The sequence below is a fragment of the Chiloscyllium punctatum genome, chromosome 8, assembly GCF_047496795.1.
Source record: "Chiloscyllium punctatum isolate Juve2018m chromosome 8, sChiPun1.3, whole genome shotgun sequence".
Classification (NCBI taxonomy): Eukaryota; Metazoa; Chordata; class Chondrichthyes; order Orectolobiformes; family Hemiscylliidae; genus Chiloscyllium; species Chiloscyllium punctatum.
The window spans coordinates 7,431,384-7,492,331 of record NC_092746.1 but is presented as its reverse complement, the minus strand read 5'-3'; the positions used below and the strand labels follow the sequence as shown (position 1 = coordinate 7,492,331).

General features: G+C 40.8%; 1 protein-coding gene across 1 annotated transcript; it reads left to right on the top strand.

The window, feature by feature from the left end:
- The first annotated feature begins 2,434 nt into the window (after positions 1–2,434).
- Positions 2,435–42,750, top strand: kdsr (3-ketodihydrosphingosine reductase). Its single transcript, XM_072575128.1, has 10 exons — positions 2,435–2,765; positions 13,826–13,915; positions 17,839–17,895; positions 19,434–19,499; positions 20,462–20,557; positions 22,579–22,770; positions 24,411–24,494; positions 29,412–29,495; positions 35,178–35,279; positions 41,866–42,750. Exons 1-10 carry the CDS (start codon positions 2,589–2,591, stop codon positions 41,983–41,985), a joined length of 1,068 nt encoding a protein of 355 aa, XP_072431229.1. The 5' UTR covers positions 2,435–2,588; the 3' UTR covers positions 41,986–42,750.
- Positions 42,751–60,948: the final 18,198 nt, after the last annotated feature.

Here is a 60,948-nt window from a genome sequence, read left to right as displayed (position 1 = left end):
GTCTTCAGTACCAGGCTATCTTTCCTTAGATAAGGGGCCCAAAACTGTTCACAATATTCTAGCTGTGGTCTGACTCTTTCAAATATAGTTTTTAAAGTAAAATATTCTGCTGACTCAGACTTGGTGTAGGATAAACGGCTTGAAAAATCAGCAAGAATAAAAAATATTCAACTTAGGTTTCATACATATGTACATATTCACACTGACACTGCTGTTTGGATGATGTTGCTGAAAGACAATATGCAGGTGATAAATGTGGGGAAAGGGTGTGTGACAATATGGATTTTTTTTAGGAAACCAGAGATAGTGATTCAAAAGCAAAAACATAAGCCAATACAAGTGATTTTCTTGCAATGATGGACAAATAAAAACGGAATCAACCATAGTGAAGAGCTGTTGAAGGAGGATAGCATCGTCAACCACATAAAAGGACGAAGGCAGGCCCTGAAGGATAAGGAGAGAACATTTAACTTTGACCTGCAGAAAACCTCATGATTGCTAGACACTTTGCAATAGGAAAAAAATGTCAAATCTGACATTACTTTCAGTTTGTGCATTTGACTGTTTTCTGATTAGTTTCTGCAGAATGCACTTACAGGGTAACACACAAATCTATTACCAGGAATATCATGGTCGCTATTGGAAATCCGCTGTTTGGTTACAAAATAGTGAAACTTACTACAACTGAATTTCCGATAGTTTGGTCTTACTGAGCCAGGGGGTAACGTTCTTACCTTTGAACTTAAAAATGTCCCATGCACAAAAACAAATTACCCCAGCCTTGTCTATTTAATTTATCTGAGCAGGTTGATTTAAATAAAATAATTAGTACCGTTGCGACTTTAATTTTGCGCTTACTTAAACGTAATTCGATCACTTGTTTGACTAAAAATGAGCCCGTACAGCTGCTTTTAAGTTTGTGACACAAGGATAACTCATCTCCTGATTTTAACGTAAAATGGGAGTCGTTTCCAGACAGGGGACAACTGCGCATGTGCGTTTCCCCTCCCCCCTTCCCTCCTGAAAACTGGGCTCAGCCTCGCTCCATTCCATTTCATACCCCCCATCTCCCGTCTCTATCACAGGGCCATCGCTAGCCCCGCCCATCCCCACGACAGGACAACTGCTAGCCCCGCCCATCCACCAGCTCAATCACAGGGCCATCGCTAGCCCCGCCCATCCCCATCACCGGCCAACTGCTAGCCCCGCCCATCCACCAGCTCAATCACAGGGCGATGGCTAGCTCCGCCCATCCACCAGCTCCATCACAGGGCAACTGCTAGCCCCGCCCATCCCCATCAAGAGGGTCACGGCTAGCCCCGCCCATCCCCATCAAGAGGGTCACGGCTAGCCCCGCCCATCCCCTATTTCCATCACAGGGACACGGCTAGCCCCGCCTTTCCCCCCATCTCCATCACAGAGTTAAAAATCACACACCAGGTGAGAGTCCAACAGGTTTGATTGGAAGCACTAGCTTTCGGAGCGACGCTCCTTCATCAGGTGATTCATCAGACAATCACCTGATGAAGGAGCGTTGCACCGAAAGCTAGTGCTTCCAATTAAACCTGTTGGACTATAACCTGGTGTTGTGTGATTTTTAACTTTGTACACCCCAGTCCAACACCGGCATCTCCAAATCATGTCCATCACAGGGCCACGGCTAGCCCCGCCCATCCCCCATCTCCATCACAGGGCCACGGCTAGCCCCGCCCTTTCCCATCTCCATCACAGGGACACGGCTAGCCCCACCCTTCCCCATCTCCATCACAGGGCCACGGCTAGCCCCGCCCTTTCCCATCTCCATCACAGGGCCACGGCTAGCCCCGCCCTTTCCCATCTCCATCACAGGGCCACGGCTAGCCCCGCCCTTTCCCATCTCCATCACAGGGCCACGGCTAGCCCCGCCCTTTCCCATCTCCATCACAGGGCCACGGCTAGCCCCGCCCTTTCCCATCTCCATCACAGGGCCACGGCTAGCCCCGCCCTTTCCCATCTCCATCACAGGGACACGGCTAGCCCCACCCTTCCCCATCTCCATCACAGGGCCACGGCTAGCTCCGCCCATCCACTATTTCCATCACAGGGACACGGCTAGCCCCACCCTTCCCCCCCCCCATATTCATCACAGGGACACGGCTAGCTCCGCCCTTCCCCATCTCCATCACAGGGACACGGCTAGCTCCGCCCTTCCCCATCTCCATCACAGGGACACGGCTAGCTCCGCCCTTCCCCATCTCCATCACAGGGACACGGCTAGCTCCGCCCTTCCCCATCTCCATCACAGGGACACGGCTAGCCCCGCCCTTCTCCCCATCTCCATCGCAGGCCCACTGCTAGCTCCGCCCATCCTCCAATACGGGGCCGCTGTTAACCCCGCCCATCTCCACCCTCCCTCCCACCCACCCGCGGTCAGGCCCGGCCGTGCCCCGCCCCCTCGCGCGCCGACAGCGCCCGCGCCTTGCCTTGAACTTTGATGTTGTTTTGTTATTCCGGCTGGCGGGGTTCACCATTAACCGCAGCAGCTCCTCCTCCTCACCCACACCCCCCCCGGTGCCTGCATCAGCGGGAGCGCTCGCCGAGCGGTTTAAATGTTTTTTCTGGAGGAGGGTGTCACCCTGTGGAGCGAGTTCTCAGGCTGGAGGCCGCTGCTGCTCGTCATGCTGCTGGTGGTCGGGGCCTTCATCGTGGCCTTCGTGCTGCTCCTGTACATGGTGTCGCCGCTCATCAGCCCCAAGCCCCTCAAACTCAACGGATCGCACGTTGTGGTGAGTGAGGAGGGATTTTAAAAATCCCTATTCCCCCCCCCCCCCCTGGGAGTAACGGGCCGCTCGGCCGGGTGGACAGTAGGAAGGGAGCCGGCGTGGAGCAGGTCGCTGCCCCCCCCCCCCCGGTGTGTGTGTATATATATGGGCGGGCAGGTTGGAGAGGCCTGCGGGCTGTGTATGTATGTGGTGAGGTGGGGGTGTGTGAGGGGAGTTGACTGGACCTGTGTCTATGGGAGGGTGGGGTGGGTGGACGGACAGCAGCGGTGGCAGCGAGTTCTTGAAGCGGATGATTTGGGGGGGTGAGGAGGAGGAAAGGTTACAGAGCCTAATGGGTTGGAGGGGAGTGAAGGAATGGGCAGCAAACTCCACCCCAAGCCTTGCTGCATGTGCATCCCTTACACACTCTGGACCAGAGCTGTAGAGGCTCAATAATAATAACACGTGCTTCAGGTGCAGCTTATAAATATGTTCCATGTCTTAACAAAGCTGCCTCGAGTTATTACTCCTCTGCTCACCCTTTCCACCATTATTGTCACCTCACTGATTAATTTTATGTATCGTTAATAAGCAGATTGGTGTCTCCCTTTATTTATCTTTAGAAATATGAAGAGCTGTATTTTCCCCTTCTACTTCATAAATCTCTTGCTGACTTCTCCCATCAATTAACTTCCTGTCATTATAGGTCTAGGTAAAGGTAAAATTGTCATAATCCCAGAGGACCATAGGGTTCCTCTCTCATCAAGACAGATGATAACCGGTGTGTTTAACCTGAAGGTCACTATGCCTCAGGCAAGTGATGAGGTTGAGATGGAAGGACTTTCATGGTGTGGAAATTGGACTCTTGCTATTGGTGTCACTACCACTTCATAAACCAGTCATCTAGCCCACAAGACTACCTTATTACTCGCATAATTGGTGTGAGGGTGATAGGACCTCCTGATATCTTTCTGCTTTGTTTTGCCCTCTGCGTATTAAAAATAACAAAGTCTATGCTTTGTATTTGTTTACATGGAAGCCATGATGTGGAGGAGCCAGGTTTGGACTGGGGTGGATAGTTTGCTCCTGTAAGGTTTATCGCACCTTGTTGGACCCTGAAGTGTCTTGTTGTTTTGATACATTTCTTCTTCTGAGAGGAGGAAGTGCTGGATGTCTTGAAACACATAAGTGGATAAATCCCCAGGACCTGATTAGGTGTACCCTAGAGCTCTGTGGGAAGCTAGGGAAGTGATTGCTGGGCCCTTGCTGAGATTTGCATCATTGGTAGTCACAGGTGAGGTGCCGGAAGACTGGAGGTTGGCTAATGTGGTGCTACTGTTTAAGAATGTGGTTCTAAGGACAAGCCAGGGAACTATAGATCAGTGAGCCTGACATCAGTGGTTGGCATGTTTTTTGGAGGGAATCCTGAGGGACAGGATGTGCAAATATATCTGGAAAAGCAAAGGCTGATTAGGGATAGTCAACATGGCTTTGTGCGTGGGAAAGCACGTCTCTCAAACATGATTTAGTTTTTTGAAGAAGTAACAGAGGATTGATGAGGGCAGAGCTGTGAATGTGATTTATATAGACTGCAGTAAGGCGTTCGACCAGGTTCCCCTGGGAGACTGGTTAGCAAGGTTAGAATTCGTGGAATACAGGGATAACTAACCATTTGGATACAGAACTGGCTCAGAAGTAGAAGTGGTGGTAGTGGGTTGTTTTTCAGACTGGAGGCCTGTAACCAGTGGAGTGCCACAAGAATTGGTGCTAGGCCCACTACTTTTTGTCATTTATATAAATGATTTGGATGTGAGCGTAAGAGGTACAGTTAGTAAGTTTGCAGATGACCCCAAAATTGGAGGTGTAGTGGGCTGCGAAGAAGGTTACCTCGAGATTAGAACATTATCTTGACCAAATGGGCCAATGGGCTGAGAAGTGGCAGATGGAGTTTTAGACAAATATGAGGTGCTGCATTTTGGGAAAGCAAATCTTAGCAGGATTTATACACCTTAATGGTAAGGTCCTAGGGAGTGTTGCTGAACAGAGACCTTGGAGTGCAGGTTCATAGCTCCTTGAAAGTGGAGTCGCAGGTAGATAGGATAGTGAAAAAGGCATTTGGCATGCTTTTTGTTGGTCAGAGTATTGAGCAAAGGAGTTGGGAGGTCATGTTGTGGCTGTACAGGACATTAGTTAGGCTACTGTTGGAATATTGTGTGCAGTTCTCGTCTCCTTCATATCGCAAGGATGTTCTGAAACTTGAAAGGGTTCAGAAAAGATTTACAAGGATGTTGCCATGGTTGGAGGATTTGAGCTATAGGGAGAAGTTGCTTTCCTTAGAGTGTCAGAGGCTGAGGGGTGACCTTAGAGGTTTATAAAATCATGAGGGGCATGGATAGGATAAATAGACAAGGTCTTTTCTCTGGGATGGGTGAGTCCAGAACAAGAGGACATAGGTTTAGGGTGAGGGGAAAGATATAAAAGAGATGCAACGGGCAACTTTTTACGTGTATGGAATGAGCTGCCAGAGGAAGTGGTGGAGGCTAGTACAATTGCAACATTTAAAAGGCATTTGGATGGATATATGAATAGAAAGGGTTTGGAGGGATATGGGCCAGGTGCTGGCAGGTGGGACTAGATTGGGTTGGTATATCTGGTCGGTATGGACGAGTTGGACCGAAAGGTCTGTTTCTGTGCTGTACATCTCTATGACTCTGACATTTCTGCTCTGAGTTCTTTGCATTTTAATTTATCAATTTCTCGTGTCAGTACAAAAGTTTTTCACAAAGTTCAGAGTCTTTGATTTAAAGTCAAGTGTCTGTCAAGCTATATTGATTGTTTTAGTAACAAAGCATGTTAGATTAATTTTTATTTCCTACCCCTAAAGAGTATCCTATCTCCTGAGTTGCGTTCAAATTCAAAATGAAAGGATAATACTTTGAGAGAGTTTTCATCTTGCAAAAATTACTGTTTATACACCACAAATATTATAGATTTTGTGGTGTCACACTCGTGACAGGTACATCTAATAGCTATTTCAGGTTTCAAGGTCTTGAAACTTTAATACATTGTTTAAAGAAATGCAATGGAATAACGTGGTCAAATGTAAATTCTGTAATCAATGCCCTAATGATGTTGAAATAATGTATTTCCTGGTGTAGAGCACTAATAACACTTCACAGTAAAATATAACTAATTCCCTGGTCATTTTGAAATTAAAGCAATCTGATGGTTTTAAAATTGTCTTCTTGTGAATGATGTTTTGATCCAAACATTGGTTCAGACTTGTCCGTCACTCTTGTGTTGCCGTCATTCAGCAATTTGACTGTTCATTATTACTTACTGGATTAGTGGTGCTGGAAGAGCACAGCAGTCTTGTTTGTTTTTACCTTGTTCATTATTACTTACAGCCCAAACCTGAAATCCATTTGCCATTGTTGCCTTCACTGTTCATGGTTTGTCTGATTTCACTCATGAGCTTACCATGTTCTCTGACATTTTCACTCTTTTAGGAAGTCTGTGGCTATTAATTCTGTGTGTCTCTCTACATTCAGCGGGTCAGGCAGTGGGTTCATGGAAATGGAAACAGAAACAGAAACATTTCAGTTCTGTGACTAGGTGATCAGTTGGGGAATCAAGAGTTAGGTGAAAAGGACAAAGTGGGCATGAGGAATGTCTGAACAGCCATGTTCCTCCTGAATGGTCGAGCGGGCTCAAAGGGTCGAATGGCCAACTCCCTGTTTCTATTTCTTATGGACATTCTTGTTCTGTTCCTTGGGGTGGGAAAGCATTGCCTCCCAAATCTCATTGGACAATTGATAGAGATGCCTCTGCTCCTATTCATTATCTGGTTCCTGACCTGGTTAGTAATTGTCCACATCTCTAACAGCAAGTACTGAATTTTCATTCCCTGATGGAACAGCCACCTTTATTAACTTATTGTGGGTGCCCTACACTAAACTGTGTTACAGAGGAACCTCGATTATCCGAAGGACACGGTGGGGAGTATTTCATTCAGTTAATCGAATGCCAGAGAATTGAGTGCTAGATAACATAGACAAACATCTGGATCCTGCAATCATGTTCGGATAATCCAAACTTAATTGAATGCTGGGTAATTGAGGTTCCTCTATATATAGCTGTTAACTGCCAGATGTATCGGATTTGATGCTTTTTGAGTTCAGCAGTGAGATTTTCCTGTTTGTTCTTGTCCTCCATTAAAAATCTGCACTATCTCAAATTTGTCTTTGCAACAGTTTCATCAATATTTGTCCTCTTGATCCTGCCCTTCACTTTTTTAGAAACTTCAATTATTTCCTTTTTACACCCCAAAACCATCTCTGGCTGCCCTTTACTGTGTGAACTTAATTCATTTGCTCAGTGAAATTAACCCACTGTCTGAAGAGTACCCAGTTAACTCTAATTCAGTGCTATGCAAATAGACTTGAGCAGGCATGAGCACATGTCCCTTTTGGCAGTTGCTTCCTGACTGAGGTGGCGCCTTAAATCTTGGGTGTGATACTCTTGCAGTAGGATAGCCATGCTTTAAGTAAAAGATAATTGGGTGTATATCATCAAATCTTTCAATTATTTCAGATTCTGTCTGTAAATTGTTGTTGATCTATATTGCTGGGTTGCATCTGTTCTTTGTTCACGTGCTGTACCTGGGTGGCATCTGTGTGCAAGTCGTACAGATTAATTGAACCACTGCCCTTCATAACTCAAAACTTGAAATTCTACAAACATATCAGCTTAATATTTGTATTAAGCTTGGGAAATCCCTTTTATAATCTACTGAATTTCAGAATTGGTTGCCCCCTATTGCAATCAGACCAATCAAAGCAACTCTTCAGTTCACTAAATTTGACCCTGTAAAATGCAGGTGGAAAGATACTGCTGTAGTCCTACTCCTTATGATTCAGGTCCTCAGTGAAGTACTTTCTGTACCTTGAAATGTAGAAGTGGTGCTTTTTAATTTTATTATTTTCATTCAGTTTTACCCTTTATATATTCCACTTTTTAAAAACATTTCTCTCAACCTGCTGAATTTGTTTATCTATTTTTATAATATTGTTGTTACTGTTCACATGTTTTTACCATAATTACTCAGCCTTTGTAGAAATGTTTTGATGCATTGAAATTCAGCCTTTAGGGTAATTTTGAATAAGATATTATTATAACAAGATACAGTTACAGATACACAATCCTTTACCAAAATCCTTGGGGCCAATTGTTTTTCGGATTTCGGAAATAAATTACATTTTCACAGTGAAATTAAAAAAAACTTAACTGAACAGATCCATGTGTAACTAGTACGAGTGCTAAGACACAATTGATGCCTGCCAGTGCTGGGTCATTGCTGCCACATCACATCTGAGTGACATGGGGTCGAGTTGGTGTGAAGTTAGATTAGATTACTCAGTGTAGCAACAGGCCCTTCGGCCCAACAAGTCCACACTGACCCTCTGAAGAGCAACCCACCCAGGCCCACTCCCCTACGTTCATCCCTTCACCTAACACTGCAGGAAATTTGGCATGGCCAGTTCACCTAACCTGCACGTTTTTTTTGGATTGTGGGAGGAAACCGAGCACCCGGAGGAAACCCACACAGACACAGGGACAATGTGCAAACTCCACACACACAGTTGCCTGAGGCAGGAATTGAACCTGGGTCATTGGCGCTGAGGCAGCAATGCCACCATGCTGCCCATAAAGGCATGGAATGACACACCTCTCACTGCAGGAGGGTGAGATGCAATCCAAACCACCCTTGCACCAGCAAGACTGGGTGCAGAGCTTCAGATTCACTCGCCTTCATCACAGCTAAACAAAGGATGCAAGCAGCGCTGTGTCTGCCGCAACCTGGGATCTTCAGTCTAATGCTCTCCCAACTGAGCTATTTCAGCTGTAATTGTTCGCACGCCAAACAGCCTTGTTATACAGGAAAAAAGTTCACGAACAAAGCTTCAGATTTCAGAGAAAGGATTGTGTACCGATGTTATAATTTCCTTACTGTTGCCCTTTCTAGAGCCTAATCTTGCCAATAGTATGGACATTTTCTTGCCTGTTTCAAAACTGCTGTCGCAATATTAAAACTTTGAAGCTTCAACAGTGTGTTTTTTTTTCAGCAGTCCTCAAACTCATAATTTCTTCTTTTCATAAGCATGCCATTGCCAGCTAACTCCACATGTACCTTTCATGTTACTTACAATGTATGTGTTAAATTTCCTCAAATTGAGTTTGTAGTGGAATGAATCCACCTGAGTCAACAGCAATAATGGTTTACTGTCCTTCCTAACCATTGATGTCTCCAACTTTGACATTTTAGCTCCTCCATCCACCTCAATGACACCATGATCTTTACCTCCTCTCTGAAATGCCATGCACACATTGTCCACATCTGCCCTTTGTTTATTCAATCTGCTCTAATTACCTTCCATGTTATGTAACCTTGAAGTGATTTTTGAGTAAAACATTCAACTGAGACTTAAAATTTAAATTATTTCACGACTGTTGCGTTTTGGTACAACAAACAAGGGTAGGGCTAATACAATTAACAGTCGGACCTTGGGTAGTGTTGAAGCACAGAGGGACCTAGGAATTCAGGTACATAATTCGTTTAAGTTTGTGCCACATATGCAGAGGCTGGTTAAAAAGGCATTGGCACACTTCCTTTTGTAGTTCTGATCTTTTGAGTACAGCAGTTGGGAAGTCATCTTGAGGTTGCACAGGACACTGAGGCCTCTTCTGGAATACTGTGTCCAGTTCTAGTTCCCCAATTATGGGAAGGATATTATTAAGGTAGAGAGGATTCAGAAGAGATTTACCAGGATTTTGAAGGTTTGAGTTATAGACTGAGCATAGGAGTTTGAACAGATACCTTGTAGAAGTTTATAAGGTAATGAGGGGTATCAATAGCGTTAATGGTAGTTGCCTTTTCCATAGGATGGGGATTTCAAGACTAGAGGGCATATTTTTAAAGTGAGGGGTGAGAGATTTAAACAGAAAAGGCATCCAGTGTAAATATTTTTTACATGGTTCGTGTGGGATTAACTTTGAGAAAATGGTCGATCTGGGTACACTTGCAATGTTTAAAAAACATTTGGATAAATATATGAATAGCAAAGGTTTGGACGGATTGGGGCCTGGAGCAGTAGGTGGGATTAGTTTAGTTTGGGATTATGTTTGGCATGGACTGGTTGGACTAAAGAGCCATACAGCACGGGAACTTCCCTGCGCAACATTTCCTCATAACCAAAATTGCAGAAAAGCAGATAGCAAGATGTCAGGTCATTCAATGTATCTGTTTATATGCACACAGTAACTATTTTAGGACATTGCTTTTAAAATAAAATTTTTGAAACACTTTCTTCTCGAATTTCCAGTCTTTGTGTATTTTACCTAATCCACGTCTCTCTGGCCTGGGTCTACTTTGGACACACACTGTTCTTGTCCTCAGTCACTTGTACAGCCTCACCATATTTTGTTAGGTATAATATCTTTCAGTCACTTCTCCCATCTTGCACCTTGCATGGGTTTTGATTGCTATACTCTTTCTTTCTCCTCCTTTCCAAAATAGAAAGCTGTACTTTCAATCATAGTTCCTCCGAGAGAGAACTAAATGTAAAATATCTCGTTTGCAGACAACACAAAACAGGGTGGATGGAAGCAGCAGAATGTTTGTGATTTGAACAAATTGGATGAGTGGACAAATGCATGGCAGATACATTATAACATGGATACATGTAAGATTATCCACCTTTTGGTAGCAAAAGCAGATAGGCAGATGTCAATATTGCGCTACTACCGTCCCTATCCCCGTCCCTGAGTGCCCTCTGCCAGTTGCTGCAAGTAAGCATGCAGGTGCAACTGGCAGTGAAGAAGGCAAATGATGCATTGGCTTTCATGCTGAGAGTATAAGAGCAAGGGTGTATTGTTGGACTTGTTCAGGGCCTTGGTAAGACCATTCCTGAAATATTGTTTACAGTTTTGTTCCTCAGATAAAGGAAATCAATGTTCTGGTTATGGAGGAGTTCAACAAAGGTTCCTAGGTTTTGGTTCCTAGGTTGGCAAGACTAATATATGCAAAGAAACTAGATTAGTTATGGTTATATTCACTGGACTGAAAATAAAAAATGCTGGAAATCGCAGCAGGTCAGGCAGCATCAATTATGATCTCATCAAATGGTGAAACAGGCTTGAGGGGCAGAATAGTTTACACCTGTTCCTGTTTTGGGAGGAAGTGAGAACAGCAACAATACTAATTGTATGAGCAGTAATAAACCTATTGAATGATGGTGCAGGCTTGAAGGGCCGAGTAGCCTCTCCTTTCTTATTTTCTGTTTCTTTGAAACACCTGTCCAAATAATTTTGCTTTATAAAAGAAATTTGTCTTCAATTATTCCCCCTACTTCTTTCACGTGGCACTATTATATAATATTGTGTAGTAAGGCACTCATTTTTAATAGTGAATATACGATGAACACATTGGAAGCACCAAGAAGCCAACTGGAGGAGGAAAGCATCTGCATGCTCTAAGCCTCCTGGAGAAAGCAGTGCTGTTCATTGAGTGGGTCACTGCCAAGCCTGTGGCCATTGGCAAGACAGTCTTCTGAAGATGAAAATGATCTGCAAAATTCTCTCATCACAATGATAGGAAAAATGTCTTCAATTGGTTAGCAAGGTTACATCATGTGCAATACAGGGAGAACTGAACATTTGGATACAGAACTGTTCGAAGGTAGTAGACAGAGGGTGGTGGTTCAGGGTTGCTTTTCAGACCGGAGGACTGTGACCAGCAGTGTGCTGCAAGGATCAGTGCTGGGTCCACTGCTGTTTGTCATTTTTATAAACAATTTGAATATGATCATAGGAGGTATAGTTAGTAAGTTTGCAGATGACACCAAAATATTTGCTGTAGTGGACAACGAAGAAAGTTACTTCACAGTACAATGGGATCTTGATCAGATGGGCAGGTGCTCTGAGGAGTGGCAGATGGAGTTGAATTCAGATAAATATGAGATGCTGCATTTTGGAAAGGTAAATCAGGGCAGGATATATACACTCAATGGTAAGGTCCTGGGGAGTGTTGCTGAACAGAGACCTTGGAATGCAGGTTCATAGCTCCTTGAAAGTGGAGTTGCAGGTAGATACAATAGTGCAGGAGGCATTTAGTATACCTCCCTTTATTGTTCAGAGTATTGAGTACAGGAGTTGGGAGGCCATGCTGTTGCTCTACAGGACACTGCTTAGGCCATTGTTGGAACACTGCAGTTGAGGACTCCTTGCTACGGGAAGGATGTTAGAAAACTTGAAAGGGTTCAGAAAAGATTTACAAGGATGTTGCCAGTGTTGGAGCGTCAGAGGCTGAAGGGTGGCCTAATAGAGGGGCATGGATAGGGTGAATAGCCAAGGCCTTTTCAACATGGTCGGTGAGTCCAAAACTAGAGAGCATAGGTTTAGGGTGAGAGGGGAAAGATTTAAAAGGGACCTAAGGGGCAGCGTTTTCACAAAGGGTGGTACGTATTTGGAATGAACTGCCAAAGGAAGTGGTGGAGGCTGGTACATTGCAACATTTAAAATGCATATGGATAGGAATATGAATAGGAAGGGTTTAGAGGGATATGGGCCAAATGCTGGCAAATGGGACGAGATTAACTTAGGACACCTGGTGGGCGTGGAAGAGTTGGACTGAAAGGGTCTATTTCCCTACGACTCTATAGCTAGTGATCTATGTGTACCTATATGTCAGTCTTTCAAAGTATTAGGGCAGGTGGATAATGTGGTTAAGAAGGTATGTGGGATACTTGCTTTTAGCTGAGGTCTAGAGTTTAAAAGCAGGAATGTTACGCTGGAATTATTAAAAAGTGGTTAAGCCACAGTTGGAGTATTATGTGCCGTTCTAGAATACACATTGTGGGAGAGATATGATAGCACTGGAGAAGGTGCAGTGGAGATTTACCAGAAGGCTGCCTGAGCTAGAGAATTTAAATTATATAATTGGACAGACTGGTGTTTTCCTTAGATCAGATATGATTGAGCTGCATGAAGTTAAGAGGGGCATAGATAGATAGAGTAGACAGGAAGAAACATTTCCTGTAATGGAGAGATCAATGACCAGGAAACAAATTTGAGGTAAGAGGCAGAAATTTAGAGATGAGGAAAACACCTTTTCACCCAGAGGGTTGTAGGGATCTGGAATTCACTGCCTGTAAATGTAATAGAGACAGAAACCCTCATTGCTTTAAAAAGTATTTAGACGTGCATTTGCCAAGGCAAGTGAGTCTGAGTCACGTGCTGGAAAAGTGTGCTTACAAGAGTTAGTTGATTGTTTTGACTAGTGTGGACATGATTGACAGAAGAGCCTTTTTCTATGCTGAGAGTAAGGTGAATTGCCACGGTCTTTTCCTCCAGTAGGAAAATCCATATCTAGAGGGCATAGCTATAAGGTGAGAGGGGAAAGATTTAAGAGGTCTGAGAGGCAAACTTTTCACACAGGGTTGTGCATATATGGAATGACCTGCCAGAGGAAGTGGTAGAGGCGTGTACAATTAAACATTTAAGGCGTTTGGACAGGTGCACGGTTAGAAAAGGTTGAGTGATTATGGGCCAAATGCAGGAAACCTGGTCAGCATGAACAAGTTGGGCCAAAAGGTCTGTTTCTATGATTATGACTCATGTTAATTAGTTCCGTTACAATGGTAAACAGATGCATTGCTTAATGGTTGTTGGACAAATCATCTTCAGTAATTTATACTTTTACCATTCTGCAAGTGTTGTAAACACAAGCAAAGATGTCCATGTAAACCTAAAGAAGAAGGATAGACAGGAAAGAAGAAAACTGAACAATTTGTGCACAAAAAATTAAATAGGTTACAACATTTTAGACCCCCATCCTATTTTAATATTCTGCAATGTGAAATTTCAGTTTCTAGGTGGCAAATTTGGTCTAACTTGCTGCATGTCTGCAGAGTAATAAATATGTTGGCAACAAAAAAGTGAAATGATTTGTATATAGAATGTATCTTGAATCAGAATCTTGAGAAATGCTGTTTCTAATTACTGTGATTTTTATTTTAACCATGCAGGTGACAGGGGGATCAAGTGGTATTGGGAAATGTATTGCAATTGAGTGCTTCAAGCAAGGTGCATTTATAACTTTGGTGGCTCGGGATGAGGTATGTGATTGAATCAGTTAATTGAAATATGACTAACGTACTTTCACTTTGTGAATCTCTTGTATTAAGATTGAATTAATTTGTGCCTTAAATCAAGCTGTCTGAAAGGTTGACAACGAAGAATGTTGTTTGACTTGACTTTTTGTGTTCTGTTTGGTACATAGTTAGAAAATAAGAATCTCTACACATTTTTACTCGACCTGTTCAGATGTTTTAACATACCATTGGAAAGGTGGGACTTGAACCCAGGCCTTCTCAACCAGACCTATGGGACTACCATTGCACAACAAGAATCCCCACCTTGACATTTTCAATATTGAAAAATATTTCAATGTTACAGCTGCATACACAATCCAGATATGCAGGGTCTATTTTCAAGTTACTGAACAGATTGTTATAGAGATCGAACCCCTCTGCTAATTAAAGCTAAAATACCCAGAAAAGCTTGCCCCTCAATCTCTAAAAGTGGGTAAGTGAAAGCATTTCCTGATTTCCACTATTTAAAGAAAAAAAACAATTTATTTTCCTAACTCTTAGTGAACAGTAAACAAACACGTAACAAACCTGAGCCCCCTTTTTTCTTACCTAATCAAAACTGACCCTGACTCTATTAAAATGTTCCTCTAATCACACAATTATTAAACATTAAATGAACTTAATCTCTTAAAAATCCATACAGTCTCTTGTGCTGTCTTCCTTCCATCCTTCTGATTCTGCTGTCTTCTCCCTAGACCATCATCTTAACTTTTTTTCAGAGAGTGTCTGTATGCAATTTCTTGATACCTTTAATAGATGATGCCTTCTGAGATTTTTTTTTGGATGGCAGTTGGCTCTGACTAATTTTCAAAATGCCCTTCCTTTTATATCCCCAATATCATATCCTCTCATTGGTCCAATTTTGTCAATACAATAAAATTCAAATTCATTTTTTTGGTACCCTGGGCATAAATTAATTGGTTAAATTCAAATCCAGTTGCCTTAACATCAGAACACTATCACTATCTGATTGTTACACATGATCAGTTCTCCGCCCTCTCTGCACCTGTCAGCCTATCACATACACGTATACTGTCACAGTCTCTTGACTCACAAAAGGCATATTTGTCTTGGTGACTATACCCTCTTTTGACTTCTCAACAATATCTTGAACTGAAGCTGATTTGTTTCTGAGGAGAAAAGCATGTATAGCATGATTCATCAAAAGCAACGCAATGCTGAATTTAAGTAACTTTTTAAAATCCTAGACTTTTAGGATCGACCACAAAATAATGGTCCCCTTCTCCTTTTCAGAAATTCTTTACCAAAAATCCTCCATCAATATCAACTTGCACAAAATCCTATTTGTTTTTGCTCCTCTGTACCCACTGACTAAAATTGTTTCCAAGCCCAGATGCTCTTCAGGTTTTTTCTTCCTTGTATTTCAGTCACTCCATGGCATTGTCCTCACCAGATCTCAGCACTCTGTTTTAGCCCTGCAAGTGTTCCTCCAATTGTCTTCTCTTATCCTTCACTCCATCATTGCCTATTATCCTAACTCTACGTTTAAAATTGAGTTCTGGAATTTCCCCACTGACTGCTTAACCAAAGAGAAGACGAGTCAAAGCATTGAAGAGTAATTGTTGAGCTGAGGCATTAGTAATGTTGGATAAAGAGACGACAGATGAAGCGAACAGATGTTTTGCATCACTAGTCACTAGAGAGGAGACCGTTAACATCCCAGTTATAAGCTATAAATCAGGAATTGAAAAGGAGGGAGGTACTCAAGAAAATTGCAGTTCTTAGGGAAGTAGTGCTAAGCAAATTGTTGAATCGCGAGTTGACACATGCCTCTGCCCTGATGGATTTCATCCTAGGATTTAAAATAAGTAGCCAGTGAGATAGTTGATGTGTGGTTTAAATTTTCCAAAACTCATTAAATTTGGGAAAGGTTACTTTTAGATTGGAATGTAGATAATCAAACTCTTTTAATTGAAAACATGAGGGAGGCAGAAAGCAAAGGCACTTGGATAAGTTCAAAGTAACAAGATAGAGCCAGCATAGTTTTTGTCAAAGAGCAATCATATCTAACTAATTTATTGGAGAAACAACTTGTGCTATAGATAAGAGGAACCATTGGATGTATTGTGCTTACATTTCCAGAAGACATTTGATAAGGTGCAACAAAGGTTATTGTGGAAAATAAAAGGTGATGGTGTTAGGTGTAACATATTGGCACGGGTAGAAGATTGCTTCCTGCTAGCCAGCTGAAGATTAGGAATAGATAGTTTTCAGGCTGGTAGTTTGTCATGAGTGGTGTGCTACTGGATGATGCTGGGACTTCAACTCTTATTAAACTTTATATAAGTGATGGTGAAGGGACTGAAGGTATGGTCGCTATATTTGCTGGTGACGCAAAGGGAGATAGGAGATTGAATTGTCAAGCTGATTTAAGTAGCCTATAAATGTAAATAAATAGATTAGGTGAGTGGCTAAAGAAAAGATCCAGAAAATGGAGTATAATTCAGGAAAGTGTGCAATTGTTCATTTTGGCCAAAAGAATAAGAAGAAAGCAGGATATCTAAATGGTGACAGGTTGCAGGGCTCCGAAATGCTGAAATCATCTGGGAGTCCTAATGCATGAATCACAATTTAGAGTGCAGGTATGGAAAGTAATCAGGAGAGCTAACAATGTTTTGTGAGAGGAATTGAATGCAAGAATAGGGAAGATGTTTCATCACAACTATTTGGTAACTATTCCAGTTTTTAAAAATTGTAAAAATTAATGGCTGAGTAAGAATCCCTTCAATTTTTCCTTTGCATGTACAGCGGAACCTCAGTTATCCAAACGAGATGGGTGGGTGCTATTTCATTCGGATAATTGATTATTTGGTTAATTGATTTCTTCTGGGGCTTGGAGTTTTATGAAGTCTGCTCCCCATTCAGGAGACTAGGCAGCAGCACAGTGTGCAAGACCCCGCCCCCACCTTGTCCGCTCGCTCCCTCCTGCTCCAACCCTGTCCACTCCCACCCTGTCACTCCACCCCAACCCCATCCAACACCACCTGCCCCCAATCCCGCACACCCCCCCCACCCCATCTGACCTCCTCCTCCTTCTCCCCTCCTCCACCAAGCAGCGCACACATCGTTTTTGACAAGTTCGACCTCTGCCTTGTGCAGGGCAATGTTGGTGGGATTGTCTGAGGAAGGGGGGTTTAGGATTCATTCCTGTGTAGAACTCAAGGGAAAGTGAGAGCGCGGGAGATCATTTAGAGACGTTGCCTGGATTGTCCAGGACTGTTCTCAGCAGCATTTCAGTGAGCCGAGTTTGTTTTTAAATCATTGTGTCTGTAAACAAAAGATGTGATCAGGGTTGAAACAGCTCTTTGATGTAATGTTTCTATCAGGACCTTGAGATCCCTTTCGGAACCTTGAGATCCCTTTCGGATAATCCGATATTCAGATAATTGATATTTGGATAATCGAGGTTCCTCTGTACTTGTTAGGAACTTGTACTCCTTGCTCTGATTCTGAGTTGGGTGTCAGTGTAAGAACTTCAATGGGATAGAGGCTTAGGTTTTTTAAAAGAGTTGTAAATAATAAAAATGATTCTTTACAGTTAAGTATTTTGATTTATCATTCAACGTAGAGATATTGTAGGAAACATTCTTTATCTCATGAATATTTACGTTTTAATTGTTGCACCTTTGAAAATGCTTTGAAAAATGCAAAGCAATCTCAAAATGCTTCTTGAATTGTAAGTTATCCAAACATTTGAATTTGCAAAGTTTACTGATCAAACAGTGACACAATGAATCACCTGAAGTTTGGTGAACAGTTCATTTTTTTAAAACTTAGTCATAGACTTTAGAATGTGCCATGATGAATTTCCAAAATTGGCAGTCTGAAAATATTTCTGCATTTTCAACTTTTTTTTTGTTTTCCAGGGCAAACTGCTGCGGGCAAAGAAGGAAATTGAGAAGCACTCCATTAATGATAAACAGGTGGGCGTAGAAAACCAATAAGCATTGTAACTGCTGCATACTAGAGCATTTTCAATGTTTTGAGTGTGAAACTCTTGTGATTTAAATGCAATCATTGTATTTCTAAGTCACTTCTTTGTTCACTGACATTTTATTAAAAGAACAGTTTGTTTGTGGTAGGGGAATGAGAAAGCTTTCGTTTTGGCAGGGTAAATTGTACAACTCTGCATATATGATAAACAGTTCTGTTTTTGCACCAACAATGTCGGCCACAGTTTTGAAAGACTGATCTTGAGGCTAGTGAAGTATTAAGCTTCCATAGCATCAGTATTTCTACCAGAATGGTTCCTAGTTTTTAGTTCTATAGGGTGTTATCACGTGTAAAGGCCTGAATAATTATAAGTGGTGCATATTCACCTGTAGATTACTGGGCATATTGATGAGATCCTTTTAAATATACAATCAGTATTGCACTTTAGTTTTGTTTTTCTTGTTGAGAAATGGTGTACCGTTTACGCTTTTGTCTTCTTTCCATATTCCACATTCCCCTGAGGTAGACCATCATCTGTAATTGAGCAGGAGTGGCTTTTCCCCACCCCCAACAAATGTTACCTCTGTGTGCGTACTGTTTCACTCTCTTGTATTTCTACTGCTCACTTGCATTTCTGCCTTTCCTCCCACCATGTTTATCTGACCTTAGGCTTTCTTACCCTTTTGTCTTCATTTCTGGTGCTCTTAGTCTCCCTCCTGTCTCTACCACTTGCCTTGGTGCAGTTAATTTCATTAATGTAGTCACCTGTTTTTAAAAAAATATTTTGGTTGATTTTGTTCTTGTATAGAGTTTAGTTTGTATCATAGATTTTTGTGCTGCAGGTAGTTAGAATCATAGAGATGTACAGCACAGAAACAGACTCTTCAGTCCAACTCGTCCATGCCAAACAAATATCCTAAACTAATCTGGTCCCATTTGCCAGCACTTAAACCATATCCTTCTAAACCCTCCCTATTCCTGTACCCATCCAGATGCTTTTTAAATGTTGTATTTGTACCTGCCTCCACCACTTCCTCTTGAGAACTAATTCCTTACACGCACAATCCTCTGCGTGAAAAAGTTGCCCTTTTGGGTCCATTTTAAATCTTTCCCCTCTCGCCCTAAACCTATGCCCTCCTGTTTTGGACTCTTCCCCCCCCACTTCAGGGAAAAGACCTTGTCTATTTACCCCATCCATGCCCCTCATGATTTTACAAGTGTCTGTAAGGTCACCCTGCAGCTTCCAACACTGGAGGGAAAACAGCCCTAGCTTATTCAGCCTCTCCCTCTTTTATAACACAATGATTGTGTTCTTATGGAACTCACGTTTTTGAAAGTCACGCTTTAGAAACAGCACTTAAAAGTCTCTGCGATGTAATCGCCTTGCTGCCAACATGTGTTTCAAAAGATCGCACTTTAGAAAGTGTTACAGCAAGTCCATGTTAACGAAACATGCATTACAGCAGAATAAACTGCATTCGTTTACAACATATATGTTTGAGAGAATATTTTCTGATTGGTTTCACAGGTAGTATTGTGTATATCTGTTGATGTTTCAAAAGACTATGGACAAGTGCAAAGTGTGATTAAACAAGTAAGTTTGCTTTTTTTTAAAATGAACATGCTAAGCATGCCGTTCAATATATTGGATCTCATGTATATCTTGTTTATGCTGAATAAGATTGGTTAAAGAAGTGCTGCTTTTGTTGCAGCAGTGATGCTGAAGTAGACCTGTACTCTAAATATGCTGACTGACACACACCTCTTATTTATTGATTCTTTACTTTGTTGATGAGCAGATAGAAAGAAAAAGAAATTAAATGTTATATTGTTGGAAGACACCAACTGAGTGCTAATCTTCATGATTTACAGAAAGAGTGGAATTCTGCAACACATACTGGACACTTTCCAGAAAATCTAATCCAATGTATAATAGTGGGGTCTGACTTAACCATTTTCACAAGTTAAAGTGGAATTGTCGAAGATTGCCACAAACAATTGAATCCCACATAAAACCATTGTTTTTGATTAAAATTTGGAGTTTATTAACAGGAGCTTAAGATGGAAATTGATATCTTCACCATTCCAGGAAAAAAAATTCAAAATTTCTACACTAATTTTTTTTGTTATTCATTTGAAATAAGCTTAATTTGCTGGGACAAATGAAAATTGAATGTAAATCTATTTTTGTACACAAATTTTTATTTACTGCTTATTGTACATCAATAATTCTCTTTTCCCTGTTTTCTGCACATTTCAAATTATTTTGCTCAGACAACACTTGGATAGAACTGTACTGTACAGACGGATGAGCCCACTCATATAATGTTGTGCCCAATTTGTCCATCAATGCTGTTCAGAGTCCTGTCATTAACTGTACACTTTTCCTTAACATTTAATCTCCTGAAGTGCAGCAACTTACACTTCCCGGATTCAATTCCATCTGCCATTTGAAATGAGCTTTAAGTAAATCAAATAAACAGGAATCTGTCCCTTTTCTTAACCAAATATTTTGTACTGAATCATTAATTTGTTAACCTTTAACTGTTATTCTAGGCACAGGAGAAGCTGGGCCCAGTTGACATGCTTATAAACTGTGCTGGCATATCTGTTGCGGCAAAATTTGAAGATATTGACATTGACTTTTTTGGAGTGAGTAATTTGCATGATTAGACTTAAATTTTTTTCTGAGATTGAACAATTTCTTGGAGCATCTACGATAAATTATATTCTACTTGACTAATGAACTGTACAGGCAATGTCCTTTGAATTCTTCAGTGTGTGTTCTCTGGTAAAGTGGAAAATTGTTTATCACCCAGGATTTTTAAAAATACTTTCTTTAAAAGAAAATTTATGTTATTGCCAAAATTGTTTTGACGCTCAGCAGCACGTTCTCTCTACTTTTTTTAACTGTCATTTCATAAACATCTGACTCTGAACATGTGTCTTGAATTTTCAGTGACTGAAGTAAGAAAAGGGCTGGTTATCAAGTAATTTAACTAAGAAGAAACGTTTTGTGCACATGTTGATTCATATATTGGTCAATGCTTTTAATATGAAAATTGGGACAACAAATTTTAAGTTTTCAAAGAAGTATTGTGTTGACAAAGACGCTGTAATTAGTATCAAAAACAGAAATTGCTGGTGCAACTCAGGTCTGGCAGTATCTCTGGAGAGAAAGCAGAGTTAAAGTTTTGAGTCCAGGGACCCACCTTCAGAAGAAGGGTCACGGCATTTGAATTGTTAACTCTGCTTTCTCTCCACAGGTGCCACCAGACCTGCTGAGTTTCTCCAGCAATTTCTGCTTTTGTTCAGTTTTTGTTTTTTGCTTAATTAATATTTTTTTACTATGTTGTATGTTAGTACAGAATAACACAATTTTTCTAAAGCACAAAACAATGATTGAAATTGATTTTACAATAATGTTTGATGTTTACGCCTTATTCTGACTTCCTTCCGGCATTAGTGTGTATCACTTCACTGTTCTGAACTGAAAGATTTCACCTGGTTTATGACTTTGCTCTTTGACAGTCTTGAAACAAATAATAACATTTCATACTTTCATTGTTTGTGATGCAGTTTATTTTAGGTAGAAAATATTTAAATATTATTCATTGTTGCATTCAACTTTGAAGGATTCAATGTTCTATTAACTGCCCTTGATTATGACTTGATTGTCACGATTTCTTTTATAAAATGTAAACGTGCAACGTATTTTCTTGCACAATCCCTGAGTTAGCGCTAAGTAATTTTCAACCATCTTTCAATAGATGACTGTTCAAACCCGGACTGTAATTAAAATAAACTAATTTCACTTCAGAAGTTAACTTCACATTTTTGAAGATTTGCGATGCATTGCAAAGCTTTTGTTTTGTACCTGGCTTTCAATCCATCCAGACTGATGAAAGTCTGTCCTATTTGCCAGGTCTGTCAGAAGTGAAGCAAGCTGCTTTTGCTTCTCCTCTTAATGGATGGAAGTGAACTACCAGTACTACCTCTGGCATGGGGAGACTGCTATGGACTGTGCAGATTTCATTTTGAGCATTTTGGATAGCTCAGTCAAGAATTTATTTTTGATTTGTTTTGAGATCGCCTGCACACAGAACAATGGTATTATCCATGATGTCATAAGTGATATATGCAAAAACATGCCAACTTCATACCTGTGAAAACGTTTCTCGAAGTTAATGTTGCTCCAAAAAGATCATTAAAACTAAATGTTTACTATAAGTCGTATGAAAGTTCAAGTGTTCATGCTGGATGGCTCTACAATTTGTGGAGTGTGGTTGTGATGATGGCAATAGAAATGTCAGTAGTGGTAACATTTTATGCTGGTACGTGAATTCTTGAGAGCCATCTGTATCTTCGTTGAGAGTGTGACGCTGTGATTTTCCAGCATTTGAGGAGCAAGAGTATCAATGTTTCGCGCATAAGCCCTTCATCAGGACATCTGTCTGAAACATCCTGCATTTTATTAAACTGAAAGTGTCTTAACATTCAAAACTGCAGAATTTCAAGAATTGATGTATTTTTGGTTTCAAAATCCCATCTCAGTATAAACTGTTGACAAATCTATGTTTACGCAAATTTAAGTATTACGTCATTTTGTATTTTAAATGTATCTGGGCAATTTAAATGACTATTTTCATCAGTGCTACTTATCATTTTCCCAGAGGTTAATGGAGATCAATTATCTGGGTAGTGTTTATCCTACTCGGGCAGTCATTCATACCATGAAGGAAAGGAGAATGGGGAGGATCGTGTTTGTGTCATCCCAGGCAGGTCAACTGGGCTTATTCGGTTACACAGCCTATTCGCCGTCCAAATTTGCTTTGCGTGGATTAGCTGAATCTTTACAAATGGAGGTGTGTGTTTCAATTTTCTGTTTGTCTTACATCTTTTAGCACTTTGTGTTTTCTATCTAGAGGTACAACAAATTAGTGTTTACTTTAATTTTGGGGTTTTTGTTGGACCAGGATTAATGCTGCCAAAAATAACTGTTTTAATTAGCAGATATTTTTTGGCCTCAATTTCTGGAGTGAGATTGGACAATATGGGTAACCTTTTCCCAGGCCACAGTTTTGAATACAAAATTCTTTTCAATTTCTGGCCTGCCTTCAAAGGTTCAGATAAATCTTAGTTGCTACTTCTCTTGAGAGAATTGGAATGATCAGGGGTATGTGGGAATGGAAGGCTCTAGCTTTTGGCAAAGGTTTGCAGGCCGTTCTTTGCATCCACAGAAGATAGTAAGTGGTGACTTGGACATAGTGATAGGACAGGAAGGCTTTTAATGGAGCAACGGTAAAACCCAATTTGACAGATGGGTATTTCTTTTTAATCTTGAAATAAATAGGTAAGATTCTGTTTACAATTGTGCACATAGATGAGATTGCACCCCATTTTAAAAATACAGTAAAGATTTCCCATGGAACATCTGTATTTGTTGGCAGTGTTTCCCTATTATGTTAGCAGATGGCACTTCAACAGGAAGGTAACAAAAAATTGAGATTGAAATGTTTTCAAATGTATGTATAGTTATTGAGCATGTTTCTTTTAAAATATCATGCAAATGTCAAAGTATTTTGATATTTCATAGGTGAATTTAATTTTTATTCTTCACAATTTTAAAATTAAAAGCCTTCAAATATAGTTAATCTCCATTACTTTTTTGCTTTAATTTTAAATTTTATTTTGATTAAGTTAAATATAGTTAAATTGTGGCATATAATCTCATCAGTTGTACAAATTGAGCTATAAATCATTAAATGAGCTGGAAAACACTGCCAGCCCCCATGTCAAATATTAATCACACCATTTATCAATAATTAATGGAGCTGATCATACAAATTCTAATATTTTTTGTTGTGAGCATCTCTATTGGGAGATTTCTTTTTTAGTAAAGTAGTTCTGCGTAGAGTATTGAATAACACACTGGTACTTCACAATTGTGCTTAAGTTCTCATTTACGTTAAACCCTGATATTGCATTCATATTTGTAGGGATGATGATGGCAAATGCAGATGGTTCACTGTCAAAGTTTATGTCACTTCCAGCCCATTGTCTTTATTTTTGCCTTTGTCATGTGAGTAAGTAGGCATGAAATGACGATCAACACGATGAAAGAGTCTGTCATTCATTTGCACAAATTTACTCGCAATGCTTACCTAGGATGCAACTGTCATTGATTTGAGAGTAGCAACTCTTGATTTTTCTTTTCTCCTCTCCAGCTTTGAGGACTTGGGCCATTTGATGCAGTCAATCCAAAACAAGCTGAAGGGATAAGAGAATTTGTATTTGACTGCTGCTATGGGCCTTTGGTTGGGAATGTGAGTCCTTAACACTCAAGAAGCCCAGTTTTTTTTTCCATGGGGATTATAATATAATTTACTCTAGTCCTTTTTCCATCCTTCACATGCTTGTTAGAGTTTGATGTTAAACATTTTAGAATTGATTCTGCAGTGCTTTGTCAATTATTTTCCCCAAACTTTACTATTTTGTTTTCTAGGTGAAGCCATACAATATCTACATCACAGTTGCTTATCCTCCTGACACAGACACACCTGGGTTTCAAGAAGAGAATAAAGTCAAGGTAATGAGATTTATATTTTAAAGAAACTCATTTTATGTTTTATGATGCCAATTTAAGGTACAGTTCTGTTTGCATTTCCTTTGCCTCAATCTAGTAATTCCTGTACTATATTTTCCTTTTTCATTATTTGAGAGAAAAAGTAAGATGTAAGTTAGTGAAAATGTAAATAAAGGTTTTAAGTCATTTTTCCATAGTTCACTTTTCCATAGTCCACTGAGGAAAGTGAAAACCCTTCACCGAACTTGCAAGATTGTCTAATGCTAAAAAAAGCTATTGCTTATTTTACAGATTTACAGTTGCTGATGGGCCATACATAATATAAGCCCTTTTTGAGGGCATGCCAAGACTTCTGTAAATCTTCACCCCTACAAGCACAAGCATTTAATTCATATTCATGTATTTTATACTAACAATGTAAATTTCATTGCGTGGAATTCAGAAGAGCCTGTCTCAGACACCTACAGCAAGAGTGAACTATTCAGCACATTGGTCTCAGTCCACTTTTGAACATGATCCTCTCTTTCAGCACCATTCTCTTGCTATCCACCACTTTGACCGCTTTAGTTTGGAGAAGTCTATCAATTTCTTGCTGACTTGGCCACAACATCCTGCTGAGGCTGCTTTTAGTTTATTCTTCTGTGGAATGTGGGCGTCACTCACTGGCAAACATTTATTGCCCAACCATAGTTTCCCTTGAGGAGGTGGTGGTGAACTGTTGTCATGAACTTCGGCAATTCATCTACAATATCGCGAGGGAAGATATCCCACGGTTTTGACTCAGTGACAGTGAAGGGATGACTATATAGTTCCAGGTTAGGACAGTGAGTAGTTTGGAGGGTAACTTAAAGGTGGTGGTGCCACATATCTGCTGCCCTTGTCCTTCTAGATGGAAGTGATCCTGGGTTTTGAAGTTGCTGTTTGAGGGTTTTTTAAAATTTCTGCAGTGTTACACACTGCTGCTACTGAACATCAGTGGTAGAAAGAGTGGATGCTTGTGGATGTGATGTCAATCAAGCCAGTGCTCTGTCCTGGCTGATGTCAAGCTTCTTGAGTGGTGTTGGAGCTGCACTCATCCAAGCAAGTGGAGCATTCCATCACAGTCCTGACATGTAGGTGGCAGTCAGGAGATGAGTTACTCACCACAGTATTCCTAGCCTTTGATCTGCTCTTGTCAGCCACTGTGTTTTTGTGGTGAGGCCAGTTGAGTTTCTGGTCCATAATAACCTTCAGGATGCTGATAGTAGTGATAACACTATTGAATGTGGAGGGCTGATGGTTAGACTGTCTCTTATTGGCGGTCGTCATAGCCTGGCATTTATGTTGTGCAAGTGTTATTTCCCATATGTTAGCGCAAGCCTGGATATTGTCCAGATCTTGTTCCATTTGAACATGGACTGCTTTAGTATCTGAGGAGTTGCAAATATTGCTGAGCATTGTGCAATCATTGTTGAATATCCCAACTTCTGACATTATCATAGAGGAAGGTCATTGATAAAGAGCTGAAGATGGTTGGACCTAGGACACTACCCTGAGGAACTCCTGCAGAAATGTTCTGAAGCTGAGATGACTGCCCTACAACAACCATGTCCATCTTCCTACATGTCAGGTATGACTCCAACCACCAGGGAATTTGCCCCAGATACCCATTGATTCCAGTTTTGTTGGAGCTCCTTGATGGCATGCTCAGTCAAATGCAGCCTTAATGTCAAGGGTTGTCACGCTTGCCTCTCCTGTGGAACACTTCTTGTCAGTTTGTGTGTTTTTGAATCAAGGCAGTAATGAGGTCAGGAGCTGAGTGCCTGTGGTAAAACCCAAACTGGGCGTCAGTGAGCAGGTTATTGCTGAACAGGTGCTGTGTGAAAGCAGTGTTGATGACATTTCCGTCACTTTACTGATGATTGATAATAGTCTGATGGGGTGGTATCTCGCTGGCTTGGATTTGTCTTGCTTTTTATCTACATGATATACCTGAGCAATTTTCCGTATCGCTGGGTAGATGCCAATACTGTGACTGTACTGGAACAGTTTGGCGAGGGGAGTGGCAAGTTCTGTAGCACCAGTCATCATTACTATCAACAGAATGTTGTCAGGGCCCGTAGCCTTTGCGTTATCCAGAGTCTCCAACTGTTTGTTTGATACCACGTGGAATGAATCGAATTTGCTGAAAAATGGTATTTGTAATGCTGGGGATCACTGGATGAGGCCAAGATAGAGCATCCACTCGATATTTCTGGCTGAAGGTTGCTGTTAAAACTTCAGCCTTCTCTCTCATACTGTTGTGCTGGGTTGTTGCATCTTTGGGGATATTTGTGGAGCCTCCTCTTCCAGTAAGTTGCTTAATTATGCACCATCATTCATGACTGGATATGGCAGGTCTGCAGCTTAGATCTAATTCATTGTTTGTGGGATCGCTTTGCTCTATTACTTAGTGCTTATCGGGCAAGTCGTCCTGTTTGGCCTCACCAGGTTAACTCCCCACCCCCTCATTTTCAGATGTGTCTGGTGCTGCTCCTGGCATATCCTCCTGCACAGTCCATTGGACCAGAGTGAGAACATGCCAGGCCATGAGTTTACAGATCGTGCTGAGTACAATTCTGCTGTTGATGGCCCACAGCGCCTCATAGATGCCCAGTCTTGAATTGCTAAATCTATTCAAAGTCTATCCCATTTAGCAGTGTGATAGTGCCACACAACACAATGATAGAGGTTATTCTCAGGCAGTCCTTAGTCCCCACAAGGACTATGCAGTGGTCACTCTTACCGATACTGTTATGGACCGATGCATCTGTAGCTGGTAGATTGGTAAGGATGAGGTCAACTATGTTTTTCCCTCACCACCTGCTGCAGACCCAGTCTAGCAGTTATGTCCTTTAGGACCTGATCAGCTCGATCAGTAGTGCTGTTGCTGAGCTACTCTTGATGGTAGACATTGAAATCTCCCACCCAGAGTACATTTTGTGACCTTGCCATCTTCTGGGCTTCCTCCAAATGTTGGTCAACATGAAGGAGTACTAATTGAGGGAAAAGGGTACATTGTGATTAGCAGGAGATTTCCTTGTCCATGTTTAACCTGAAGCCATGTGATTTCATGGGGGCCGGAGTCCGTGTTGAGCTTTCCCTGGGGAAATCCCTCCTGACTGTGTACTTCTGTGCTGTCATTTGTGCCGGTCTGTCTTGCAGGTGGGACAAGATAGATATTCAAGGATGGTGGTGTCTGGAGTATTGTAAGGCATGGTTCCATGTGTATGACTACATCAGGCTGTTGCTTGACTAGTTTGTGAGACAGCTCTCCCGAGTTTGGTACTAGGCCCCAGATGTTAATAAGGAAGACTTTGCAGGATCAACAGGACCATTTCTGCAGTTGTCTTTTCCAGTGCTTATGTCGACTCTGTGATCCATCCAGTTTCATTTCTTTGAGGCTTTGTAGTGATTGGTACAACTGAATGTCTTCCTAGGCCATTTCAGAGGGCAATTGAGTCAACCATATTTCTGTGCATTTGGAGCCCCATGTAGGCCAGGTGAGGGTGGCAGATTTCCTTCTCTGAAGGACATGAGTAAACCAGATGGGCTTTTCTGGAAATGAATCAGTAAATTCTTAATTCTTGATTTTTTTTTTGTGGCATTCAAATTCCACCATCTGCTGTGGCGGCATTCAAACCCAGGTCCCCAGAACATTAGCTGAGTTTCTGAATTATAGTCTCGGGATAATATCACAAGGCCATTGCCCCTACGCAGTTTCACAGATTCACCACCTTCTGAGAGAGGAAAGTTCACTGCGTTGTAGTTTGAAATGGCCTCGCACCTATCTGAGACTTTGACTTTCTGGTTGGGGGGTGTAAAGAAAACTTTCCTTGACCAGGGAACATAACACATGTCCAGTCTGTCCAACCCTATCGGAATTTTGTTTGAGAGATCCCCCTCATTTGTCCAAACTCCAGTGAATATGTGCATAGTTGACCCAATCTCTTCCCATTTGATAATCTTCCATCCCAGGAATTAGTCTGGTGAGTCTTCACCGATGCTCTCTATAGTAAATACATTTTTTTTGGAAAACTAAGGAAATTAAAACTGCACAATACACCAAGTGAGGTCTCACCTAAGGCCCTGTCCAGCTGCAGTCAGACATTCTTATCCCAGTCCTCAAAGCCTCTTGCATGAAGATCCACATACAGTTTGTCTTCCTAGCTGCTTACTGCACCTGGTATGCTTGCTTTAACAACCAATGTACAAGGACGCCCAGGTCCTTTTGAACATATTTCCCAAACTAATACCGTTTAAATAATGTATATCCGTTTGTGTAGAAGTACTGCCAGACTTCACGTTTATTCATACTATGCTGCATTTACCAATTCCATCTGTCTAAGTTCCCATAAAGCATCTTTACATCCTCTTCACTCTCAATTTCACCTAGTTTTGTGTCATCAGCAAAGTTGACAATATTACATTTGAAACAGCTGGAAGCACTGATCCCTGCCCTATCCCACTTTTCACTGCCTTCTACTCTGAAAATGACCCATTTACTGTTATTTTCTGTCTGCTACTTAATTCGTAATCCATGCTAGATATTACCACTATTCCATGTACTTTAATTTTGCACGATAACCTTTTATGTGGTACTTTATTAAAACAACTTCTTGAAAATCCAAATACACTTATTCTCCCTCCTCTATTCATCTGATTCTGTTCTCAAAAAACAGTACATTTGTCAAACGCTTAATTTAAGCCTATTATCTAATTTAATCATTCACAGAATTTGTGCAAAGTCGGCTAGGTGAGCACTAATTGCCCCTTCTCAAGTATCCTCTAAGGTGGTGATGTATTGCGAGCTATGGCATAGAGAAATGTTAATTCCTTAATCATTGTTTTGCTCTCATTTCCTTCAAAATTGACATATGAATTGAGATGTTCTTTTTGTAGCCTTTAGAGACCAAACTGATTTCTGAAACATCCGGATTATGCCAGCCAGACCAAGTGGCAAAAATCATTGTGAAAGATGCTGTGGTAAGTGTCAAAAGAAAGCTTGAAAAATTTATGCATGTTGTAAATTTTATTCACAGATTCTGCACATGCTATTTGAAAAGTTTTGTCTTCAGGAGAACTGTGAAGTCGCCAAGTCTCCTGCTGCCAAGATTCTAGATCTAGCCAGGGCTGCCTTCAGTGCACTGAGACTGTGTAACCACCATAAACAGGGCTAATTTGTTGATGCCTAAAATGACAATCAATGGGAATTGTTCAAAAAGCAATGTGACAATCTCTAGGCAATGATTCTCAAACCTTTTCTTGGCATGACCCCATTTTAATGCCTACCATTGAGAGAAACTAGCTGAAAACTTAAGTAGAATCTAGATTAGAGTGGTGCTGGAAAAGCACAGCAGGTCAGGCAGCATCCGAGGAGCAGGAAAATCGACGTTTCAGGCAAAAGACCTTAATCAGTAATGAGGCTGGGAGCCTTGGAGGTGGAGAGATAAACGAGAGGGGCTGGAGCTCAGGTTTTGGGGAGTCAGGAGGTGAACTACATGCTTGTCTCTGACCTGCTCTTTCTGATGAAGGGCTTTTGCCCAAACTGTCAATTTCCCTGCTCGTCGAATGCTTCCTGACCTGCTGTGCTTTTCCAGCACCACTCTAATGTAGACTCTGGTTTCCAGCATCTGCAGTCCTCACTTTTGCCAAGTTGAAAACTTAAGTACAAGTGGTGATGAGTGAGGGTGAGGAGACTTCAGCTGTAGTGGTGAGAATGAAAGGAGTTAAGCTCAGCGTTCCCTTCTGCCAATCCCAACCTCCCCTCCTCTCCCCTGTCCATACCACACACCTCAAAATCATGGCATGGTTGATGAAAAGATAGGCAGAAAACAAAACTAATGCATTTTGTGTAGGCTTTTCTTAACAACACAGATCGGGCCACAGTGAGCTGTCAGTTAGGTCATGCCCACCAGGAGGCAAAAAAGACACACTAAAGGAGCGTGGCAGCTGTCAGCAATCAGTCTGAGCTCCATGACAGCCATTGTTGTCTTGAGGTTTGCAACTCCAAGATCTCATTTTGGGGTCCTACTATGGTTAAAGAGAGGACTGCAGATGCTGGAGATCAGAGTCTAGTGTGTGGTGCTGGAAAAGCACAGCAAGTCAGGTGACATCCGAGAAGCAGGAGAATCAATGTTTCGGGCATAAGCCCAACCCCTACTAGGCTTGTAACCCAGTGTTTGGGGAGCCCTTTGCCTGAGATCAAAATAGAATAATGAAAGACTGGTGAGAGACAACATAGCTGTATTTTAAAAAATCTTGGTGGAGTGGTAAAATGCAAAGATTGCAAAGGGTGACAAAATATAACATGAACTCCCAGAAGAGAGAAGTGGGCAAAAAGTATTTCAAGCAATAGTAAAGTCAACGCACAGCAATTGTCATTTATATTAGAGTCTTGGCCTGAGCAATGTAAACCCCTGAAGTTGATGTTGATATTGTCACTGAAAATGAGGATAATGAGCAGAAAATACTGTCAGTATTTATGTCAGAAAAGGTAATGGCATGTTGGACATCTTTTGATCTCTCAGGGCCGCTTGACTATAATTTTGTGAAGTTGTCTCAATTTGAGAATGGCTCTTTATAGTTAAGTTTTGCATACTGCTATTTGAGAAACACTGAAACTAGGGAATTATAAACCAGTAACATGTTTTGGAAATTACTTATGAGTCTATTGTTAAAGATATTATATTTGAACACCTTGTTAGTTTTCAGCTAATTAATAAAATCTAACATCGGTAAATGAAAGGTGATATGGAATTTTTGAAGGGTCATAATAAAGTAGTGGATAAGGGAATGCCAGTAAATATCAAATGCCTATTGGAAATTAATAAGTAATAAAATTCCTCACATTGTGTGCACTGTTGTTGAAACTCCTGTGTTGAAGAATTCCCTCATTAAAAAATTGGCTGCGTAATACGGGCAGAATAGGATAATAGATAGGAACTCAATTGGTGGAAGAGAATGAATGGTTTCCTGCAGGAAACCAATGTTGGACTACATGTGTTCACAGTATTTATTAACAACTTGGATCTATGGCTTTCTGTCCCATCATCTAAGTTTTCTAACAGCTTAGATCTGTAATGATGTAAGCAGTGTGATGGAGAGGTAAAAGTATGAAGAGATATTGATAAGCTTTGAGTGAATATTTAGCATTGTGGCAAATAGATTTCAATGTAAGCAATTGTAGTAATTCATTTTGAACCTAAAAATGATAGAACAGGATACTTTTTCTAAATGGTGAAAAGCTTGAATTCAAAAAAGGCAGAGGATCTGAACATTATTTTCAGAATAATTCATGACATTTTAACAATCAAAATGTCAATGGAATGCTGGTCTTTGTATCTAGAAGACTAGAATATATGGGTGTAGATATTATACTATGACTATGTAAAACTGTGGTTAAACATCATGGTACTGGCCGCAGTTCTGGTACTAAAGCTTAGGAAGGGTATACTGGCTTTGGAGAGATTGCTCTGTGTATATTTACCAGAATAATCCTTTATTTCCAACAATTAAAATATAAAGACATTTTATAAATCTTGTGTTGCGTTCTCTAGAATTTAGAAAGTTGAGGCGTCGATATTTTATTAAATGTTTAAGGACTAATAGGGAAGATAGCGTCAAACTACCTAATTGACTGAGATTAGGACTGAGGACCATAGCCAAAACACATTTCAGGAGTGAAATTCAAAAATACTTTACTGCAAACTGCAACAGAGATATAGGACTCTTCTGCAATCACAATATTGCTTGACTAATCAAAAGTGAAATAGTTCAGATGCTGGAAACCTGAAACAAACAAAATGCTGGAGAAACTCAGGTCTGGCTGAAGTCCAGTTTGACTTCAAAACTCTGGAGTCCTACTTGCCACATTCCAAAATGAATTCAGTAAATTATTCATTGAGTCATAGAGATGTACAGCATGGAAACAGAGCCTTTTGGTCCAATTCGTCCATGCTGACCAGGTATCCTAACCTAAACTAGTTGCATTTGCCAGCACTTAGCCCATATCCCTCTAAACCCTTCCTATTCATATACCCATCCAGGTGCCTTTTTAAATGCTATAATTGTATCAGCCTCCTCCACTTCCTTTAGCAGCTCCTTCCAAATGCACAGCATCCTCTGCATGAGAAGGTTTCCCGTTAGGTCCCTTTTTATATCTTTCCCCTCTGACCATAAACCTATGTCCTCTACTTCTATAGCTCCCCACCCGGCCAAGGAAAACATTGTCTATTTACACTATCCAAGCCCTCCTGATTTTATAAACCTCTATAAGGTCACCCTTCAGCCTCTGAAGCCCCAGCCCATTCAGCGTTTCCTTATAGTTCAAACTCTCCTCCCCGGCAACATCCTGGTAAATCTTTTCTGAGCTCTTCCAAGTTTCACAACCTTCTTCCAATACAAAGGAGACCAGAATTGCATGCACTACTCCAAAAGTGGTCTAACCAATGTCCTATACAGCCACAACATGACCTCCCAACTCCTGTAGAAAGTGACGACTGCAGATGCTGGAGATCAGCTGAAAATGTGTTGCTGGAAAAGCGCTGCAGGTCAGGCAGCATCCGAGGAACCGGAGAATCGAGGTTTCGGGCAGAAGCCCTTCTTCCTGAAGAAGGGCTTATGCCCGAAACCTCAATTCTCCTGTTCCTTGGATGCTGCCTGACCTGCGCTTTTCCAGCAACACATTTTCAGCTCCCAACTCCTGTACTCTATAGTCCGACCAATAAAGGAAAGCATACCAAACGCTGCCTTCACTATTCTATCTGCCTGTGACTCTACTTTCAAGGAGCGATGAACCTGCACTCCAAGGTTTCTTTTTGTTCAGCAACACTCCCCTGGATCTTACCATTAAGTGTATAAGTCCTGCTCTGATTTGTTCTTCCAAAATGCAGCACCTTGCATTTACCTAAATTTAAACTCCATCTGTTACTCCCTCAGCCCATTGGCCCATCTGATCAAGATCCCATTGTACTCTGAAGTAACCTTTGCTGTCCATTGCACCTCCAATTTTGGTGTTGGCTGCCAACTTACTATCTATACTTCCTATGTTTACATCCAAATCATTTATATAAATGACAAAAAGCAGTGGACCCAGCACCAATCCTTGTGGCACTCCATTGGTCACAGGCCTACAGTCTGAAAAGCAACCCTCCAACACCACCCTCAGCCTTGAAGCCAGTTCTGTATCCAAATGGTTAGCTCTTCCTGTATTCCATGAGATCTAACCTTGCTTACCAGACTCCCATCAGGAACTTTGTCGAACGCCTCACTGACGTCCATATAGATCATGTCTACTGCTCTGGCCTCCTCAATCCTCCTTGTTACTTCTACAAAAAACTCAATCAAGTTCGTGAAACATGATTTTCCATGTACAATGCCATGTTGACTATCCCTAATCAGTCCTTGTCTTTCCAAATACACAAGTCCTGTTCCCTCTGGATTCCCTCCAACAACTTGCCCACCACCGATGTCAGGCTCACCGGTCTATAGTTCCTTGGCTTTTCCTTGCCACTTTTTCTAAACAGTGGCTCCACATTAGCCAAGCTCCAGTATTCAGGCACCTCACCTGTGACGATCGATGATACAAATATCTTAACAAGGGCCCTGTCAATCAATTCTCAAGTTTCCCGCAGTATCCTGGGGTACACTTGATCAGGTCCTGGTGATTTATCCACTTTTAAGTGTTTCAAGACATCCAGCACCATGACCTCTGTAATATGGCATTTTTTGTGATGTCACCATTTACTTCCCTATATTCTATATCTTCCATGTCCTTCTCCCGAGCAATTCACTTCAATAACTAGATATTGTATAAACAGTATTTATTAATATACTTTATGAATGGAAACCTTATCCAATCCAATACTGTGATTGTGTTTTAAGGCACTTTGATATGGTGGAATATGCCACTTTAGTCATAAAAACGATTGTGGGAGAGGAACTACAAACCTCCTGGAGTTAACGACAAATAAATGGTATTTCTGGTCTTGCTCAAATCCTAAGAACCAAAAAATTCTTGGTGTGCAGAGTTGAGTGACTTGGTATGTGATGAATCTGTGAGAACATGAGTAAATTTATTACCAAATAAAATTGCTTTTGCTAAATAGGAAATTATTAGAATGGTGCTGGGAAAGCACAGCAGTTCAGGCAGCATCCAAGGAGCAGTAAAATCGATGTTTCAGGCAAAAGCCCTTCATCAGGTATATTCCTGATGAAGAAATTTTGCCCGAAACGTCGATTTTACTGCTCCTCGGAAGCTGCCTGAACTGCTGTGCTTCTCCAGCACCATTCTAATCTAGACTCTGGTTTCCAGCATCCGCAGTCATTGTTTTTAACCTAAATAGGATATGTCCCAGTATATTTCACAACCGAATTTATATGAACCCCCTTACTGCCTTCTGTTATTACCTCTTTACAACCAGAATGTGTTCATTATATTATTGGGTTAAGATGCAACTTGTCTGCCACTTATGTATTTTTAAACATAATATATCACAGAATTATATGTGCAACTGTATCACTTGATTGTACAATGAGAATTAAACTTCCAATATTTGTACAAAGGATTGAGCGTAACTATTTTACTGTAGAAAACATGTCTGCCATTTAAATGTGATGAATATAAGCCTCTCTTTTCATGCTTCTGTCATCTTGCCCTTTAACCAGCAAGGAAACTTTAACAGCTCAGTTGGTTCTGATGGGTATATGCTTTCATCACTCACTTGTGGTATGTCTCCTGTCACCACTATTACAGAGGGTCTTCAGCAGGTACGTGAATAATTTATAATACATTTTGTTACTCTCTGATTTCTGACAGCTATTCAAAGTGAAGTTCTTCTTTTGTATTTGTACATTTTATTTCACCATTGCCAGATTTTATAAATGTTAGTCAGTTTTTCCTTTTTAGGCCCAAAATTGTTGAAAGTTGCAGCTTTGAGTGAGTTTTCTGAAATCTTGCTGTTTGTGTAGACCTCAGTTTAGTATCCTGCACTTCTTTCAGCTGCACACAGAAATGAAGTTTGGTTTGGCCTCTAGTGTATTCCTTCTCCACCTTTTCAAATAAAGTTTTTAAAAATAGTTGAGTCTCTTCACATTCTAGATTAACGTACAACTCCAATGCCTCAAATGAATGGTCGCTGTTATGATCAGGTAAAGGACTGTTAACATTTTACAGAGAAATCCAAGCAGAGAGTGGGGTGCTCGAAAAGCACAGCAGGTCAGGCAGCCTCCGAGGAACAGGGGAAATCAATGTCTTGGGCATAAGCCCTTCATTTTCTGATGAAGGGCTTATGCCCAAGACATTGATTTCCCCTGCTCCTCCGAGGCTGCCTGACCTGCTGTGCTTTTCTAGCACCACACTCTTGACTCTGATCTCCAGCATCTGCAGTCCTCACTTTTTTTCTCCTAGAGAAATCCAAGCATCTCCGTTTAAAAAATCAGCTCCATCATAAAGTTGCATTTTTTTAAAAACTAGGCACAAGCTTTATTGTAAAAAAAAAAGCAATACAATTATTTAGCACTATAGTTTATTCCTACATGTACTATGGTGTTAGATTTACTACTTACTTTCCCCCCAAAATGTTTCTTGTGTTCTTCGGTTCATTGAAAGTGAGTTGGGTTGGCTGGGCCAGCATTTGTTGCCCCTTCCTAACTGCATGGAGAAAATAGTGGTGAGTTGCTGTCTGAAACTGCTGCAGTCCTTGAGGGTTTAAGAGCATCAAGTTTACGAGCACATAATTCTAAGTCAGGATGGTATGTAACTTGGAAGGGTACTTGTGACTTGTAAGACATTTCCATGCATCTGCTGTAATGTTCTTCATGGGTGGCAGAGGTTCTGAGTATGAGAGTTGCTCTCAGACCAGCATCAGTGAGTTACTGTAGTGCACCGTGCTGCAATGGTGGTAGAGGGATGAATGCTCAAGGTAGTGAATGGTTTGCTAATCAAGCAGGCTGCATTGTCTGTTTGGGGGGGGGGGGGGAGAAGGGAATGTCATTAATGAAGCAGCTGAAGATGGGCCTGGAACACCACCCTGAGGACCTCTTTCAGTGATGTTCTATGGCTGAGATGATTGGCCTCCATCATCCACAACCAATTTGCTTTGTACTAAGAATTCCACCCAATGGAGAGTTATGCCCTTGATCTCCATGGATCTCTGTTTTGTCAGAGCTTCTTGATGCCACACTCAGTCAAATACTCCCATGATAACAAGGGCAGTCACTGGCTCATCACCTTTGCAGTTCAGCTCCTTTTGTCCATCTTTGTAACAAGAATGCAATGATGCTAGGAGTAACTAAACTTGGCCAAATTGATCATCTATGATCAGGATATTCCTTTGCCAAAGTGATCAAACAGCAGTTACAATGACCCCTTCAAAAACTTTGAGCTCAGTATGTCATGATATCTTAAATTCTTTTACCATATATGTGCAAGAATTACTTTTAGTTCTCCTCCGCTCTGGCAATTCTCAAGCATTAAACCCTAATTTACTAGCTCTTGATTGTACATATCTTGGTCAAACCCTTTTTAGATTAGATTAGATTAGATTACTTACAGTGTGGAAACAGGCCCTTCGGCCCAACAAGTCCACACCGCCCCACCGAAGCGCAACCCACCCATACCCCTACATCTACCCCTTACCTAACGCTATGGACAATTTAGCATGGTCAATTCACCTGCCTTGCACATCTTTGGACTGTGGGAGGAAACCGGAGCACCCGGAGGAAACCCACGCAGACACAGGGAGAATGTGCAAACTCCACACAGTCAGTCGCCTGAAGCGGGAATTGAACCCGGGTCTCTGGCGCTGTGAGGCAGCAGTGCTAACCACTGTGCCACTGCCCTTGTGAATATTTTTTTCATGCTTCCAAGTGAATCTGCTAGTTTCTTTCTTTGTTGCAAGACTCTGTGTGGAGTGCCATTTGTAGGTCCTTCCACTAGTTTCAATGTAACTCATTTTCCAGTTTCTGTTCTCAAAGTTCAAATAGAGTCCGACCTGTATTCCACTCGGTGAATATTGAACTTAGATTTTCCACTCTGTTTTCAGCATAGATCAAACATAATGTGAAGTTCAAACTGCAGCTAGGTTTTTCAGCAGCTAACTAGATAAATTGGTATCTGATAGCCTTCCAAAGCTGTGCCAAGCTCTTAGAGGGCAAGTCTGTTCAGGATGTCCTTAAACTGGCAACTAGATCAGTTTATCACACTGTTAGAACGTAGTCATAGAGATGTACAGCATGGAAACAGACCCTTTGGTCCAGTTCATCTATGCTGACCAGATATCCAACCCAATCTAGTCTCACCTGCCAGCACCCGGCCCATATCCCTCCAAACCCTTCCTATTCATATACCCATCCAAATGCCTCTTAAACGTTGCAATTGTACCAGCCTCCTCCACTTCCTCTGTCGGCTCATTCCATACCTGTACCACCCTCTATGTGTGGAAAAAGTTGCCCCGTAGGTCTCTCTTATATCTTTCCCCTCTCATCCTAAACCTATGCCCTCTATTTCTGGATTCCCCAACCCCAGACTTTGCCTATTTAACCTATCCATGCCCCTCGTAATTTTGTAAACCTCTATAAGGTCACCCCTCAGCTTCCGACACTCCATGGAAAACAGCCCCAGCCTGTTCAGCCTCTCCCTATAGCTCAAATCCTCCAACCCTGGCAACATCCTTGTAAATCTTTTCCGAACCCTTTCAAGTTTCACAACATCTTTCTGATAGGAAGGAGGCCAGAATTGCGCACACTGATCTGATGAAATAAATCAATTTTACAATCTTTCAGGGTTTGCTGAATGCTTTAAAACAATTCAGCTCCAAGTATCAAATAAATACTCTCTCTGGACTGCACTTTTTGCATACCTTCTGGACACAGTGTTCAGTTCTTTAGCTAAGTAAGCCTACCCACTCTTTCATAACTCTTCTATTTTGACTTTTTAAAACTTTTGAACTGTCATTTCTTCAGTGTTATGGCAGTCTCTAAAGCACAGCATTTTAATAGCCTTACATTTTTATCTCCCCAGAACTGAAAATTACTGCTAAATTACGAAAATACACCATTAACAACATATATTTATAATATTTTCCTACTGCAACCGGTTTTGTAGAAGAGAAGTTCGGTTAACTAATCTATTGGCTTTTTTGAGGCTGAGCAGTGGTTATACAGTACTTACATTATCAGAAGTTTGTCAAAAATGTACTCAAACTAAAAGCTTCTGTGGACAATAGAAGCTCATTATGTTGGGGATGTATTGGCATGGATGGATGGATGGATGATTAGTTGGCTAACAATACTAACATAAATAGGTCTCTTTAAATTGGCAAGATGTAACAAATAGTGTTACAATAAGTCCCTTGAAAGAATAGTTGGAAAGTATGGTTGCTAAGTTTGCTGATAGTTTGGAAAGAATATTGTGAATAAGTGACAAGGAGGCAGTGAAAAGATATGGATAGGTTTGGTCAGTTGGCAATTAAATGGTAAATGGTGTAAGATTTAATGCTAATCTCTTACATGGGAGCTTTATCAAAAGCCTTCTGAACGTCCAAGTAAACTGCATCCAATGGCTGCTTTTTGAGCTGTACTAATTACATTATTTCCAAATCGCAGTAGGTTTGCAAGCTTGATTTCCCTCTTTGTAAATTCATGCTGTCTGTATCTGATCCTGTCTCTATTTTTCAAGTGCTCTGGTGTGAAATCTTTTATAATGGACTCTTACACTTTCCCCACTACTGATGTAAGGCTAACTGGTCTATAATTCCCTGTTTTCTCGTTCTCCATTTCACTCTTTAAGATAGTGGGATTCTATTAGCCTCACTTCGTCCCATAGGAGTTGTTCCAGACTCATCCACTATTTCTAGGGATTCTTTACTCTGGAATATAGATTCTTGGGTTATTCGGGTGTTATTGACCTTTAAACCCATTAATTTCTCTAATACCATTTCCTTAGTAATATCAACTTCCTTTACTTCCTCCCTCTTTACATTGCATTCCCTGACTTTGTAACTCCTTTATGAAGACTGAGCCAAAATATATTTTCAATTGTCTGAAGAACGGTCACTGGAGATAGAGGTGTCATGTGATCCAGTTGTTGTAGAATTTTAGGAAATTGGAACAGGTGTATGCCATATGATCCATTGACCTTTTGCTCCCTTTAATTGAAGTTTGGGGTAAACTTTCAGCATTAGTTCCATTTTCCTGTCCCATGCCTAATTCTCTTGGTATCTAAAATCTTTCAATCTTGTTTTGAAAGTACTCAGACCATCTGCTGAAAGCAGTTTCTTGATTAATCCCCAGCTTGGTTTCTAATTCTGGTTCTTGATTTAAACTCTGGTGGAAAATTCAACTTGACTTTAGTTGTACAAACTGATTTTACAATTATTTTCCCCGTCCAGTTAATGAGTGGTTTTAACAGACTCCTAAACATATACAGATGGGAACAGACCCTTCGGTCCACTTCATCCATGCCTACTAGATATCCTGAGTAAATCTAGTCCTATTTGCCTCCTATCCCTCTCAACCCTTTCTGTTCGTATACCCATCCAGATGCCTTTTAAATGTTATAATTGTACCAGCCCCCTCCACTTCCTCTAGCAGCTCATTCCATACACGTACCACCCTATGTGTGGAAAAAGTTCCCCCTCAGTTTTCTTCTAAATCTTGATCCTCTCACCTTAAACCTGTGCCCTCTAGTTCTGAACTCCGCCACACTGGGGAAAATATCTTCTCTGTTTACCTTATCCATGTCCCTCATGATTTTATAAACCTCTGAGGTCACCCTTCTGCCTTTGATGGTCCAGGGAAAGTCGCCTCAGCTTATTCAGCCTCTCCCTATAGCTCACACCCTCCAAGCCTAGCGATAAATCCTTGTAATTCTTGTCTGAACCCTTTTCAGCTTTGTAACATGCTCCCTAGTAGGGAGATCAGAATTGTGTACACTATTCCAATAGTGGCCTAACCAGTCTCTTGTGCAGCTGCAACATGACCTCCCAACTCCTATACTCAGTATACTGACCAATAACGGCAAGCATGCCAAATACCACCTTCACTATCCTATCTACCTGCAACTCCCATTTTCAAGGAAATTGCACTTCAAGGTCTCTATGTTCAGCAACACTCTCCAGGACCTTTATCATTAAGTGTACATGTTCTGCTCTGATTTACCTTTGGCCCATCCACTACTTTTCATTTACATAAATGATTTGGATGCGAGCATAAGAGGTAGAGTTAGTAAGTTTGCAGATGACACCAAAATTGTAGATGTAGTGGACAGTGAAGAAGGTTACCTCAGATTACAACGGGATCTTGATCAGATGGTCCAATGGGCTGAGACGTGGCAGGTGGAGTTTAATTTAGTTAAATGCGAGGTGCTGCATTTTGGGAAAGCAAGTCAAAGCAGAAATTATACACTTCATGGTAAGGTCTTGGGGAGTGTTGCTTAACAAAGAGACCTTGGAGTGCAGGTTTATAGCTCCTTGAAAGTAGAGTCACAGGTAGATAGGAAAGTGAAGAAGGCATTTGGTATGCTTTCCTTTATTGGTCAGAGTATTGAGTACAAGAGTTGGGAGGTCATGTTGCAGCTGTACAGGACATTAGTTAGGCCAGTGTTGGAATATTGCGTGCAATTCTGGTCTCCTTCCTATCGGAAAGATGTTGAGAAACTTGAAAGGGTTCAGAAAAGATTACCAAGGATGTTGCCAGGGTTGGAGGATTTGAGCAATAGAGAGACGTTGAATAGGCATGGATAGGATAAATGGACAAAGTCTTTTCCCAGGGGTAGGGTAGTCCAGAACGAGAGGGCATAGGTTTAGGGTGAGAGGGGAAAGATATAAAAGACACCTCAGGGGCAACTTTTTGACGCAGTGCATGGTATATGTATGGAATGAGCTGCCAGAGGATGTGGTGGAGGCTAATACGGTTGTAACATTTAAAAGGCATCTGGATGGGTATATGAATAGGAAGAGTTTGGAGGGTTTTGGGCCAGGTGCTGGCAGGTGGGACTAGGTTGGGTTGGGATATCTGGTCGGCATGGATGAGTTGGACCAAAGGATCTGCTTCCGTGCTGTACATCTGACTATGACTACTCTGAGGTAACCTCCTTCGCTGCTTACCGCACCTCCAATTTTGATGTCATCTGCAAATTTACTAATCATACCTCCTATATTCATATAATGTTTGGATTGATCTTCCTTTTTAATAAACAAATGAAACTTAATAAATCTTAAGTATGTCACTCTGTAAACCAGTCAATGTAATTCAATTTCAAGACTCTAATTAGAAGGTAGGAAATGGAACTCTTGTGTTTAAACAAACATTACTTTCAACATTGTCTTAATGATGTATCTCCTTTTCTTTCTAGATTGTTACCATGGGCCTTTTCCGCACAATTGCTCTGTTTTACTTGGGAAGTTTTGACAGCATTGTGCGTCGTTGTATGATACAGCAAGAAAAGTGTATAGGCTTGGAAAAGAAGGATTAATCTCTCCTCGAGTTTGGAGGTTAAGGATCAGACTTTGAAAAATAAATATTGAAGGAGATGTTTCAGTCTTGCCCCTCCACTCCTGATCTTAGTGGCATCAGATCTTTTGGGTTGGAGTGGGGTCTGACTGTGTGGTACAAAGAGAAGACCACAGTGGTACGTTAGCAGTACGACTCTGATGCCTTGAATGGAAATTGCAATATAATTTATAACCAGCATTGATTGGGAGAAGTGCACATGAAAGGCTATAAATCATAGATGCATTTTTTTTATGTATTGTGCTGGCACTATTTTTGTAATTGTTCAATTTATTCCCCTTCCCTTCCCATCCCATCCAAATTAAATGAGAGAACTTGGCTTCATTTGCCCTATGTCCTCTTATTTATTTTTGATGTTCCAATCAAATCAGCAATGGAGTTTTTTTTGCCCTTGTAACGTGTTTCTCTAGCTTTGGTTGTGGCACCATTTGAAATTGAATCCTTTGGCATGATTTGAAGATCTATTGGGTACAGTATATGTAACGGGTTGACCAAATGTTTCATCGGATAGTTGCGAAGCATTTAAATGTGACCCCCCCCCCCCCATATTGTTTTTGAAAACCTTCATTAAAACTGTTAAAAGCCTTCACTCAGCCCATGACATTTTAACATTAACTGAACAATATTTCCGCTTCAATTTGTTAGAGTTTTCAAAGAGTTGGATGAGCATTTATTTTTATTGTGGTATGTAAACTATTGAATAAAATGCTTTACTCTTTCTGTGAAATAGTCAAACTATATCATGTCGCATGGCATTACTTAGAAATTAATAATTTCCTTTTCAAAATTGCTAATTTTGTGTTGACCACTGATCTGATTCTGTAGCCTCAGTATTTAATATTTCGAATGAGTTTTTTTCTGTGTATGTCTATGGTGTATTTCCATAAAAGTCTTGTAAATCCAGCGAAATAACTATAAAATGGATAATAACGTAATCTACACAATGAAATACTTGCCTCTGAATGTTTCAAAGCTCTTTACAGCAAGTTAAATACTTTTGAAGCATAGTCACTTTTGTAATGTAGGGAAATACAACAGACCATTTGTGAGCATGTAGGTTAATGAGAGAAATAACCAGATAATTGGTTACCGATGCATTATGTCGTTTTGGTGTTGGCATTTGGTATGGTATGGTATGGGCGATTTGCTGTCATTTTTATGCAACTATGGACTTGAGATAACTTAATTGCACAACTTAGAGCATGGGGAGGACAAACAATGGCCAGGGTATGAGAAAGTGTTACCCTGTTTAAATGCTGCTATTAGCCCTTTTTAGACCTTTGCATCTGCTGAACCATGTTCGTGGAGCATTAACTTAACATCTCATTTGAAAGATAACATTTCCAACAGTTGGTAATACTGCACTGTTGTCTCTCTTGGCTTTTTATGCAAGTCTTTGCCGTGGAAACTGGCAAGTCTTTGACTTGATGTGAGCGTATAATCACTGAACTCAGGCTGATATGTTGAACCTTTTTTAAAGTAAATTCAGGTGGTTATCAAAGAGAAGATAGATCTTGGATTTTTTTTAATGTGTTTAAAAAGAAGAGCTACAAGACCACAGTCTTATTTATTTGAAAGTTAGTCATACAGCATGGAAACAGACCAACTTGTCCACGCCAACCATGTTTCCAAACTAATCTAATCCCACTTTCCTGTATTTGGCCTGTATCCCTCCATGTAAAGTACTTATCCAAATGCCTTGTGAAATGTTGTAACTGGACCTACATCCACCACTTCCTCTGGCAGTTCATTCCACTTTGTGTAAAAAAAAGTTACCCCTCAGTCTATTTTTTAAAAAAACTTTCTTCTCTCCTTAAAAGTATGTCCCCTAGCTTTGATCTCTCCCAGTTAGGCAAAATACCCTTGCTATGAATATCTTCTCAATGTCCCTCATTTTATAAAGTTCACCCCAACCACCACCTCTCTAGTGAAAAAAGTCCCCGCTATCCAGCCTATTTTTATAACTCAGCCTCCATTCACTGCAACATCCTGATAAATTGGAGCCAAGGTTTAATAATATCCTCCCTATTAGCAGGGTGACCAGAACTGCACGCAGTACTCCAGAAGAGGCCTCACCAGCGTTCTGTACAACCAGAACATAACATTCCCACTTCTATACTCAGTAGTCTGAGAAATGAAAGCAAGTGTGCTAATGCCACCTTAACCACCCTGTGTACCTGTGATGCACATTTCAAAGAATTATACCTGAACCCCTAGGACTCCCTGTTCTACAGCTCCACCCAGGATCCTACCATTAATTGTATATATCCTGCCCTTGTTTGTTTTTGCCGAACTGCAATACCTTCCATTTATCCAAATTAAACTCCATCTACTGCTCCCCAGCCCATTGATCAAGATTTCTTTGTAAACTTAGATAACCTTACTGTCCATTATAGCACCAATTATGGTGTCATCCGCAAACTTACCAACCAAGTCTCCTACCTTCTCATCCAAATCGTTTGTATAAATGACGAACAAAAGTGGACCCAATCCTTGTGGAACACTGCTGGTCACAGGCCTCCAGTCCTCCACCACCACCCTCTGCCTGCCATCAAGCCAATTTTGTATCCAATCTGCAAGCTCACCCTGAATCCCGCGTGATCTAATTTTGCTAATTAGTCCACCCCGGAACCCTGTTAAAGGCTTTACTAACTCTGCCCTCATCAATCTTCCTAGTTATTCCTCAAAAAAACTCAATCAAGTTTGTGAGATATGATTTCCCTCACACACACAACCATGCTGACTGTCCATGATCAGTCCTTGCCTCTCCTCTTGTAAATCCTATCTTTCAAAATCACCCCCAACACTTACTCACCACTCATGTCAGGCTCATCAGACTGTAGTTCCCATACTTCACCTTTCAACCTTTCTTAAATAAAGGTCCAATATTAGCCACCCTCTCGTCCTCCAGCCACTCACTTGTCGTTTATAGATGATACAAATATTCCTGGCCCCTCAATTTCTTCCCTAACTTTCCACAACATCCTAGAATACACTTGATCAGATCCTGGAGATTTAACCAGCTTTGTTTCCCAAGACCTCCAGCACTTCCTGCTCTGTAATGAGAACTATTTTCTAAACATCAATAGTTATTTTCCCAAGTTCTTTAGCCTTCATTTTTTTTTCTCCACAGTAAAAACTGACATGAAATATTCACTTAGTATCTGTTCCATCTCCTGAGTTTCAACAAGCAGATCAACTCTAGATCTTTTGGGGGCCCTATATTCTATTGTTTAGACAGACCAATTCACTTGATCTGTGCTACTTCATAAATCTTTTCCAGTCTATAACATTGCATCCACTTGAAATAATGTTGAGACTTTTCATTACCTGCATATTGTTTTCAGACCAGAGTTTGTGATTACAGTACTGTCACTGGTGTGACTTAAGTTCTTTTAGGTTTCTGTATTGTTTGACTGTGATGTATTGCTTCCATTGTAATTTTATAAAGATCTGTACAATTTTTCTTTTGATCGCATTAGGACAGAGGATGCCTGAGTGTTGATTATTTAGAGGTTTCACACATTTCAACTTCACTGTTCCAGACGCCAATTCTGATTTTTGATGTAGAACTGCCTGGCTTTGGATGTCTAGCAGTTGATGAGATGTTCATTTTTTTTAAAATTGTGATTGGAAGCTAGTAGAAACTTGGACCATGATGGTCTGTGTTAATGGACTCTTTCTTGTACTGAAGCAAGTTTTGCTTGATTTGTTTTTTGCTCTGCTCTATCACCATATTTAAATATTGGAGTAATGACTTTATTATATCAAATTTTGCACATTTTTTTTGTTGATATGTTAGTTGGAATGGTTTGCTTTACTGTCCCACTTTTCACTTGTATTTAGTGCATGAATTAGCTCCAGGATTGCAGGTGTAAGTGGATAATGAAATTAAACAGAAAACATGGAAGCTTGAGTCTTACAGGTGACCCGGTTGTAACTTGAATGCTGTATTTTTGAGATATCAACCCAAAAGGAAAAACATTAAGGTACTGTAATATTACCAGAACCTTTTTTAAATACACACTTGTTGTGACTCCTACCTCTTTTAGAAAATGGAAAGAAACACTCATTTCAAATTAGTCCTGTTTCAGTTCTATATCTATCTGGAATTAGATTCACTATAAAGTATGAATTATTGACCAGTGATGTTCAGAGTCCTATGATGAACATTTTCATGAATGATAATTAATTTATGGAAATGATAGAGTCACACTCCATTTAACTATTAGACCTGAAAATATTCATATTGAAAAATCAAGCCTATTACCTTAATTTGATTGTAATTCTTTTTAGTAACATAGGTGTTCAATAAATATTATTCCCTCTGCACTTATTTTTTGGGTAGTGAGAGTGGTTTGTTTTACATTCTGTTGGACCATATAACTTTGTTCTGTTTTGTATTATTGTATGGAGTCAGTTGTACAGCACAGAAACAGACTGGTCCAACTCATCCATGCCAACCAGACATCCTGACTGAATCTAGTCCCATTTATCCGCATTTGGCCCATATCCCTCTAAACCCTTCCTATTCATGTACCCATCCAAATCCCTTGTAAATACTGTAATTATACCAGTCTCCACCACTTCCTCTAGCAACTCATTCCATACATGCACCATTCTCTGTGTGAAAAAGTTGCCCTTTGGGTCCCTTTTAAATCTTTACCTTCTCACCTTAAACCAGTGCCCTCTGGATTTGGACTCCCTTACCTTGAGGAAAAAGACCTTGGTTAATCACCCTTTCCATGCCCCTAATGATTCCCTCTGCTCCACGGAAAATAGCCCCAGCCTATTCAGCCTCTCCCTATTGCTTAAACCCTCCAATCCTGGCAACATCTTTGTAAATCATTTCTGCACTCTAAAATTTTGCAACATCTTTCTATAGCAAGGAGACTAGAATTGAACACAGAATTCCAAAGATTTATGTCCTGTACAGCCACAACATGACATCCCAACTCCTATACTCAATACAATGACCAATAAAGGCAAGTGTACCAAACACTACCTTCACCACCCTGTCTACATGTGACTGTCCCTTAAACGCACTATGAATCTGCACCCCCAAGGTCATGCAAGTGTTGTCGTCAGGTTTACTTACATGGTGGGGCTGGACAATTTTCACAGATTCTACCATTTCACCTGGAGCGGAGATTTCATTTGTGTTCACTGAAAGCTCTTAATGACCAAGATAATAATGAGATCATTATGGCATTTAACTGAAGATTGCCTAGCTATTTGATCTTATTGTGCCACAAATAGTGTTTTTAGTGTCTATAAAACCTGATATTTTGAAGGGTGAGAGATATCTTCAACTCAGGCTATTTGTGTCATGAAAATAAGTTGGTTAAGCAAGAATGTCTGAGAATAACCTCTTTGCCAGCTGCATGATGCTTGATACGCAACGGACAATGGTTTTTGAAGCTATCGGTGATTCTGGATGAATGTGGATATCTTTTCCAAAGATCAAAGTGATAAACATATAGAATTTTACAGCACAAAGAATTAATTCACCTATTAAGTTTTGTCTGTATTTCTTTGCATTAAATGTGTAATCTAAGTGTACTGTTTGCTATACCCCAATTTAATATATCGCTTTTATCAAACAACTAATGGGTAAAGAACTTTGATTCAACAAAGGTTATGGCTACAAATTCCACTTTCTAATAGTTCATTTTTGACTTCAAGTATGTGCCTTTTTTTTGGTTTTCCAGACATTAGAAGCTTTCTAAACTTAATCTGAAAATGGCTATCATGTTGCCTCTTTAAATTTTCTCAGAATGAAACTTCTGCAATCTTATTCCAGTTTCTAACTACATTTATCATTTCTATAATCTAGTACATTTTATTTGCACTTCTTCCATTACTTCTATCTGCTTCCCACAAACTTTGCTTTTTAGTTTTACATAATAAAAATCGTAAGATCTTGGCCAGGATGTTGAGTAGAATTAAAGATAAGGCTGACAGCATTCACTTTTCTTGAAACATGAATTAGGCAGCAACTTTCTTGTGATCACGCTTGCCATACTGAGTTTGCTGAGCAACTCCGCATAAGGTGTGTGGAATGAGATGAGATTGCCGTTCTTTTATCTGGTAGGTACTGACTATACTGGAACCAATAATGCTATTCATTCCAATGCCAGTACGTTTTAGCAGTGTAATGAGGCTTAATTACTGCCAAGTGACTTCTCTTAAATTTTGTAAGTGTGATGCCTCACTCCTTTAGATTCTGTGTCATAACAGGAATTTTGACACTTAAATCTATTTCATTCCTCTTAACTCCTCATCTAGCAGTCATTTTTATAAAAACTATGTTTGGATGTATGTTAACTAAACTTATTGTTCATTGTCCATAGCATGGTTGATCATACGTTTCAAACTATCTGCTTCTGGTAATTGTACAATTGATATTGAGATTGGCCTTTTAAAGGAAATGCTGTAATAACGTTCAGGCGGTGTCTTGTGTTTCTTCTTTCACTGCAGCCATTCCTAAATCATACCTAAAATAAAGGTGCCTAAGATTTTCGAGAAAATTATTGATAACTAAAGCAAGGTTTCCTCTATCTTGTACTGTGGTTATGTTGGATGTTACTAATCACTAATAAAATTTGGAGCAATCTGTTTTCTGGTTATAGTCTTAGTCCTAGGAATTTAAATATTGTGCAACAAACAATATTATTCTTGAACGCCAGTTGAAAGATGCATCTTGAAATCATGTATTTGACATTTAATGTATACTTTGTTTTCCTTTTTCTACAATAAACATTTTGAGAAGGAGGCAGAATTTAAGATTGCACTGATTTATATGTTTTTAACATTAGCTCTTAAGAATAAATATACATCAAACCATATACTCGAAGATATACTAAAACGTAATGTGATTCACCTGTATAGATATTTTTGATCTTAAAACCCACTTTTCTTCAAAAACTATCCTAATTAGTGTAACCTAGCAGCAATGAATATTAAGTTTTGATTTTATATTTTGCACCTGCCTATAGAATGCATTAGAATTTACACATATATGTTCATTTTCTTGGAGTGTTGTGGAAGAGGGGAGGGAACTAAATCCTGTTTGATTCATGGGCTAAATCAAAATGTTGCAAGAGTGAAGGGAGATTTTTTAAATGAGAAAATATAACCTTTTGTGTCACAATCTAATTGTGTAGACTTCTCATGTTTTGCCCAGTTTTACAAAGCTAGGAGCTCACTTTTTCATCTTGACCTTGTGTTCTTATTCTTTTGCTTTACTGTCATGAGTGATTGGTTTCAGAGGCTTCCTTTTAATGTTGCTGATGAGGGTGCTCGTGTACCCAATGTAACAGTGTACCAACTAATTTCTGAAGTTTCCTCCCTGAGAGACAGGTGATGAAATGCCAAAGATGTGCCTGTCACTTTGAACCTCATTGAGATAGGAATGAAGAGGGAGGACTTGTTTTAATTGCTTTGCTCCATTGCTTTCATGTGCCAACACCTGGTTAAATCAAATCTAGTGTCCATTTAATTATTCATTTAGTGCACTATTTTAATATAAGTCTCGTTTTGGTTCATATGTCTACAAAAAACTTTCACAATTCATAGCTTCTTTCAGCCTTAGCTGTAACTGCCATATCCAAAAATATTTTTATATTTTAAGAAACTGAATGTTGCTCTTATTTCTATCTTGGATGTTTACTACTTTTTGTTTGGATAAGAAAGTAAATCAAGCCTCGACTGTTCACTATAGTAATGAGGTAGTTTCAACCCCTTATTTAAACCCATGCTATTGGGTAATGCAGAATCTTGTTTCCAAAATTTAATTGTTTACTGTCCATGAATAAAAGCAGAAGTATTAGAGTCTTCAAGCCATGCTAACAATTTATAGTATTTGTAGTCAATTAATTTTTAACAAGTGGATTAGGACTGCAATAAGGCTTAACTAGGAAACGTTAGTAGACATTCTATGTTTGGATTAGTTTAACTCTCAAACCTGCTATCTCACTCTGCAGCTAATGTGAATGGAGTATTGTTCTCGTGTTTAACTTTCATTCACCTGTTCATTGTTCGATAAATCTATCTTATTCTTTATACTGAGTTGTGATCTAATAAAATTTAATAGCAGCATCTCATTTCGTCCTTGAAAACCAGTTTTCAGAATGTTTTGTTTTTCTTAATCTTTACTAATTCTTTGAGATTTGAATCAGGGTGCAGCAAAAATGTTTTACTGGTGCAACCAGGTGAGAAGTGAACAGTCTCCAGTTGTTTTTCAAAATTCCTGGTGTGTCATTAGAGTTTTTCATGCTTTTTACCACTCAGCTGAGACACTGCAATTGAAATAGTTAAGTATTTTACTGTACGCTGAGAGGAGCCAGTCACAAGGTTTGTTTTTGGAAGAAGAGTAAGTTTATTATTTTTCCCAGGGTTAGTATGTTAACATCAAGCTTATATCTTCATACAGTCACTTTTTGTGGACACAATTTAAAAAAGGATAGCTTCCAGTGTAAAACAAAGATTCAAATAATACATTGTTTAGAGTAATTTGTGTTGTTGAGGAATTATGTATGAACTGCATGCATTGAGTTACTTTTTAAAGTTCTCATTGTTGCAGTTTTCCACTCAGTGCTGTCAAACCAGGTACTTAAGAGATGCTTCTCAAGCTTAACTCCATTTTCCCTTAGTCTAGCAGAATGAGTCTTTTGAAATAGCATCAGTTTATATTGTCTGCTGAGGTTAGGTTCTCCAGGCTTGGTAATTGCTTGCAATGTTTCGTCTCCAACATGTGAAGATTCTCAATCTTGTACATCAAAATAGGAAATGACCTTTCCATATTTCCCCGGGATGTGATTGGAAAATATTGACTTCATATTGTTTCATCTAATATACCCAAGTTTCAAACAATGCCAAATGATCTGAATCAGCTGATCCCTGTGACCATTTTAAGTTGTTTTAAAACAATTCCCTTTTACTGTTTTCCATTTGGAGGAATAGTCGCTATTAAAATGTTCAATTAAGTTTAGTAGTCCATTTTTATTTTATCAAGACAATATTCTGTTTCAATTCTTTTTTATATCTCAAACTTGCTCTTTTCTATAATTGCTACTTACACTGGCTGCTGTTAGGTTTTAATTTGCATGTTAAACTTCCTGCAGAAGCTAACTGGCTGTAAACAGATTCATAGAATGATGCAGCACCGAAAACTGTTCAGCATGTTGAACCAAGTCTTTGAAAGAACCATTCACAAGTCCATTCCTCAGCTTTCTTGTTTTCTTTCCTTCAAGATTTAAACAATTCCATTTCTGCCATCTACTTCTAAACACCCTTTGAAATTGTGCAAATAATTCGACAGTATTTTCCCTTTTCTGGCATGCCTGATTAATGATTAGTGTTTGGAAAAAGAGGGGGGAAATGTAAATTGAGAAATTGTCGCAGTTTCACATTTTGAGATTGAAATCGGACTTCAGAATCTCCACATTGAGTGGTGACTTCATTTTGTGTTTATATCTCATTAAAACACCAACTAGCCTTATGCATTTATCACTTTCAGGAAATCCTGGAGAAAACAGACAAGTCAAGTCTGGAAAAGAGCTCCATTACAGTGGGATTCTGTGGGAGTGGTGACAGTGATGGGGAACAATTGAAAATAGTGTGTAACCTCATAGTGAATAAGAAGGGACGGTGAGCCTGGGAACTGGAGGTTCAAATTGGTTAAGGTAAGTCTGGCCTCTAAAGGCCAACAAAGGCATAGAATTTTCCAAAGTCCCATGCTCTGGGTAAAATGGGATCATTAATAGTTATAAAAATGGCAAGGTGGAGACTGAAAAATCATGAAGACTATAATGATAGCAACAAACAAACAATGTGAAGGATTGTGGTGGAGGGGTGATGGTGTTCGAATGAATGCATCACAGGCAGGGCATGCAAGTCACTCGCATTAGAAATGGCAATGTTTCAACTTCATTTCAGTCAGAAGTTTGAGTGAGTCAGTAACTATACAAGATGGCCTCACCACATGTACCACTTTCCCCTTGGGGAAAAAAAGCAAAATGAAACTTGAAATTCGAGGCGTTGCTTGGGTCAATTGCAATCATAAGACCATAAGACATAGGAGTGGAAGTAAGGCCATTCGGCCCATCGAGTCCACTCCGCCATTCAATCATGGCTGCTGGGCACTTCAACTCCACTTACCCGCATTCTCCCTTAATTCCCCGAGACAACAAGAATCTATCAATCTCTGCCTTGAAGACATTTAGCGTCCCGGCCTCCACTGCACTCTGCGGCAATGAATTCTACAGGCCCACCACTCTCTGGCTGAAGAAATGTCTCCGCATTTCTGTTCTGAATTTACCCCCTCTAATTCTAAGGCTGTGTTCACGAGTCTTAGTCTGCTCACCTAACGGAAACAATTTCCTAGCATCCACCCTTTCCAAGCCATAATCCCCTTAATCTTCTAAACTCCAATGAATACAAATCCCAGGATCCTCAGCTGTTCCTCATATGTTAGACCTACCATTCCAGGGATCATCCGTGTGAATCTCCGCTGGACACGCTTCAGTGCCAGTATGTCCTTCCTGAGGTGTGGGGACCAAAACTGGACACAGTACTCCAAATGGGGCCTAACCAGAGCTTTATAAAGTCTCAGTAGCACAATGGTGATTTTATATTCCAACCCTCTTGAGATAAGTGACAACATTGCATTCGCATTCTTAATCACAGACTCAACCTGCATGTTGACCTTTAGAGAATCCTGGACTAGCACTCCCAGATCCCTTTGTACTTTGGCTTTATGAATTTTCTCACATTTTAGAAAGTAGTCTGTGCTTTTATTCTTTTTTCCAAAGTGCAAGACCTCGCATTTGTTCACGTTGAATTCTATCAGCCATTTCCTGGACCACACTCCCAAACTGACTAGATCCTTCTGCAGCCTCCCCACTTGCTCAGTACTACCTGCCTGTCCACCTATCTTCGTATCATCGGCAAACTTCGCTAGAAAGCCCCCAGTCCCTTCATCCAGATCATTAATATATAATGCGAACAGCTGTGGCCCCAACACTGAACCCTGCGGGACACCGCTCGTCACCGGCTGCCATTCTGAAAAAGAACCTTTTATCCCAACTGTCTGCCTTCTGTCAGACAGCCAATCCTCAATCCATCCCAGTAGCTCACCTCGAACACCATGGGCCCTCACCTTGCTCAGCAGCCTCCTGTGTGGCACCTTATCAAAGGCCTTTTAGAAGTCTAGATAGACCACATCCAATGGGTTTCCCTGGTCTAACCTACTTGTCACCTTCAAAAAATACCAACAGGTTTGTCAGGCATGACCTCCCCTTAGTAAATCCATGTTGACTTGTTCTAATCAGACTCTGCTCTTCTAAGAATTTAGAAACCTCATCCTTAATGATGGATTCTAGAATTTTACCAACAACCGAGGTTAGGCTAATTGGCCTATAATTTTCCATCTTTTGTCTTGATCCTTTCTTGAACAATGGGGTTACAACCGCGATCTTCCAATCATCCGGGACTTTCCGTGACTCCAGTGACTCTTGAAGGATCTCAACCAATGCCTCCGCTATTTCCTCAGCCACCTCTCTCAGAACTCTAGGATGTATCCCATCCGGGCCCGGAGATTTATTGATTTTTAAGACTTTTTAGCTTTTCTAGCACTATCTCTTTTGTAATGACAACCATACTCCACTCAGCCCCCGACTCCCTTTAATTGTTGGGATATTACTCCTGTCTTCCACTGTGAAAACTAACGCAAAGTACTTGTTAAGTTCTCCTGCTATTTCCTTATCTCCCATCACTAGGCTTCCAGCATGTTTGAAGTGGCCCAGTGTCTACTTTTGTCTGTCGTTTGTTTCTTATGTATTGAAAGAAACTTTTACTATCATTTCTAATATTACTGGCTAGCCTACCTTCATATTTGATCCTCTCCTTTCTTATTACTCTCTTTGTTATCCTTTGTTTGTTTTTGTAGCCTTCCCAATCTTCTGATTTCCCACTGCTCTTGGCCACTTTATAGGATCTCTCTTTTTCTTTAATACATTTCCTGACTTCCTTTGTCAGCCATGGCTGTCTAATCCCTCCCTGGATAATCTTTCTTTTCTTGGGGATGAACCTCTGTACAGTGTCCTTAATTATACCCACAAACTCCTGCCATTTTTGCTCTACTGTCTTCCCCGCAAGCCTCTGCTTCCAGTCTATTTTTGTCAGTTCCTCTCTCATGCCCTCATAATGACCTTTTATTTAACTGTAACACCATTACATCCGATTTTGCCTTCTCTCTTTCAAACTCCAGACTGAACTCTACCATATTATGATCGCTGCTTCCTAAGGGTTCCCTTACTTTAAGATCTTTTATAAAGTCTGGTTCATTGCAAAGCACTAGGTCCAGAATAGCCTGCTCCCTTGTGGGCTCCAATGACAAGCAGTTCCAAAAAGCCATCCTGTAAGCATTCCATGAATTCCCTTTCTTTGGATCCACTGGCAACATTATTTACCTAGTCCACCTGCATATTGAAGTCTCCCATGATCACCGTGACCTTGCCTTTCTGACATGCCTTCTCTATTTCCCGGTACATGTTGCATCCCTGGTCCTGACCACTGTTAGGAGGTCTGTACACAACTCCCATTATGGTTTTTTTTTTCCTTTGTGGTTCCTCAATTCCACTCACACAGACTCCACATCATCTGACACTGTCATTCAGTGCCATAGATTTAATATTGTTCTTAACTAACAAGGCAACCCCACCCCCTCTGCTGACCTCCCTGTCTTTTCGATAAGTTGAAAATCCTTGGAGGTTTAACTGCCAGTCCTGACCCCCCTGTAACCAAGTCTCTGTGATGCCGACCACATCATAATCATTCACTGATCTGTGCCATTAGTTCAGCTGCTTTGTTATGAATGCTACGAGCATTCAGGTAAAGCGCCTTAATGCTAACTTTCTTATCATTAGAGATATTGGAAGTCATATGATGTCCTAAGTTATCCTTGCTTTTTTCTGCATTCCCAGTCTGCCTCAATTTTAAATCCGCCTGGACACATGCTATCCTCCTGCTTATCTTTCCATTTAACGCCATACTCCTTGTTGCTTTCACTTTCCCTTCTCCCCCCCCCCCCCCCCCCCCCCCAACTCAGAAGTTTAAAGTCTTACTGACCACCCTATTTATCCTCTTTGCTTGAACATTGGTACCTGATCGGTTCAGGTGGAGACCGTCCCAACGGTACAGATCCCCCCGGTTCCAAAACTGATGCCAATGCCCCATAAAGTGGAATCCCTCTTTCCCACACCAATCCCTTAGCCACGTGTTTACTTCCCTAATTTTCTTGTCCCTATGCCAATTGGCACGTGGCTTGGGCAGTAATCTGGAGATTATGACACTTAAGGACCTGTGCTTCAATTTCCTGCCTAATGCTTCGTAATCCCCAAACAGGCAAGACTAGGGTGGAGGACCTATGTTGTTACTACCAACGTGGACCACAACAACTGGATCCTCTCCCTCCCGCTCCAATATCCTTTCAAGCCGGTCGGAGATGTCCCGCACCCTGGCACCGGGCAGGCAACACACCATGCAAGACTCCCAATCCGGCTTGCAAAGGATACTATCTGTCCCCCTAATTATAGAATCTCCTATAACCACTACTTGTCTATTAGCTCCCCCCTCTTGAATGGCCTTCTGCACCATGGTGCCTTGGTCAGTTGGCTCATCCTGTCCAGAGCCCTTTTCCTCATCCGAATAGGGAGCAAGAATTTTTTTTATTTCAAAAATATACTTTTATTCATAAAATGATTTGATGGTCTGTACATGTGGTCATGCCATACATCTGTCAACGTTTACAAACACCGATCAGAATTTAACATTGTCATATACAGGTCTGTGCAGTTTTCAATCTTATGCATATATTTGGCTGAGGCATCAGCAGAGCCCAAAAAACGTCCACATGGGCCCCCTGTTCTTCTTTAGGCAGGCCGATCTTACACGGTGGTCTTTCCCCACCGCGCCTTGGCGGCAGCTGCCCCAAGCTTCAGCGCGTCCCTCAACACGTAGTCCTGGACCTTGGAATGTGCCAGTCTGCAACACTCGGTCGGGGTCAACTCCTTCAGCTGGAAGATCAACAGGTTTCGGATCGCCCAGAGAGCGTCCTTCACCGAGTTGATGATCCTCCAGGCGCAGTTAATGTTCGTCTTGGTGTGAGTCCCGGGGAACAGGCCGTAGAGCACGGAGTCCCGCGTCACGGCGCTGTTCGGGACGAACCTCGACAAGCACCACTGCATTCCTCTCCAGACTTCCTCTGCATAGGCACATTCCAGAAGGAGGTGTGTGACAGTCTCGTCCCCACCGCAGCCACTTCGAGGGCAGCGTGCGGTGCAGCAGAGAGTCCGGGCGTGCATAAAGGATCTCACAGGCAGAGCCCTTCTCACCACCAGCCAAGCCACGTCTTGGTGCTTGTTGGAAAGTTCTGGCGATGAGGCATTCTGCCAAATGGCTTTGACGGTCTGCTCAGGGAACTGCTCGACAGGATCCGCCCTCTCCTTTTCCCGAAGGGTCTCAAGGACGCTACGTGCTGACCACTTCCTGATGGACTTGTGGTCAAAGTGTTTTTCCTCATAAATTTCTCCACGGAGGACAGGTGACACGGAACGGTCCAACTACTCGGAGCGTTCCGCGGCAGCGAGGCCAGGCCCATCCTTCACAACACCGTGGGCAGGTAGAACCTCAGTACGTAGTGACACTTGGTGTTTGCGTACCGGGGATCCACGCACAGCTTGATGCAGCCACACACAAAGGTGGCCATCAGGGTGAGGGTGGCATTGGGCGTGTTTTTTCCCCCATTGCACCGGTCTTTGTACATTGTGTCTCTTCGGACCCGGTCCATCTTTGATCTCCAAATGAATTGGAAGATGGCCCGGGTGACTGCGGCGGCACAGGTCCTGGGGATAAGCCGAACAGGGAGCAAGAGTCTCGTACCTGTTGGACAAGGTCAAGGGCTGAGGCTCCTCCACTCCTGAACTCAGGTTCCCCCTACCTGCCTCACTTACAGTCACACTCTGATGAGCCTGATCACTAGCTGAATGTTATATCCATTGATTCATATGCCATTCATCTGGCTTCAACTTATGTCATCACATCTTGCATTGTCTAAAAATGTGCCTTTTTTAAAATTAGGGCTTCAGGTTACATTGACTGGCAGCAATTACCATAAACAGTAAGCAAAGCAAATGTAACCAGGCAAAGGTATTTAAAATTATCACTTATAAGTTTCCATTTCACAAACACATACCACACTCGGTATTGGAAGATGACTAGCTGCCACATTCATTGAAGTGTAAGTATGCAAGGACATGGTCTGATGTGGAAGGAGGTCCTACCTATGACATCAGTACCTTTTGTGGTTTGTGATAACTGCTACTGCAAGCTCTTGTCCTTGAGCAGCTGTCCCAAACCTTGGTACTGGGCAGATGACACCACTTCAGATTCTTACTCTTGGTTGCAACCAGCTGTGTCTATCCTGTGACTATACACGCAGCTAATACCACTGTGTTCTTACTAATCCCTCTGCTCCCAGTTTAGGGGAACCAATGGCATAGTAATGTAATTGCTAGGCCTAATAATGTTAGTCCAGTGACCCATATAATGTTCTGGGAGCCCAGGTATCATAGATGGTGATAGGTAGTGAAATTTGAAATCAATAAAAAGATCTGAAATTGAGACGAATAATGACGACGAAAAAAATCAAGTGTCAGAAACTCCCCACCTGATTCACTAATGTCTTTTCTAGAGAAGAAAATCTGCAGTCCTTGGTATGGCCTACACGTGACTCCAGACCTATAGCAACTAGGAATAGTCAAAAAGTGCTGGCCAAGCCTATGGTGCCCATGTCCGTGAATAAATAAAAACAACTTCATTTAATCAGTTCACTTAGCAACCCTGCAGTCTGCTCTTTTGTACATATATATGTTAGTACTAACAGTTCTTTAGATTCAATACTAAATGGAAATTAATAAAGGATTCTACAGTACAAGAAAAGGCTGTAAATGATTTCAGCAATATATTTCTGTTCCTGCATAAGTTGGTCAATGCCAGAAACAGACTGAATAAATTCTTAAACCGATGTTACTGCTCAGTAAAACTGGTGCTACCTTAAGTCCTTTTGCTTAGATAGTTAAGTGAAATACCCTATATTCCATATTTATAGAATTATTTTATCTGTAGAGACTCCATGTTCGTAAAATAAATCTTTCTAGACTTGATTTTTATTTTTACATTGCATTATGTTTTGTCATGAACTTAACATATGAAAGTTATTTTGAATAATTTTGTACGCTGCCAGGATTTGATTTATTTGATCACTTATTATCATTTTGTATCTTGTAACAAAATCGTGAAAAGTGTTGTCTAGTGTTGCCTCTCTCCTGTTCTGTGTTAAAGCACAGAAAAACAAACCAAAACCTAGAATAAAAAGCAGAAAAATGAAGAATCGTGGTGTTCAGTTTTACAGTTCTTAAGTGCTGAGTCCTGCACAAGGTGGCCAAGCACGATCCTGTTTACCATGTCACCATGTCACAACTCTTCAGTACCAACTCACCTCCACTGATGTCCTTCCCATGGAGTCCTTGCTGGACCTCGCCAATGTACTAGCCACTGTTGCTGCACTGGCCCAAACTCTACTCCACCGCTGCCACCATGACTCCACTTGGGCCCACCTTGCTGATGCTGCCGGGGCCCAAACACATCCCTGACTCTGCCTCCATGAACTGGGTTAAAAATCACACAACACCAGATTATAGTCCAGCCGGTTTAATTGGAAGCACTAGCTTTCGAAGCAATGCTCCTTCCTCATGTGGTTGTGGAGGACACAATTGCATGACACAGAATTTATAGCAAAAGTTGACCATGTGATGTAACTGAAATTATACATTGAAAAATACCTTGTCTGTTGAGTCTTTCATCTATTAGAATACCATGATAGTGTCACTTCTTTCATATGTAAATCACAAAACTTTCTTAAAGAAAGGTTACATTCTCAGGTTAACTTCAACATATTATCTGGCTGACACCGATTGTTAAAGGTGTTGGCCCCCTGTGTTCTCTGTCTGTGCTATAATGTTTGATTCTAATCTTAAAAAGTGAGAGAAGAGTCTTCCATGAATTCATGCAGTTTTTGAGCAAAGTACAATGTAACTTCTGCAAGTACAAATTCACCCCACAAAATATATGTGTGTGTGTGTGTGTGTCTGGCTGGGTTGGGAGGTTGAGTGTGTGAGAGAGTAAATGTGTGTGCGTGCATGAGTGTAGAGTGTCTTAAGTCTGTGAGGGGGTGCATGTGTGAGATATAAATTTGCTATAAATTCTGTCTCTTACAATTGTGTCCTCCACAACCACCTGATGAAGCAGCGTTGCTCCGAAAGGTAGTGCTTCCAATTAAACCTGTTGGACTATAACCTGGTGTTGTGTGATTTCTAACTTTGTACACCCCACTCCAACACCGGCATCTCCAAATCCATGAACTGGCACTGCATGCAGATGCTGCCAGGGACCTAAACTTGCCTCTGCGGTTGCAGCCAGGACTCAGTGCTGGGACAGCCTTAACGATGCAGAAGCTACCAAAAACTCAAACTCTCTCCACTGCTACCGCTGCCACAAGTCTGTGCTGGTGGGCCCATTCGCTGACATGGCTGAGCTCTTCTTTAAGAGGCAAGTAAAATTAAAAAATAATGGGATGGGATGAGAGAGGAGAGGGAAAAATTGAAAAGAAAAGCAGATGGAGCGGACAAGCCCTCGGCTCAGAAGCCATATTCCAAGATAGCCAGGAAAGACCTAGAGAGCGAGCTAAGAAGAGCCAGGCGGGGACATGAAAAGTTGTTGGTAGGTAGGATCAACATAAACCCTAAAGCTTTCTATAGATATATCAGGGATAAAAGTGATGAGAGAAAGTTTAGAGCCAATCACGGAAAGTAGTGGGAAGTTATGTTTGGTGTCCGAGGAGATGGGGAAGTGCTAAATGAATATCTTTTTCCAATGTGAATATTGTTTTTAGTCAATGTCCAGGAGAATAATGAGATACCGGCTACTAGATTAGATGGGATTGGGGTTCACAAGGAGGAGCTGTTAGCAATTCTGGAAAGTGTGAAAATAGATAAGTCCCCTGGGCCAGATGGGATTTATCGTAGGATATTCTGAAAAACCATGGAGGAGATTGCAGAACCTTTGGCTTTGATCTTTATGTCATCATTATCTACAGGAATAGTTCCATAAGATTGGAGGATAGCAAATATTGTTCCCTTGTTCAAGAAGGGGTGTAGAGACAACCCTAGTTATTATAGACCAGTGAACCTTACTTTAATTGTGGATAAAGAGTGTTGGAAAAGGTTAAAAGAGAGAGAGAATTTAATCTTGAGAGGAATAAGTTGATGAGGATGGTCAACACGGTTTTGTAAATGGTAGGTCATTCCTCAGAAACCTTACTTCTTTGAAATGGGGACCAAACAGGTGGATGAGGGCAAACTGGTTGATGTGGTGCATATGGATTTCAGTAAGGCATTTGATAAAGTTCCTCCTAGGCATGGGATTGAGGGTGATTTATTGGTTTGGATCAAAAATTGACTAGTTGAAAGAAGACAGAGGGAGGTGGTTGATGGGAAATGTTCATCCTGGAGTTCAGTTACTAGTCGTGTACCGCAAGAATCTGTTTTGCTGCCATTGCTGTTTGTCATTTATAAAAATGACCTGAATGAGTGTGTATAAGGATGGGTTAGTAAATTTGCAGATGACATCAAAGTTGGTGGAGTTGTGGATAGTGCTGAAAGATGTTACAAAGGGACATAGATAAGCTACAGAGCTGGGCTGAGAGGTAGCAAATTGAATTTAATGCAGAAAAGTTTGATGTGATTCACTTCAGAAGGAGTAACAGGAATATAGACTCCTGGGTCAATGGTAAGATTCTTAGTGT

Bases quoted from the DNA above. Each gene is read 5' to 3' on its own strand.
- kdsr (XM_072575128.1), top strand. From the start codon at position 2,589: ATGTTTTTTCTGGAGGAGGGTGTCACCCTGTGGAGCGAGTTCTCAGGC. The intron at 2,766-13,825 runs GTGAGTGAGGAG...TTAACCATGCAG, and splicing joins TCAACGGATCGCACGTTGTG to GTGACAGGGGGATCAAGTGG. The intron at 19,500-20,461 runs GTAAGTTTGCTT...CTGTTATTCTAG, and splicing joins TGCAAAGTGTGATTAAACAA to GCACAGGAGAAGCTGGGCCC.